Source organism: Trachurus trachurus (genome assembly GCF_905171665.1).
Source record: "Trachurus trachurus genome assembly, chromosome: 13".
In the NCBI taxonomy this organism is placed as follows: domain Eukaryota; kingdom Metazoa; phylum Chordata; class Actinopteri; order Carangiformes; family Carangidae; genus Trachurus; species Trachurus trachurus.
Window position 1 is genome coordinate 36778686 of NC_139892.1, and position 72089 is coordinate 36850774.

The 72089-nt window shown below is 43.3% G+C and overlaps 2 protein-coding genes and 1 pseudogene across 3 annotated transcripts in view; 2 read left to right on the top strand and 1 right to left on the bottom strand.

The window, feature by feature from the left end:
- Positions 1-6352, top strand: part of LOC310996388 (steroid hormone receptor ERR1-like) — a 10057-nt pseudogene extending 3705 nt beyond the window's left edge. Inside the window, exons 3-7 of the transcript in view lie at positions 56-209; positions 643-759; positions 1371-1755; positions 2379-2663; positions 6114-6352. The product of the transcript in view is annotated as a steroid hormone receptor ERR1-like (transcript). The remainder of the gene's footprint in view (positions 1-55; positions 210-642; positions 760-1370; positions 1756-2378; positions 2664-6113) is intronic.
- Positions 6353-10236: 3884 nt separating this feature from the next.
- Positions 10237-29637, bottom strand: shkbp1 (SH3KBP1 binding protein 1). The gene is made up of 18 exons (XM_083984705.1): positions 29465-29637; positions 28040-28093; positions 27771-27816; positions 27538-27670; positions 27031-27111; positions 25731-25901; positions 25538-25628; positions 24073-24263; positions 22810-22925; positions 21948-22035; positions 20672-20788; positions 19544-19714; positions 18088-18243; positions 16242-16338; positions 14061-14245; positions 13797-13899; positions 10604-11527; positions 10237-10542 (listed from the first exon to the last, which is right to left on the bottom strand). Exons 1-17 carry the CDS (start codon positions 29521-29523, stop codon positions 10699-10701), a joined length of 2688 nt encoding a protein of 895 aa, XP_083840831.1. The 5' UTR covers positions 29524-29637; the 3' UTR covers positions 10237-10542; positions 10604-10698.
- A 23295-nt stretch (positions 29638-52932) lies between these two features.
- On the top strand, positions 52933-60161 carry LOC310995921 (protein NLRC3-like; the record flags this gene model as incomplete). Its single annotated transcript, XM_083985133.1, has 6 exons — positions 52933-53141; positions 53295-55110; positions 55223-55396; positions 55486-55659; positions 59400-59446; positions 59599-60161. Exons 1-6 carry the CDS (start codon positions 52943-52945, stop codon positions 60159-60161), a joined length of 2973 nt encoding a protein of 990 aa, XP_083841259.1. The 5' UTR covers positions 52933-52942.
- Positions 60162-72089: the final 11928 nt, after the last annotated feature.

Below are 72089 nucleotides of genomic sequence, written 5' to 3' on the forward strand. Positions count from 1 at the left end.
CATACTATCATGCATCGGGTTCAGCTCTCAACAGCCTTGTGTTTTCTCTGTGTAGGTGGACTCCATCCTGAGGGGGGACTACCTGACACCCATGGGTGCTGTGGGGCCCAAAAGGCTGTGCCTGGTGTGTGGAGACTTTGCATCTGGTTTCCACTACGGCGTGGCGTCCTGCGAGGCCTGCAAGGCTTTCTTCAAGAGGACCATACAAGGTGGGGACGATCAGTCGACTGTGGCCGCGTGTTCTTTAATAAGTGGGTTAACGAGCAGAGCCGATCAACACATTGATCGGTGTGAGAAACGCTCAGCTTAATAACATCAGCTGCTAGTTTCTGACTCAGTTGGGAACCAGCTCTCCACTGCTCATCAATATCCTGTTAACAGGATGATGCAGTTTAAGCCCCAATGAACACTTGTGGGGAGGTGGAGGGGGCAGTGGAGGGGAGGGGGGGTGAGGGAAGGGGGTCAGGACTGGACTGGACAGACTATTTTATAGATTTCTGTGAGAATAGACAGGATGACAACACACAGTCAAACTGAGAAGACACAATTCAGTTTGTAATTCTCATCATACTTATTGTGCTAAAAGTGTGTGGTAAATGTTGTTCTTGATTTATCTAAATTAAATTGTTTGTGGTCACCTAGGCAACATTGAGTACAGCTGTCCGGTGATGAACGAGTGTGAGATCACCAAGCGGAGGAGGAAAGCCTGCCAGGCCTGTCGCTTCCAGAAGTGTCTCCAGGCCGGGATGATGAGAGAGGGTACGTCACACTCACATCGCTCATAGACACCAGTGGTGTCCACAAAGACACTGAGAGATAAAAAGAGACTCAAAAATCAGCAGAACGAGGCTTGACATGATTAAAAGAGACGTAAAATTCAAATCAACCAACCAAAGAAGCTAACTCTTTAAAGATCCCATATTATACTCTTTTTACTCAATTTCACTCAGCTGTCAGACGTCCAACTAAACTGTATTGTAAATGTATTGCCCCAAACTGATCCGTGGTCCTGCATGTCGGCTGTCTAAAAGTCGCTCAAATGAGCTCTGCTGAGAACAAGCTGTTTCTGTGCCTGCACCTTTAAGTAACATGGTTACGGTACACGGCAAAGATTATTACCACTTTATGACTTAAAATTGGTCGGTATTTCATCAATTTAGCTCAGGAGTTTCTTGCTGTGCACTGCAGCCATAGAAATAGACGTGGTAGGCGTTTTATCGCGCTAAGGCTGCAGAGTTGATGCAGGACCCGTTTGCTTTCCTCATTCTAGAAGTTGGTAGGGAGGATCAGTTTATGTAGCTGTATGTAGAGACCAGAAAAAAACAGTTTTTCATAATATGGGACCTTTAAACTGCCTCCCTGTGGTTCAGGTGTTCGTATGGACCGGGTCAGAGGAGGACGGCAGAAGTACAAGAGACGAGTGGAGACGGGACTGAGTTTTTACGCCAAAGGCCCGTACAGTCACCCCGTCAGCAGCCGTGAGTTCACATCACGCTTCATCAGTTGTTTTTTTTGTTTGTTTCATTCCAACCTGGTGTGAGCGGGAGTCTGGAGAGTTGGACTATAATTATGGCCTGTCTTTCTGTCTTTCAGGAAACAAGGTGATTTCCCACCTGCTGCTGACGGACCCGGCCCCCCTGGCGGCCAATCAGGACGAGTCCAGCAGCGACGGCAGCCTGCGGACCCTGCTGACCCTCTGTGACCTCCTGAACCGGGAGCTGCTGGTTCTGATCGGATGGGCCAAACTGATCCCAGGTACTGTAGCTACCCACTGTCCCCGACAGATAGTTTTAGCTGCGGAACAACCACAAAGCAACACACACATACTGCATTTAGCAGAAAGCTACATGAATGAATGAATGAATGTATTTTTATTTTCGAACATGTATAAAAAAATATATGTGACTATTTGTACATACAAAATAAAGAAAAGGAAAAAAAAAATAGAGCCATGACATAACAAAACACAGCATATTGTTCGAAAAAGGAGTAGGAAGAAGTAAACAACTTTTTAATTTCCCACCCCTTTTTAACTATTCTTCAGTTTGTAACTACATAATACATAATACCGATATAAATATATACCATATATATACACACATAATAATTATCTCAATCCTAAATAATATAATACACCTATATAAATATATACCCTAAATACACATCATAAATATCTGTATAAATATAGAATTCCAAATATAAAAATATACTACATAGATATCCTTATAAATATAAATATATATATATAAACTATCCCAAAATTAAATATATACCATATATACCCTATACTAAGTTAGTTACGATATAATGATCAACACTATTCTATGAAGCGGTTATTAGGTCGACTGTTACACCTTTCTTTGTCCCGCCCCCACCAGGATTCTCTGGGCTCTCATTGGTCGATCAGATGTCGCTGCTGCAGAGCGGCTGGATGGAGGCGCTGCTGGTCGGCGTGGCGTGGCGCTCCCAGGCCGGGGTCGGGGCCGGGGCCGGGGAGGAGCTCGTGTTTGCCGGGAACCTGCGGCTGGACGCGGGTCAGTGTCGAGCCGCGGGATTGGCCGACCTGTACGAGGCGCTGCGCCACCTGACGGCTAAATACCAGGCGATGAACCTGAGCCCCGAGGAGGTGGTGACGCTGAAGGCCATGGCGCTCGCCAACTCTGGTACATTGCACACATACACACACACACATACACATGTTATATTAGATAAACGTCTTTATGACAATACACACTAGAGCTCATGGGAAATGCAGTCTTCATTCTGGCAAAATACTACCGCTTTTGTCCACAGGGGTCGCCAAAATCAACACAAAATGAAAGTTCTTTGTAGATGCTTTAAAGGGGAACTATGCAGGTCTGGTCACTTTTCCTCTGTTTTGCTAACCCTCCTCCTGGCCATGTGCATTAATTTGTTTTCAATGAAGCCGGCGAGAAATCAATCAATCAATAGAGCGGTGGATAACGTTATCATATACGTTGTTACAACATGTATTCTCTAGTTTTATCAGCCATAAATAAGAGATTGGGACACCAGGTCGGAGGCTCTGATCTTGTAAGGTTGGTTTTCAGCCAAGAGACGCTAGTTGGAAGACAGAGAGCCTCCATTCTCAAGTCACAGGTTATTTATTTATTTAACGATCACAATTACTCCAAAGCTGCTTAATTAAGGTAAAAATCCATCATAATTCCTCTTTAATGAAAGGAGGTGAAACAATACAGCAGATACCTGACCCTGTGTGGTTCATATTGCACCAGGGCCGTTGTATAGGGGAGAAAGGTGATGATAACTCTAGGGGCCCAGCGCCCAGTGGGGCCTATAAAAAACCCCAGTAGTCTAATCTTTGTATGACTGATTTATTATTTATTTAGACCCTGACTAATACTCATAGTACACTGTAAAAACTCAACATCTTTCCAAGAATATTTGTCTTATTTCTTGTCCAAATGTCTCATTTCTAGTCAAAACTAATCTCTTTCCACTTAAAATAAGACTCATTACCTAAAAATTAATTTGTTTTTAGATAATTTTCACTTAAATTCACAATAAATAGAAAATAGAAAATAGAAAAATCTGCCAGTGAAAGTAAGTTTTTTGTGCTTGTAATAAGAAAGATAAACTTGCTCCACTATCAGATTTTTTCTACTTATTCCAAGTGAAAATCTGCTTGAAAGAAGTAAAAAGTGCCTAAAAACAAGCTACTTTTAATATGATGAGTCTTATTTTAAGTATAATGAGATTTGTTTTGACTAGAAATTAAATTTTGACTAGAAATAAGACAAATATTCTTGCTAAGATACTTGAGTTTTTGCAGTGTAATGCTGCATTAGCATCAAAACAAAGAAGGCTAAATAAAAAACGATAATACATACGTGGTCTAAGAAAAAAAAAGGAAAAGTTAGGGGGAGGGGCCCACTTTAGTATTCTTTAAGGGGGCCCAGAATTCCTAGCAACGGCCCTGTATTGCACTGAATGAACTACAACGTATCACTACAACAGCTGATGAGAGAAAAGAGTCTTTGGCCCCCTGAGGCCCCCCGTGTAGATCTGCCCCTGACAAACTGGCACTGTTAAAACAGAAACAGCAGCATGGACACTGATATTGATTTACAATTACAATGGAGGAGAAGTTGGGCTCATTTTGGGAGGGGAAGGCATGATGGGAGCGAGTCGTATTGATCCCAGAGGAGTGGTTATTGATATTGATCAGTGGCTGCATGGGGGCTGAAGGTTCACTGTATTGATTAGTTCCAGAAATGTACTTTTTGTTTTGTTTTGTTTTGTTTTTTGGGGAGAGGAGTCTTTGTGTTCTCTCTCTGGTGTTTTTCTTTTTGAGAGCAGTTGAGATGTTCACCGTGTGGCTTCAGTGGGGAACGATAAAACAGTGGCAACAATGCTAACAGCTAATCAGTAACATCTGACTGTATTAAATGTAAATACCCGTGATGAAGCAGTTCATGATGGGACACTGACGAGTACCTCCAGCTGAAGTCTGGTCAGTCTCCCACTGTCTGAGCCTCAGATCAATAAACTGTATTGATAGACGCAGTTTTGGATCTATAAACTGTTAAGTGTCAGCTAGAGGACACAGACACAGGATGTATGTGTGTGTGTGTGTGTGTGTGTGTGTGTGTGTGTGTGTGTGTGTGTGTGTTTTAATGTAATTCAGTCTGATGCGTGTCTTAGTTTCTCTGCTCGGCCCATTAAATGGCCTAAACATCAATAGTTTACACAATAGAAGATGATGCTCGTGTGAGTGTGACACAGACACCCACAGGCTGACTTTGACCTTTGTTTTTCTCTCCTACTTGACCTTCCCCTGACCTCTCTGTCTCTTCAGACCAGCAAATCTGATGTTTCTAGTTGTTGTAGAAATGATGGAGAGGTGAAAGGTGTTTATTTTAAATTAAAATGTCATCAAGCATAGCTATTTTTTATTAGAGTGTTTAAAAAACCCTGAAACCAGTGATTCTTCAACCTGTTTGTCCACTGAACTGTAACATCAAAACATTTTGTTACACTCTTTTTTCACAAACAGCTGAACTTTAATAATTTAAAGTATTTTTTTATTATGACATTAAAGGTAGCCTACAGAGATGGACAGAGTACTCGACCCCAGTACTAAACTTGAGTAAGAGTAGGACTACTGGTCAAAATTGACTCCGTTACAAGTAAAAGTAGCTCAGTCGACATGTTACTTGAGTAAGAGTAAAAAAGTACTTGCTTTTAAAGGTACTTAAGTATCCAAAAGTACATGCTTTTAAATTTACTTTAAGTAAAAGTAAGAGCAAATTTCTTATTTTTCACATCAATGAATTACTATAATTTTTCTAAATGAATGTAAGGAGCGTTTAACTCTTGTTAGTGAGAATGAACTCTTTGAAAGCAGCTGCACTGATGTGCTGCTTTAGGGGTTAGGGTTTCCTTCTCTGACAAACACAGCTCGTGTTCAATAGGATTTTAGAAAAAAAAGGGAAAAAAAGAGCAGACCTGAAAGTAACAAGTACTTTTCAGCTTTCCTAGAAATTAACTTGAGTAAAAGCAAAAATATTTGTCTTGGAAATGTATTCAAGTAAGAGTAATAAGTACCAAAGAAATCTAATACTCAAGTAAAGTCCAAATTTTACAGTACTCAAGTAAATTTACTCCGGTACTGTCCCACCACTGGTAGCCTATAATATGTAGGAATTACCGCACTGCTAGATATATATGCATATTGGAACATATTCTTGATGTTGCATTCACGTGAAATCGGGCAGACGTCAGACAGACGTCAGACAGACAACAGACGCTGCATGTAACAGGATAAACAAGCGTCTATGTAAACAAGTGGTCCGCCAGCACGAGGCAAAACAATACAGGTGTGACAATATGTTTATCTCCTCATTGGATAAAGGTTGTAGGATACAAGGAAAGTTTTCTCCTCGGCTCAGAGCAGAGCAGAGTGACTGACAGACCCGTGTTTCAGACCAAACACTCTATAGAAGTGATTGCTGTCGGAAGATAGAACTATTTAAGACTTATATTAACACAAACATTCACCTTACTTCTGCTTTAAGGACCTGAGTAGTCAGTGATTCCTAACATCCTGTGTGTGTTGTGTTGTGTGACAGATGCGGAGCCGGTGGACTGTGCGGACTCGGTGCAGAGGTTTCAGGACGGGCTCCACGAGGCGCTGCAGGAGTACGAGTCGTCCCGCCGGGAGCAGCACCGGGCGGGTCGGCTGCTCATGACCCTCCCCCTGCTGCGGCAGACGGCCAACCGAGCCGTGCAGGCCCTCCTCCGCCTGCACCGCCAGCGCCGCGTCCCGCTCCACAAACTGCTGCTGGAGATGCTGGACGCCAAAGCCTGAAGGTCTCCTCTGTCTGTCTGCCTGTCTGTCGTGTCAACCGTGAGACCAAAACCCAGGACCCAGGACCCCGGCCCGTGGACCGAGGGCCGGGCCGGGCCGGGGTCAGACTGATGCAGCCGCAGCTTAGAACCAGACCTGCAGCTCCACCTCATGTTACAGGTAGATGAAGAAGAACCATGTAGTAAGTTAGTTAGCTGGACTCGCTGACTTACATCACAACACAGTTTGTTTAGGCAAGGCAAAGGAAAAGGCAAGGTGATTTTATTTGTATAGCCCGTTTTTACCAACAGTTTGTCTCAAAGGGCTTTACATGGCATCGTAACAACATCCTCTGTCCTTAGACCCTCACATCCACTGAGGAAAAACTCCATGGAAAACCCTTTTAACAGGGAAAAATCATTGGAGAAACCTCAGGGTGAGCAACAGAGGAGGGATCCCTCACCCAGGACGGACAGACGGGACATAGATGTTGTTACAGACAAGAAAACAGTTTACAGTTTATGACACAGAATGTGCGAACTTTCAGTGAGTAGAGACTCACAGGGACCAGACCGGACTGTGTACAGCTGATCAGGGATCAGTGATGTACAGTAAATGTGACCAGGACAGACTCGCCAGCACCCGGAGATGGAAAACTCTTCACATCTGTTTACAACTGGAACCAACGCCCCACATCCTCCACCACCACCACCACCCACCACCACCATCATCATCATCATCATGGACACTCTTATTTCAAATTCACATTTGTGATCTATTTTTATAAAAGAAAAAACAGATATTTTTGTGTGGATTGTGTTGCGTTTGTCAAAGACAAAGACGTTTTCTATCAATCTGATTATCTATCAGCTGCTGATTAGTTTTTACTCAGCGAGCTGAAGATGTGAAGAAGTTTTGCTGTTGACTAGTTTTTGCAGTTTAATAAATGCTTTTGGAGTAAAAACATGGCGTCTTGTCATTTCCAAATGATTCCCAGCACATCTGAATGAGTCACTTCTTTTATTGTTTTATTACAAAGTCAGTTAGAAAAACATGTTTGGTTAGGAACATGGTTACAAACAGTCCCACGACTCTCACAGCGTTCTATGGAAACGTCTACATTTCCATCTATAGTAGTTCTTCTCTGACTTAGTAGCACGTTTGTGTCTTTGCATGTTTTCTTAAGACACAGTGTGTTGAGCTCTCAGGGCCACCGTACTTCCCTCAGTTCTACATGCCACAGGCCGCATCATTTCTTTTACATCTGCAGATAATAGTGATTCAATCAAGTCATCGACTTCAAGTGTGTTTTAATGCTTTTAAGGCTCCGTGGCTCTGAACGTTCATGTCGCAGACTGAACAACAATCCAGATGTGTAGCCACGCTGAGGGTTTCATTCATGTTCAACACGTGTGCTTAAGGTAAAACCCACAGAGACTGAGGAAACAGTCCAGCACTTGCAGGTGTAGACGGGAGATCAGCAGGACAGGAGTGAAGACCAGTGATAACACTACACAAAGCGGACGTACAGTACAGGAGGAGTGGCTGATTGGACAGGAAGTACTTCAAAATAAAACAGAAAGACGGTGGATGCTTCATTTAAGGCTCCATGTTTCCTCTCATTACATATTTGGAAGCTTCCTGGAGATAAATAAGATAATAAGAGTCTCATTATTATGAAAGTATGATGGAAAACCATTACAGACCATAGGACCTACAATTAGATGCTACTATATCATATTTCTCAGCCCTTCCCAGCTGTATCAAGCTATATTGTTATCACTGTTTAATACATAATTTACTCATTATTTATTTCAGTAATATAATCTATATCCATACTGTAGTGAAGTGAAAAATGCTAAACTACAATCAGGATGAGGAGTAAATGTATTTGGTTACTAATGCAGCACACTATCAAAGTACTATGAATTAATTAACTGCTAGCTGATCCAAGTGTAAAGGTCAACTTTAACTTAGTCATGTAAAAAATAAAGTTTAAATAATGAAGTATTGAAGATGAGGGTAAGTTACATGGTGCGGTTGTTCTTTCTGTGATGAATACATGAGTTGTTATGGAAATAGTCTACTTGCCAACAATGAGTACCCGGAAATGTTGAGTACCCCAAAGTTTTATGTTAGAAATATGTAGTATGGGTCCCCAGTATTCAGAAACTGCCGGATGCTAACTTATATATATTGGACAATTAGCATAATTGACATAATTAGCATAAATTAGCATAATTGTCTATATGGGCAATATTTCAACAAAATTGACTTGGCTGATCTGGGCAATATTAGTGTGGTTTTAGGGGTTATTGACGATGCTGAATCCATTTCTGACATTTTCAAAATTCAAAATGGCTGTCTAAACCGATGACCAGATTTTGAAATCCATCAAAATCGGCCCACTGGCGGTTAAAATCTGGTCACTTTCGGTTTAGACGGCCATTTTGAATTTTGAAAATGTCAGAAATGGATTCAGCATCATCAATTACATCTAAAACCACTCCAATATTGCCCAGATCAGCCAAGTCAATTTTGTTGAAATATTGCCCATATTATGCTGTTATGCTAATTGCCCAATATATATAAGTTAGCATCCGGCAGTTTCTGAATACTGGGGACCCACACTATCTATTTCTAACATAAAACTTTGGGGTACTCAACATTTCCGGGTTCACAATGGGGCCCTATGGGCTGGCAAGTAGACTAAAACACAGAGCTGCAGAATAAAAAAGCGTCAAACATCTGATGACCTGTTTGTTCTTCTCATCACTGCATGAAATTAATTAAATTACAATTTGCTGAACAAGTTTTTAAACATACAAATTTAAAATATAAAGCTTCTATAAAAACCTTTTTGTTTTCGTTAAAATCACAGTGAGAAGAGAAGCAGAATAGAAAAGGCTCTGGTTAGATAGAAAGAGTCTGTTTGTTGGTTTATCAAAATGCTACAGACGCAAAGTAAACACAGTTCAGTGTCAGTAGGAGAAGCCGAGGACACGGCAGCTCAGTGTGTTTGGTCTCCAGCAGCTCCTGAGAGGAAACATCTGGCTCTTTTAAAGCTGATAAATGCTCCCACAGTGTCTCGACTCCCACAGCAGCAGCACCGGCAGTCTGAGCTGGTGGTCCTTCCTCCTGATTGGACACAAATCTGCCATCATGGAAACCCAAAGTGAGTTATGAAACAGTGGATCTTCAGTTTTAGGCGGAGAGACACAGTTTCCCACCTAATACTGGTGGACAGAAACTTTTTTTTTTTTTTCCTATCCCAGCTTTTATTCTGTCTCCAAGTCTGTCAAAGCTTCCACATGTGTTTTGATGTTTCTATAAATATTTCATAATTTCCAATATTTCTTCACATAGAACTGTGTGTGATTCGACAACAACACTGATCTCTGTTGTTATGTTTCCACTTGTGTCTTTGTACCTGAAATTAATGATCCACTGTTTTATAAATGACTGTGAATGTTGATGGTGAATTAGCCACAGTTGCTTAAAAAGGGATAGTTCAACATTTTGGCAAATTGGCCCATTGCCATAATCCCTATAGTCATAGCAGTAGGTTCGTTACCTTTAATTGTTTTTGCAGCAAGCAGTCTCTGCATTTGCCTCAAAAACAACTCTGTCTCATAAAGTTCTGTTATTATCTCATAGCGTGGTGAATGTGCAGGTCACAACTTGTCCACCAGAGCGTTGTGGAGTTGTTGGATTGTGTATTTGATGAGTTTGATGAGGGAAACCAAGAAATCCCATAATGAGCCTCCGTAGCGTAGCTCTGAGCAGCTCACGGCTCTGCTCCGCCGTTCTAAAAACAGCTTGCACCGACAAATAAAGGCAACGAACCTACTGCTATGACTATAGGGATTTTGGCAATGGGCCAATTTACCAAAATGTTGAACTATCCCTTTAAACCATACAGCTCTGGAATGGGGGTTAAGCAAACGGTTACTAGGTTCAGAACTACCAATAAGCCCTTTGAGTTAATTGGTTGATTAATAATGTAAGAAGTCTTGATCAGTGCAGCTTCAATAGAACGGTTCAGACCGGTTCAGACCGGTTCAGGCCAGTTCAGACCGGTTCAGACCGGTTCAGACCGGTTCAGACCAGTCTCCGGTGGTTCTGCTCCGTTTCTGACATTGTTTCGTTAAGTCTTGATCCTGGAAACCGCCATCCCACATGTGGTAGCCATGGCAGCAGATCAGCACTCACTTGACCCGCCCCTTTATTTATCTTCAGGATGCAGCACAGAATTCTCAACCGGGTCACGACTCGACTCCGCCTCGGCTCTGACCGACTCCATCTGAGTTATTTCAGTTTCTCAGTCTCTCCTCTGATTCGCTCCCAGCTGCAGTCGTATCGGCCAATCAGAAGCTGGTCTCGTTCATGTGCGGCTTGGGGCTGGTGGGTGGGGCGGCAGCAGCAGCAGCAGCGGTGGCGGCGGCGGCAGCAGGGCTGTCTGGACTCGTGGCTCTCTCGGGCGACGCTGGGACATCGGCGGTCGCCACGGCAGCGGCGGCGGCGTGGTGGTGGTGAGGTGAAACGGGGGTCTGAGCCCGCGTCGGGCTGACGAGGGCCGAGGGGGCGGGGCTTGTCGGGGAAGAGGGCGTGGCTCTGCGTTGCGACGACGAGGACGAGGATAACGGAGATGATGAGGAGAGCGATGATGATGACGAGGGCGTCCCGGGGGGATGGCGAGCGCTGGGCGACACGGAGAAGGTGGTGGGGGTCCGGTGGCTGAACCGGGCCTCTAACTCGCTGCACACGGCCAAGCTCCGCCGCACGCCGTCCGACCCCGCCAGCACCCCGAACCCGGACCCCCCGGCCGCCTCCGAGCCCTTCGCCAGCTCCTGGCAGCGCTCCACGAAGCTGCCCCGCCGGACCGAGCCGTTCTCCCTCTCCCGGTCCCGGTCCAGGTGGCGCTGGGGGCGGGGGCTGCAGGCCGAGCCGTGGCTGTGGCCGTAGGCGGGGATGGCCAGACTCGGCGGTCCGGCCCCGAGTCCTCCGGCCGAGAAGTTGGGCTCTCGGGGGGCGGCGGCGGGCTTGGCGAGCGGGATCGGGGGCGGAGCCGGAGCGTGTCGGGGGAGGCTGCCGCACAGCGAGGCCGACGAACTGCACGCTCCGGCCAGGCCTCGTCCTCCCGCCGCCGAGTGAAGGCGCTCCGACCTGCAGCCGTCGCTGAGCTGAGAGTGAAGACTGGAGACAGGAAGTCGACAACAGCAGCATCAGCACCAAACATCAACTCATCAAAGTGTCAGAAACAAAGTGGTGTGATGATGATGAGGAGGTTAACATTAAAGGTCATAGCTACAACTTTTTCATCAAAAGGATACATTTTTCAAAAATAATGCATCCACAGAATGTCTAGAGGGGTGCAGAATAAAAGTATTAATTTTACTGAATTTCTTTTTAATAGTATATAAATAATTGTTTAATACATTTTGGCGGGTTAGCTCCAAATAAAAACTGTGTTTTTCCTGCACTTTGAAGGGCTGGAAAAAATTATATTATAGCAAACAATGGAACTGTGTATTTTTTTTTTCAGGTAAAACCTCTTTTAGGCCGTGAAAATAGGCCGTTTCTTTGGGTCTGTTCACAACACTGTATGTTGTAAATCTCTGGGCAGGGCTATTATGGGCTGGCGTTGCTAACGGGAGGAGTGCAGAGAGTCTTCTACTGCAATTAAAGTACTTAGGGGCTATTTGGAGATCATACAACCCCACTTTAAAAAAAAATGCTACTATCCCTTTAACAATATTACAAGCAACTAAGCACACATCATCACCATCATCATCATCAACAATCATTATTAATCATTTCCAGCGACTGACTCAAACTATGAGTCAGGCCAAAGGCAGAACCAACAGAATTATATGTACAGTGTAGTGCTGCACGATTAATCTAATCGCAATCGCAATCGCGATGTCACGCCGTGCGATTACGTAATCGCACGAAAGAGTGCGATTGGCGATAAATGTGCGACCGCGTGAGCCTGTAAACGGGACTTTAACTCCTGTAGTGTGCGGAGGAGCCGCTAATGTGTGCAGCATAGCAGACTCCGTCAGTAGTCATGTGACCAGCAGGTCTGATCACGTGACTACCCAGCTGGCAGACAGCGCTCCGTGTGCTGCAGGACCGTCTCCCCGTGATTACAGCAGGTGTGGAGCTTTAGCGTCACGGAGCGAACTGTGTTCTCCTCCGCAACATGTGCAGTGCGTTTAAAAAACGAGGAGGTATATGCCTGTTGGGGCGAACGCCCAGAAAGCTCCGGTGTTTGGTTTTCTTTTAACTGTCTTTTTTAAAATTTATTTTTTATTTTACTTTACGGTAACAGCCACACTCATTTGCCGTCTCCTCTCGTCTCCTCCGTTGTGTGTGTGTGTGTGTGTGTGTGTGTGTGTGTGCGCGCGCGTGCGTGTCTGTGTGTGTGTCTGTCTGTCTGTCTCTGTGTTACCTGTGTATCTGTGTGCTGTGAGAGGAGGGAGGGGGGAGAAAGGCATTGTAATAAATGATGGCATTGCAGTAGACTATGAAACTGCACAAAAAGTTACCTATTTTTATTTAATACAAAGATACTGTAAGGAAACACTTATTATTTGAGAAATACACTCCTAAAATATGGTTATTTCCTGTGCTGTGCTTGATAATCAAGCAAATAGATTCCTCACAGCATTAATTTACAATATCGTAATCGCAATCGCAAATCGCAATATTTTCCACCATAATCGCAATCGCACATTTTTATCAAATCGTGCAGCACTAGTACAGTGCCATGAAAAAGTATTTGCCCCCTTCCTGATTTCTTACTTTTTTGCATATGTGTCCGACTTAAATGTTCAAGATCGTCAAACAAATTTTAATATCATACAAAGACAACCCAAGTAAATTTATAAAATGCAGTTTTTAAATGATTTCATTTGTTTTTATTAATTAAGGGAAAAAACCTATCCAAACCTACCTGTTACTACTTGTTAAATCCTGAATTAACTGGGATTAACCATCTAAAACCATCTGGGAAAAAAAAAAAATCAAGAACAGATGAAAAAAATCTGTTCTTGAATTTTTTTTAGATCACAGCATAATGAGCTGCTGTTTGAGATCTCTCAGCCTCCTTCACTTTGTCAGACAGGTTCTACTGAAGTGGTTTCTTGATTCAACGGGGATGGCAGTGATCAGGCCTGGGTGTAGACAGTGACACTGAACTCAGCTTTCCTAAAAATGTGGTTTATCACTATGATTTAACAAGGGGGGTAATTACCTTTTTTCACATAGGACCAGGTAGGTTTGAATGTTTCCCAAAAGATGCATTTTATATTTACTTGGGTTATCTTTGTCTAATATTAACATTTGTTTTAAACGTTGAAGTGTGACAAATCTGCAAAAAAGTAAGAAATCATGAAGGGGCAAATACTTTTTCATGGCACTGTGTGTGTATGTGTGTGTGTGTGTGTGTGTGTGTGTATACCTGCAGGTAGAGGCTCTGGGTGTACTGTCAGGTGTTCTGGTCAGGGCCAGGTCACACTGGTCCAACAGCTCCAGCAGCTCCTCCTCCGTTGGTCCACCCAGCGCTGCGAGACAACCAATCAGAGGCCACGTCAAACACACACACACAACTCAACAGAGACACATACACATACAGGTGTTTGGGTAACAGTTAGACCCTGTGATCTGTGTGGTGGTGACATGGGTGAACAATAAAGTTGTGTGAGTGTGGGCGGAGCAGCCTGACCTCTGATGTCCACCTTGCCGGCGATCTCCATGGCGGTGGTCAGGTCCCACATCTGGATGCTGCCGTTGCCGTGGCCGCTGAACAGGTAGCGGCGGGGCCGGGAGCCGATGCGGCTCGAGCCCTCGCACTCGTGGACCATGAAGGAGGTGATGGAGGTGGCGTCCACCGAGCGCACCTCACACACCCTGACACACACACACACACACACACAGTTAGAGCAGAGTGTAGTGTTGTCACGATACCAACATTTTGGTACCGGCTCGAACTTGTTTTCTTTGCATTATTTGAGGTCTGAAAACACTGCATCTTTTTTGTTATTTTGACCAGTTGTAATTTTGGGGAGAAATTGTTATCAGTAGTTTATAGAATGAAACACAAACGTTCATTTTACTGAAACACACACCTATTTGTTTCCCATATGTAGACCAAATTGATCAAATTGCAGGGGTGCAAACTCATCAGGGGTAAAAAAGGTGACAAGATACCGACCCTCTAGGGGGGTCCGGGGGCATGCTCCCCGGGGAATTTTTTTTAAAAACCAACTTTAAAGGTGAATTTACAGTCAATTTTAGCATGAGACTAGGGTCCAGATTTACTCAGGTTTGCACAGCTTTTGCTCCTGTTAAACCTGCACAATCTGTCTCTCTGTGTTTGGTTTTGAAACATGTGAAGGGGGTCTTCAGCCTGTGCAGGTTTAGCATGAGCAAAAGCTGTGCAAAACTTGGAGAATCTGTCCCTTGATGTCCATCAGATGAACCTTGCAAACCTTGCCTTCAAACTAAATAAAATTTAATACAGACTGATTGGTTCATTGTGAAACATTTATTTATTGATGTAAATGTGTTTTCTGTACGTAGGCTATGCTCCGAGGCAGCGCTGCTCTTTCTGTCCAATAACATACATGAAGCTTAAAAATGCCATAGGTTACGTAAAACATATTAAGCGGCAATATGTATTTAAAAGATGTTCAAGCAAACGGTTCGGTTCACGGTTTTGTGGTCATGGTTTTCGGTTCGGTTTCGTATACTTTGATCGTTGGGAAAATCAATCATGTCTTGTATATTCAGGTTAAAACTTAAAGAATGAGGCAGTCTGACATCTGATACATCAATGTGACAGTCTGAGGTTAAAAGTAGGTGATCTGGTGGCAAGAGAGGAGACATTGATAGTTCCATCATGTTTTAATTTATTGGGCAAATAAAGTTATCTAACAAATGCTAAGAACAATTAGATATTCACTGAAATATATAACCTATATTTATTAATTGTGGTTCTTACAAAAAATATATCTTATCAAATATAAAAGCTAAAATGTAAAGCTCTGCCCCTTTAATTAGTGCATACAAAATAATTTAACTTTAGCCTACTAGCCTACTTTTACAACCACATTATTTACCAGCAACATAAAGTGAAACAGAGGCAGAGGTGTCCTGCCACAGTCAGTCAACCTCCTCCTCCTCCTGCTGCTGCTGCTGCAGCTGCACAGGTCGCACTGGAGCTAGTCTCGCTCGCCAGACCCTCCTCCAGAGAAGAGGGAGACACTGCAGCTAATAAATGCTAAACGCGCTAATCGCTAATTGGCCGCGATCGCGAGCATCACACACACGCGGTCCCATACAGCAGACCTACACAACACTGCTGGCGCATCTTCTTGCTCCGACTCGCCGTGCTCAAAAAGTCGCGTTAGTTAGTCTGTATTAAAAGTGAAGCTTCAGGTGTGTATTGCTGGACAGGACAGAAGCAGCGCTGCCACCACTCGTTGTCATCCAGATAAGGTGCATGCGCCTTAAAGAGACAGGTGCATTGGCTCGGCTTGCCTCGCCGGACCCCCCCCCCTCTCAAATTTTTTTTTATTGCGGATTTACACGAATCACACAAATGACCAATTTGGGATCCAAAACGGCGAATTTCGCCGAAAGGTGACAAGTTTGCACCCCTGAAATTGATCCCCCATCAACGCAATATCGTTCGACTTCACGTGGCGACGTCACCGCTGCCGGCGGCGCAAAATGAAAGTACCGGTCCCATCTAAGCGCAGTATGGTACCTTTTTAAATGCGTCAGCACCCCGGTACCAATCTAGTACCGGTATACCAAACAACCCTAGCAGAGTGTAATATCCACTCATTCGCAGCTCTTTCAAAAGTTCCAGCATCTTTTTCTCTCTCACGGTGCCACTCACCTCTTCCCATTGGACGACAGTCTGACGTACAACTTGTCAGTGTCCGGTACCACTCTCTGAATGAAGACCTGCTGGTCGTCTCTCTCGCCGTACGGCCCTGAAACCACACACACACACACACACACACACTGTCATCGTCTGTCCCAAACACACTCATTACAGTGGGACCTCTGCTGGACAAAAGCTGCATTACAGGGACGGTTATTTCTGAGGGAATATTTATTAAGACGGATCAGTTCTCAAGTGCTTTACTCCAGTTTGTTTTGTTTTGTTTATTTAGCACATATTAAAAAGCAGGTAATATAATTAACATTAAAGAAAAACACTGGACAAAGTAGACATGAAAAAAAAACCTCAAGGGGCTTGACAAGAGGACTTATCTGATAAGGCATAAAAAATGGACAAATGGAAAATAAATCTGGACTTCAAGTGTGGAATAAATGTCATTCACTTTTGTAATGCAACACCATGTTTCTTAACAACATTTTTATAATTTGTTACATAATTTAGAAAAAAAGCTGTGTTTTTCAGATATGTCCTGCCCAGTATTACCAAAATGCATTAAAATTTAAAGATAGAAACACAGCTAAAAAACTATTTCAATTACATTTTTTCAGAAGAAAGTATATTTTTTAGAAGTACACTTGGGATAAAATATCATTCCTTTGCGGTTACACCGTTGGACATTTTCAGGGCCAGTCAGTCTTACTTTTGTTTTTTTAAAAAAGGATCAAATGTCATTTCAAATGACATAAAACCAACATGTACATTTTAACAACTCTGATGCATGCTTTTAAAGCAATGATTAAAGATATTTCTGAATTGCTCATCTTTGTAACCGTTATTTGTCACTGACCCACACACATCAAGCTATTACAAACTAGAAAACAGATTATTAAACTATGAATAGATTAAGATATGTTTCACAGATTGTTTAAATGACACTTGAGAGAGAGTTTAATAAAGTGTTCTCATATCTTGGAACCTCTGTAGGAGATCTTGAATTGAGATGAAACAGTTTGCGATTGTGGGGGCCGGAGCTGGGATGCTGTTTTGTTAAAAGAACCATATACAAATTGAGCAGTTTGGAGGTTATTAATCTGATAGATTATGAAACAAAGCTAGTGAGTGACTTCTTGGAGGAGAAAAGGCAACGATTCTCACTGCTCATTCTTGCAACATTAGAACTGGTTGCAGTTTGGTCCAAGCAATGCTGATAAAGGTAAGACACCAGTAAGATACTTCTGGTTTTATTCAGTGACTGTGTTGCGAATAGACTAGGGCTGAAACGATTCATCAAGTTACTCGATTAACTCGATTACAAAAAATAGCTTGAGGCAAAAACTCTGCCTCGAAGCTTCGTTATATTCCTATGACGCGCAGGGATATTGTTCCACACGGACCGTTGTTAAGGAAACACACCAGTCTTGACTTATAATTGTATTATTTACATTTGTTTTTTTTATATATACATTTTATATTGTTAACCTGTTTGGCTTGATATTTTATATTCTTTGGTCTTTTCAGAAGGAGCAAATGTGCAATCCTTATTTGTAATGTTGTATGTTTAAATTTACAGTAAGTTAACTGTGTTGTTACCTACTTATTGCACTTGCAATAAATGGGCTTTTTGGAGCCAATAAAAAAAGCCAAATGCTTGATCATTCGAAGCCACATCATTTTTGTTGTTTTGGTTGTTTAAAAACGCAAAAAAAAATTATCCGATTAATCGATCGATAAAGTGCTAGATGAATCGATTACAAAAAGAATCGATAGCTGCAGCCCTAGAATAGACACAATGAAAGCATCAGCTGGGACTCTGACTCTCAGTGTGAGGGTGTGTTACCTATCTCCGTGCCGGCGCTGCAGCCCCCGTGTCCGTCCACATCGTCCAGGCTGAGGATCTTGAAGGAGGTGAGCGGCGTGGAGCCCGGCTGGGTGGAGATCATCCCTCTGAACCGCGTCACCGTCCACGTCCGCACGTGGTTGTTGTCCGCGCAGACTGAGAAGAAGAAGAGACGCAGTTGGCAGGTCAGGTGTGGAGGAGAGAAGACGGCGACAATCATGACAACAATCTCTGAACGCTGCTGTTACGCTGCATTCACATGGAATCTGGCGGACGGCAGACGGCAAACCACAGAACGGAAAGCGAAAAACATCAACGGGTCCAACAGAACGGCAAGACGGCAAAACGATACACAGGTATTGCTATGGTGATGGCGTAATTCCATCGCGTTGGACGGCAAAAGTTTAACCCTCCTGTTGTGCTCCTGGGTCAAGGAAGGAAGGCAGGAAGGCAGGAAGGATGAAGGGAAAGAAGGAAGGAAGGACAATGGGAAAGATGGGAGGAAAAAAGGAAAGGGAAAAGGAAGGAAAGACAGAAGGAGGGAGGGAACAGATTGGGTCAATTGGGTCAAAAGAGGAAGGAAGAAATAAGGATGAAGGGAAGGAAGGAAGGAAGGAAGGAAGGAAGGAAGGAAGGAAGGAAGGAAGGAAGGAAGGAAGGAAGGAAGGAAGGAAGGAAGGAAGGAAGGAAGGAAGGGGAAAAGGATTGTGGAAAGAAGGAAGGGAAAAAGGAAGAAAAGGAAGGAAAGAAAGGTGGAGGGAGGGAACAGATTCATTCAAGGAAGGAAGAAGAAGGGAAAGAAGGAAGGGAAAAAGGAAGGAAAGAAAGATGGAGGGAGGGAACAGATCAGGTCAATTGGATCAAAAGAGGAAGGAAGAAGAAGTAAGGACGACGAGAAGGAAGTAAGGAAGGAAGGAAGGAAGGAAGGAAGGAAAGATGGAGGGAGGGAACAGATCAGGTCAATTGGATCAAAAGAGGAAGGAAGGACGACGAGAAGGAAGGAAAGATTGTGGAAAGAAGGAAGGAAGGAAGGAAGGAAGGAAAGAAGGAAGGATGGAGGATGGGAACAGATTGGGTCAATTTGACCCAGAAGGACGACAGGAGGGTTTAAATATTTTAACTCTGGGCGGCATCACCGTTTGCCGTTGACATCGACGATGATTTGATGTGACTGGTAGGTAATAATTTTTATGATGTATGCTGGTATTTCTATTTCTTGTACCGTTATGTATTAATATACGATGTATTTCTATCTATTTATTTCTACTTTATGTGTTGTATCTGGTGTGTTTATTGTGCCAACTGCTGTTGTACACTGAATTGCCCCCTTGGGGATATTAAAGTTAAATCAATCAATCAATTCTTTCCTGCCCCAAGTTTTGCCGTCGTTCTCTCGTCCACTAAAAAGAGCCGTCTGCCGGACTCGGTGTGAATGCAGCGTCACTCAGACTCAGACCTGAGATGAGGTGTTTCTCCGACAGCATGATCTTGGTGACGGGGCTGCGGTGGACGGAGAAGGTCTGGAAGAGCTGCGGCCCCGAGCCCACGGTCTCTGGATGCTGGACGATGACTCGGACCGTCCCGGAGCTGGTCCCGTACGCAATCTCAATCCAGTTCCCGCTGTCGCCTGGTGGATGGAACAGACACAAGACGGTCACCACATGAATCCAATAATACCATCTCTCATTAGATTCATTGTTTCATACTATTTGATACCAGCACCAGAACAGACTGATAACTTGTTGTGACACTTTGTTTCCTTTATCCAGGGTTCCTACAGCTTAAGCCAAGTTAAATTTAAGACTTTTTAAGACATTTTTAATGCCACTTGAAATGAAATTTAAGACCGACTTCATAATAAACACAAAAAAAGAAAAAATGTCACCACATACATAGGGTTAGGGACAATTTTACCCACTTTCCTATGTGGTCCAAGGTAAAGCGACTGCTACATGAATAATTGGGGGGAGTGACATCATTTAACAGCTGTATAGTTGTGGAGAGGAGATGATGAACTAAAAAGGACACGTTTGCTCGTTCGTATGTTTCCATCCAAAGTGATTAAAATAACTGGGAATTGCGCATTAAAAGAAATTTGAGTTCTGTGTGTTTCCATTAAAAGTACGGACTTTGGTGAAAACTACAAACTCGCACGAGTTTTCCGCAGCTGTCTTTCATAATAAATGCATAAAAAGTCAGAAAAAAAAAAAAAAAAAAAACTGACTCGGGAGCTGGTGGCGGTGAGAGATTTAGCGGTGACGGCCGCCACTAACTTCTCTATGTCGGAACGTTACCAATTATTTTGAGATTTGAGACTAATTACAACCATAAAATCCCACTTATCAAGTGTTAACATTTTTAAGACCTTTGAAAAATTGATTTAAGACATTTTAATACCAATTAAGGCCTTGTTTTTAGATTAATGAATTCAATGCCTTTTAAGACTTTTTAAGGATCCGTAAGAACCCTGTTTATCAACAAACAGCAGCTCCAGTGAGTTGGGTGCTGTGGTGCTGTGGATCCAGCTGTGAACATCAGATCAGTGTGATCAGAGCGTCAGTGAAGCTGCTGAGCGGCTGCGTACTGGTTTTGGGGGTGAGGTAGACGCTGAGGGCGGTGATGGCGTCCTCGGTGGGGTCTCTGTACAGCTCCGTCACCAGCAGGTCGTTGTCCTTCATCCTCAGAGGAAACTTCTGGACGTCTGACAAACAAAGAGACAAACAGGGACGTCACAGCAGGGATTCTCACTTCAAACTAATCTTTACTCATGATTTGCAGATAACAATCGATCCTACAGGGATCCACTTGATTTTAAATCCAACTTTTTTTTTTTTAGGCTGTAGCTTAAGTTAGGGTTTTATGTAGGATAGGCAAATGTAAGTATTATGTTTCAGTCTAAACCTTTTCAGTCATTATCATCATATAAAGTAGCATTTTGTGTTATCTAGAACAGTGGTTCTCAAACTTTTTTATATCAAGGACCCCTAAATTGACACAAATTAGACCACGGACCCCCATTGGACCAGATTTTGAAGTAAACACCAGAAATACACAAATATTTGTTCTGAGACTGAAGAATGTTACTTTTTTGAACATTTAAATTAGGGCCAATGGCGTGAATTTTTGGAAATATTATAGAGACATTTCTGGAAAAAAGTGATACAATTTCTCCGAAAATGTTTTAGCATTTCTAGGAAGAACTGGTAAAAATTCAGGTAAGTAAAAAGTAAAAAGAAAATTAGAAAAAAAAAGTGGTAAAACTTCTTGTAAGAAAAGTAAAAAATAAAAAAAGTAAAAAAAATTCTAGAAAAAAGTTTTTTAAAAAATTCTCAAAAAATAAAAAGGTTTTTCAAAAAATTCTAGAAAAGGTGCTAAAAAATAAAAAATAAAAACCTTCTAGAAAAAACTGGTAAAATTTCAAGAAAAGGTTGGGGACCCCCTTCAACCCTCTCAAGGACCCCTGGGGGTCCCCGGACCCCACGTTGAGAACCACTGATCTAGAATGTATATATTTATTATCAGCTTGTGTGTCTATGTCCTGTGTGATGACAGTTACTACTACTAAACTAATCCATCCAGAGTCCAGACATTTCACATTACGCACGTTTATAATTAATAATATATATATATATAATTATATAAAAATTGATGATCTGGGCCCATGAACATCTGAACTGAATTTAGTGCCGATCCATCCAGTGAGGTCAAAGGTCAGGATTACCAAAGTCGCTGAGGTTCATCCTCTGAATACCACCAATGTCTCAGCAAAACTTCAGCTTGTTGCACCATATTGTAGTTTGGACTAAGGTGGTGAACTGACCCTCTGACAGAAGCATCTGTAGTTCCTGTAGTGTCTTTACCTATGTAGTAGATGGATCCGTTGTTGCAGCCCAGGATGAGGAAGGAGCCGGCCGTGTCGTAGCTGCTGATGGGAACCACGTCCTGGTTCTGCACAGAGACAACAGAGGACACGACACTGAGTGTTTAACAGCTCAACCCTTTAGTTTAGAAATCCTCCAGAACACATCTGCAGTGGATCGTTCAGTGTCAGTGAGAGAATCCAGACCTGAACAGATCAGATTCAACACAGGGCTGAGCCATCAATCGATTAATTATGTTTTGGTTTTTTTGACGATCTTGTACACACTGCTACAGCTGGGAGGTTAGATCTTCACATGTTGAACTGTTTTAATACAAAGTGCAGCCAAACACCAGGCTGAAGGGAGAGGAGCAGCAGAGGCTCCTTTTTTATTGTGTTTTTTTTATCTTTAGTATTTTATCTTTTTATTATGCTTTTATTGTGTTTATTTTGGAAACCTTTGTGTTTATCTTAAATTGTGCTTCATAAATACAGTGGATTGGATTGAACTCTTACAAAGTTTGCAAAGCAGCTGCGTGACGCATCGTGTCACTGTCAGTTTGAAAGCAGAAGCTCACTGAACAGTTACATACTTATTGTTTACAACAGCAGCCTGCCAGCTCTTCTTTTGGCCCTGTTGTTTCTGATCACGCCCCCAGAGGGGAAAATCTAAACAGAATAAAGTTCAAACTTGTTTGAACAATGTCTCTCTGCCATCTGCAGACTGATTTGAAGTAGGGGAGAAAAATAAATTTAAATCGTGAATCAGCTTTGTTGTGAAAAATCTTGTTTGTTTTTTTGGCCTCATCGCCCAGCCCTAATTTTAAAAAAGTCTTTTCGACACAGAGTGAGTCTCCGCCCACCTGCCAGTGTTTGGTGACAGCGTTCCACACTCCGACCTTCCCTGAGTGGCTGGTGGCGATGAGCTGGTTACCCACGAAGAAGAGAGCCTCCACCGGCACGTTGAGACTGAAGACACCTGCAGGACAGACGCACACCTTGTTGTTCACACTGCAGGTTACAACACTGAACAATAACACTGATGTCACCGTGCCAGCAACGCAATGCTCAGTACTCATCATTACTAGAGATGGGACTTTTTGTCGACAAAACCACCGACATTCAACACATGCTCCCCTCGACAAAAAAAATAGAGTGTCGACATGTCGAGGGGGCGGGGCTTGTGGGATTTCCATGTGTAAATTGCATTTTGTCTTTTAATATTTCCTATTCAAATAAACAGCAGAATGTGCCACTTTTCCCCTAATGAAATAAAATATGGCACAATTATAGATTTTCTTTGTACGATTATTGTCAGAGAAATATTACAATTATTATACATTAATTAATTTCACAGCATATGAATGTGTAAAATCAAATATAGTCAAAATACAAATTACATCACTAATTATTTACACTAAAGTATCTACTATTAAAGCAGAAGTAAGTGATATATTATAAGTCTTAAATAGTTATATCTTCCGACCGTGAAGTCGTACCAGTTCGATCTGGTACGAGTTCACCGGTCGGAAGTTACGAGTGGCCGTTATAGTGACTTTCACCGGTAAAACAGGTCGGAAAAACACGAGTGGGTTGCCTGGAACGCTACAAAGTCGTAAGTTGTGACTTGAAGCTGTAATTTACGATTTCAAAAGCCTGCCTGGAACGCAGCATTAGCGAAAACGACCGGACCACTTACTTCTGCTTTAATATATAACCAATGATTAATCCTCCAGAGGAAGTGTTTTAAATATTCAAATCATTAATTGTCATCTATACCAAATACCAAACATTTTTTATCACAAATGACACGCTTTTTAACATTTAAATTCCTACCAATTGTACGTTATGTTAAATGGACCAGTATTTCTTTCATTTATCTTTACTTTGGTGCACATCTGCCTCCGTGTTTCCAATATAATCTTTTTTGGAAAGTGACAGTATTTAATACCACGGTTAATTGTGAAAACAAGTAATCGTGACATCCCCATTCCCATCCCTACTCATTGCTATGTGAAAACAGAGCGCTCATGGGTCAGACCACACACAAAAAAAGTGTTTTGGAGAGAGAGAGAGAATATCAAGAGGTCACAGTGAAGTTGACCTTTGGAGGTTAAAGGTCATACCAATCTCATTCCCGTTGCCGTCTGGACAGATGGACCAAAGGATGATCTCCGTCACAGAGGCCACGGCCACCATCTTGTCATTGTCTCCCAGCGAGCCGCCCATCACCTTGGCGTTGAGCGCCACCCTGTCAATCACCCAGTCCAGACGAGGGGAGGTGAAGACCTGCTGCCACCCGGTGGACTCCTTCACCCTGACGGAGACACAACGCAGAGACACAGTTAAACGAAAATTAAGTTAAGTTAGACGGAGTTAAAAGGGGAAGTCAAGGTTCTACCAGGTGTGTAGCACTGCATAATGTAATAATATAATACATTTTCATGTAATAACATTGCATTTTGTAATAAAATTCTTGAACGCAATATGGAATAAACTTTGCTGCATTTTGTAATAAGTTGTTACGTAATGCACAGAATTATTACAAAATGCGGGTGTTACATTTTTCTAATGAAACAAAATGTAATAATTTGGTGCATTATGTAACAACTTATTACAAAATACGGCAAAGTTTATTACACATTGCGTTCAAGAATTTTATTACAAAATGTGGCAGATTATTACAAAATGCAGTGTTATTACATCATGAGATGAAAATGTATTACATTATTACATATTTTTGGCGTTCTCAGTCCAGACGTATCGATCCACTGAAGTCTGAATGAACGTGTTTTAATTCACAACAGCACAATGTTTCTAAACTGAACTTTTACCTAACACCATCCCATCACATCTTAAAGAGACACAGTTCAAACTCCAGATGTGTTTGGTGCCAGAAGCTCTTTGACTCTGAACAGTGAAGAGGTCATTGTGGACATGTAATGTGAAAGGAACCAGTCAGAAAAGCTCCGACCACCACGAACTAATGACAATGAGAAGAATCTGGAGATGAGGTCACAGCAGCTCTGATGCTGTCAACATGTTATTATTGTCCTCCACCTGCTGTGTGCATCTCTCTACAGTTTGCAGGAGGCATGATTTTTCTTTTTTTTTCATTATTGATTTTTCTTATCTATTTTAGACATAAGAGCAGATAAGATCATCCATTATTCATTCCACGATGGGGACATTTACAGGGTTGTATAGAGCACAGATAAGAAATATAGCAAGAAGGAAAGTAAGAAAATAAGAAAATATATATTATATTATTACTACTATTACTATAATCATTCATTAATTTCTCTGTTAGTGCTATAGCCACCATTTATATTATATATTATACCTGAATTACACACAGACCTTGTTCACAATTTGTACATACACCTATGTTATGTCCACTATGTTTTTTTTTATTTATTTATTTTTTATTGTATTTCACAATAAAAAGTAAAAAGAAATAATATGACGGACAAAACTAGGTTATGATGGGATGTGTAAGACCCTACCAGTCAAAATGACAGACAGTGAAACAGTCTGGTGCAACCTCTGCTGTACACACAGACTCACAACAGGAGCAAAGACATCATGTACCTGTAGCAGACCACAAACTGTGCATAGGCCACAGCGATCCAGTTGTGATGACCAAGGATGATCCGAACCATGCCCGAGTCTGATGACTGACCTACACACACACAAACAAAATAATTTTCAATGTGTTTATACAATCATTAGACTTCGTTTTAAATCCTAGTCCGTGTGTGTGTGTGTGTGTGTTTGTGTTTACCTGCAGACGGCCTCTCTTCCATGATGGCCCTGCCCAGTATCCCAGAGTTCCCCAGGTTGGGGGGCATGGTGTTGCTGCGTCTGACCGGCGCTCTCTCTGCAGGCATGACTCTCCCCCCCATGAGCTGCGACCCGGCCACGCTGTGACGGTTCCGCCGCTTCGCCGGGTAGACTGGGAACACACACACACGGAAACAATTCATGACTGAGAGACAGAGTGGTGTGCAGTGATGGGAATAACGACCTCTAAAATAACAGAGTTACTAACGTTGCTACTTTTTCAGTCAAAAAAGTTACTGTTTCCCCCGTTACCACGCCGTTATGACAATAAAATGTGCTGTTAAAAGGATAGTTCAACATTTTGGCAAATTGGCCCATTGCTATAATCCCTATAGTCTATTTTTAGAACGACGGAGCAGAGCCGTGAGCTGCTCAGAGCTACGCTACGGAGGCTCATGGGATTTCTTGGTTTCCCTCATCAAACTCACTCAATTTACCTCTAAAACAACGCCGTCTTGTAACATTCCGTTTTTTTCTCATAGCGTGGTGAATGTGCAGGTCACAACTTGTCCACCAGAGCGTTGTGGAGTTGTTGGATTGTGTATTTGATGAGTTTGATGAGGGAAACCAAGAAACTTTGCACTTTGCACTTTATTCCCAAACTGTCCAGGTTCCATTGCTGGCCTGATTATCTGACCTGTTTTTTACCTTGTTGTCTGCTTCGTCATGTCGTGTATATAACTGTGTTCCCCTGTTACTGTATTGTTTTTATGTTCTGGGACTCCGGATGGAAATTAGCATCGATGCTACAATCCGGCACATTTACATGTTTCTTATATGTACATTGATGTGCGCTGTCCCAGTCAAATAAACAAATAAAGTAAAAGTAAAGTAAAGTAAATCCCATGAGCCTCCGTAGTGTAGCTCTGAGCAACTCGCGGCTCTGCTCCGCCTTTCTAAAAACAGCTTGCACCAAAAAATAAAGGTAACAAACCTACTGCTATGACTATAGGGATTATGGCAATGGGCCAATTTGCCAAAATGTTGAACTATCCCTTTAAGCCATTACTTGACTCAAGAAGTCCCATCAGAAAATATACTATTATAAGTGTAGGACATTATACATTTAGAGTGAGTTGGTTAAGCTACGCAATAGTTACTTTTCTTATAATTAATTACTTTTATCATGTAGTAACTCAGTTATTAACTCAGTAACCTTTTGGGGAAAGTAACTAGTAACTATAACTAATTACTTTTTCAAAGTAACATGACCAACACTGTGTGGGGGCAGGGTGGTGTACCTGGTGGGGGCAGGTAGCCGTTGAACAGCACGTTTCCACAGGAGGAGCGGTCCAGCTCGTCACACAGCTGCAGCTTACGCACTGTTAACAGACACAGGAAAACACACTTCATGTCACATCACAACACACACACACACACACACACACACATCCTGTCCTAGAGTGATAGTGAGATAGCTACATATGTTAGTTTCTGTCCTTCACAGTCTTATATGTATTTATTACTGTTGTTCTAGCCCTGATTGCACTTTATATTTTATATTTATTTTTATATTCTATATCTATCTGTGCCTTTTTAATGTATGATGTATGAACGGTGCTGTGCTGCTTGCTGGAACCTCAATTTCCCTGAGGGTAACCTCCCATGGGATTAATAAAGTACTATCTATCTATCTATCTATCTATCTATCTATCTATCTATCTATCTATCTATCTATCTATCTATCTATCTATCTATCTATCTATCTATCCATCCATCTATCTATCTATCTATCTATGCGGTCTCACCCAGCGGCGTGATGCCGTAGAACTCGGCCTCGTGCATGAGCATGTGCACGTTGATGGAGCGAGGGTGCAGCTCTTTGGTCCGCAGGAAGTTGAGGATAGTAGCAAACAGAGAGGGGTCTCTGTCGATGAAGATCTGTGGTAGGATAGGAGGGACACACACACACACAACATCCATTACCCTCCAGCAGTGTTATCATGATGCCACTACAGGAGAACAGCACCACTGTACTCACAGCTCCAGTCTCATCCTTCAGAGTCGAGATCCGGCCGCTCAACAAACTGCAGACAAAAACAAAACGCAAACATCCAGCCGTCAGCAACACACACAGAATACATTTAAACTTTAATCATCTTACTGAATGTTACATCCATCCATCAATCCCAATCTACTGTTTATTTCAGTGATCTGCTGTAGCAGAGAACTCAGAGCCACGGTCATGTGACCCTCCTCATCCGAGCCAATCAATCAGCAGCGTTTGTTGCTGCAGAGCTGCTGACTAACCTGGAGAAAAACGAGTCAGGAACCCACGTCAGGGTCTGTCGGGAGGTGCTGAACCTGAAACACAACAACATTTACTTGTAAAAACTCTACTAATTTTCTTTCAATGGCAAAATTACAACTAAGTTAACATACAAATACGTTTTAATGTGAGTTTTAAAGAGGTCACAGATTCCCCGTTTTCCTCCTCTGAACTCAGCCCTACTTCCTGGTGGACCAAATATAAAGCATCCTCTTTTCCCCCCTTATTTGAACTGTCACTGTCATGTTTCTTCCTGAGTATGTTTGCCGGGTCCATGCCTATGTTCCCACAGCCTTATGTTCCCACAGTTGTAAGATTTTTCTCAAAATGAGGCCCTATGTTCCCACTGGACTCTCTCTACCTATCTGGACTCTCTCTATCTGGCCTGTCTAGCCTCTACCTGGTCTTTTTACTAAACTTAGCTAACCAACTCTTTTCTTCATTGCCTAAACCCAACCAATGGTGGGACCAAAGGGCTGAGGGAACATAGGGCCTAATTTTCAGTGACAACAAAGTTAGAAATGTGGGAACATATTTAAGGCTGTGGGAACATAGCAATGACCCCTTTACGGCCATGTACTTTATCATTTCAGTGAGTACTACTAGTTAATAAAACGCTGTCCCTGTCCCTGTCGATCCCTGGACCACAGCCGCTTTCCCTAAACGCAACGGAGATGCTAAATGTTGTGCTGGGATGTTATCACGAGTCGAGTGTCCATTGTCGGACACAGTCACCGACCAAACGCCTCTCTGCTTGTAGGCTAAGTTACTCTTAAAACACGGTGAATGTATTTAATTCCTGACTGTCCCTAAGTTAAATGAAAACACGACCACCTCAGCGTTAACTTACAGCACCCTAGCTGTAGTCGATTTCCCCTAGTTCCATCGTCGGACACAAGCCAGCCCGTTAGTTACCTTAAACGCAACCCTAACTTTACTTTACCGAGTTAAATAACTTGCCTATCTGCCTTGACTGAATAGAAACATACCGTAATGTCTATTTGTATGCCTGTGTTAGCCAGTTAGACAGTCTATGAAGCGTAAGTTAACGTTATGGCTGGACAACATGGTGATGAAATAACGTTACTACTAGTGACTGTAGCTACACGACCGTTGAGTTCAGTTAAAGCCGTAAAGCTACAGTTGTTGTTAGCTGTTTACTATGGAGACAACGGGATGTCCGACGCTGTAGGCTACAGTAAAGCAAAGATATTCAATAAATTGATTATTGAATTCATTAAATGGATTGTTTATAAACCGTCTTGGAGTAAAGTAAAGTCCCTTTGGAAAACACTGGTGAGCTGATGGGACCTGTCCGATAACGGACGTCGCTCCGTTAGCCGAGAGGCTAGCCGGGGTTAGCCGACACTCCCCGGGCAGACAGACACCGTCCTGCTGCTGCTCACCTCTTCCCTCCCACGTTCAGGTGGATGATGTCCCCGCTCCTCATGGCGTTAGACATCATCGGAGGAAGTCTGCAGCTTGAAAACTGTAACAATGCTTTAAATTTTTAATCCATTTTTTTTAGGATGAATTTTAGTTTCCGTCCTTGTTTTACCCACCAGCCAACTTCCTGTCGGGCAGCGAGACCGAGGGAAAACCCGCGATGGACCACGGAGAAGAAACACCCGGAAACCACGGAGCGGAGCCACAGCTGGAACTGGAACTGGACTACCCGTTCTTCAGCTCAACTTAGGCTACTAAAAAAATAAATACATAAATACACAATCTCATCTGCCTTTCTCACCAGCATGTACTTTTATGATTGATTTTGCACACACCTAAAATGTCGTGTTTAGTGTTGTGGTAGCCTACTCTGGACTTGTGGTCCAGTTAAGACCACAGCAGCAATGAAATGTCTCTCTCACACTCACTTTGCTTAGCCTATTTAATAATTCAATTTAAAGATAATTAAAATTGTAAAATGTTATCATTATGAAAAAATAACAGGGGCAATTACATGTTCATGTATTCTGACAATGTGTAGCTATTAAAGGAACTAGACCTATTTTACTAGCTTCAGAGTAGGCTAAATGATGGTTAAATAGTAAATTACTTGTGATTAGGGAGAATGGAGGCTCTCTGCCATCCACCTAGCATCTCTTGGCTAAAAAACAACCTTATAGATAATGATTAGATTATGTATTAAAATGAAGGGGGATGTCTGGTCACCCTAGCTAGCAAGAACGGTGACACTCTGCCCTCTGCTGTCCCTATACTGAAAGGCATTGAGAAAATTGTGATAAGAGCATCAACCAATGCTGATGGCAATGACTGGCCTCACCCAAATTACATACTGTAAGATTTGTGAGAAAGGTAAAAGGGTTTAAATACTGAGCTGAATGAGCAGAACCATTGTTACACATAGAGGCCTCCAGAACTGTCTTTCAATCATTTTATGCAGCATGGAAGCTGTCCAGACTAGACTGGATCAATAATTTAAACTGGATCAACCACACTTATTTCAGATTTTCCCCCCACATTCCTCACAGTTCGACTCTACCACTCCTCTGTGAATGACACCTTGTTTCCCATTTTGATTTGAGGATAGGCAAAAGCTTCATGAAACTTCTAGCATGTCAGCACTAGATGGAGCTCTTGAGGGGGGATACAAAAGTTAATATGAACAGGTCACTGCATATATATGTTTTTCTTTTTCTTTTTTTTACATATTTTGTGTTATAAACTGTTTTCTTGTCTCTATACAACATCTGTTACACGTCTACCCTCATGTTAAAAGGGTTTTATATGGAGTTTTCCTCAGTGGATGTGAGGGTCTAAGGGCAGAGGATGTTGTTATGATGCTACTGTATGTAAGCCCGTTGAGACATATAGCCTACTATTTGTGAAAATGGGCTATAGCCTACAAATAAAATTGTTAATTTATAAAATGATCTTGCCTTGCCATATTCATCCAGTCATTGTAAGTTCAAGTCCTGCCTAAGAGCCTTAAAAAATATTTGAAGGTGTTTTCCCCTCCTCTGTGTAGGACCACTGTTAAGCAATGATGCAGTTCATGGGTGGAAGGACTTCATGGGTAAAAGTGCAAAGGAAACTTTCAAGTTGGAACATGGTGGGGGAGGTGTTGACAGGGACCTACGCGCCACAAGCCTGAGAGTGAAAGCACAAAGGTAAAACAACTAGATTAGGCACCCCAAGGCCTCCCCTGTCAACTGGCTTCTGCAGGTTTCACACTTTCATTTTTGGACTCTTATTGGTCCGTACGAATTTATCACAATTTCAATCAAATGTTTTTAAATTAGCACACAGGAATTCTGACTACCAGAGCCTAGCAGGTGTTTACATTTCAAAGTGCAATTAATTTTAATAATGCGACACAGTGAAGACCAGTGCCCTACATCAGCATGTTTATTTTTAACCAAGGCCGTTGACGAGATGTGATCCTGTGATGGAGGAAAGCTGAAAACACTGAATGTAGTTTGCATACAAAATCAATTTATGAAATTTGTTGCCAATATGAATACCAGGAAAGAGAAGTTCTCTACAGATAGCCTCTCTGGTAAAGACTTTGGTAAAACAAACAAAGGGCAGCTGGGGCAGAGGGCCCCCTGCCTGGTGCCGGTTCTGAGTTCAAATGGGGGAGAGATAATACTGAGCACAGATGCTTTGGGTGAGTGTATATACACACACTGACCCACACTGCCTTTTGCTGAGAGTGAAGAACAGATTTGCCACTCATCAATAATGTCCACACATCTTCTGATATAGTCTGAAGAGGTTTAATGAAATGTTGTTGAATGAGATAAATGTAATGGAAACTAAACCCAAGTCTGGTCTCAATCACATTCTGGTAAGGGGGTTAGGGTCAAGGGGTCAAGAGCCATTCTAAAAAAAAAAAAAAAAAAAAAAAACAAACAAACAAAGAACATCACCAGAGACCCCACACACCCACACAAGGAACTGTTCTCATTGCTGAACTCTGGGAGGAGGTATTGCAGCATGAGGTGCAGAACAACCAGGTTCTGCAACAGTTTCATTCCCCAGGCCATAAGACTGCTGAACCTCCAAAACGGCTGAATTCTTAAAGCAGATATCAGCTTCACGGCCGTTTCGGCTAATGCTGCGTTCAAGGCAGGCTTTTGAAACCGTAAGTTACAGCTTCAAGTCACAACTACGACTTGGTAGCGTTCCAGGTAACCCGTAGCTCGTGTTTTTACCATCCTGTTGTCTGTGGAAGTTCCCTATAACGGCCACTCGTAACTTCCGACCCGTGAACTCGTACCAGATCGAACTGGTATGACTTCACAGGAAGGAAAAACACAAAGTACGAGTTTCTTTGAACGCACCATGAGTTAGCAGCCCCCGCCCTTGTCAGGCATCAATTGGTCCTCGTGCTACGTCACCACATTCACGCGCATCCCTTGGCTGCACACACAGCCCTTCATGCCGTTCTCTCTCCTCATTGGATAACACTTGTATCCCACAAGGAAAATTTTCTCCTCGGGTTACAGCAGAGCAGAGTGACGGAGAGACTCGTGTTTAGGCTGAAATACTTCATGTAAGTGATTGCTGACGGAAAATAGGACTATTTAGGACTTATATTAACAAAAACATTCCACTGATATCTGCTTTAACTTTTGCACATGCCACTTTTAACATTTTAACTGTGATCCTTTTAAATATAAAAATAGTTATTTTTTTGCACTTTATTGACCAATCGACCTCACTTTAATTTAATGTATTTATATTTATATATACATACATATTTTTTGTTTGTGCCAAGAGTCAGTGAAACGAAATTTCGTTCTATGCACACTGTGTATTTGAATGACAATAAAGTACCTATTAAGTGTTGTAAAAACTGTTCATTTCATCCTGAGTTACCTTGAGCAGATCAGGTCATCTCTGCCATTCTTCCACAATGAACCAGTGACTCTGTTTCACATGTGACAAGAGCCACTTATAGAGGTGACTGTAGTGAGATTTCTTTTAGACACATATCCTTTTCCCAAAATGTCCCATTAGTTAAAGCAGAAGTAAGCGATCCGGTCGTTTTGGCTAATGCTGCGTTCCAGGCAGGCTTTTGAAACCGTAAATTACAGCTTCAAGTCACAACTTACGACTTTGTAGCGTTCCAGGCAACCCACTCGTGTTTTTCCGACCTGTTTTACCTGTGAAAGTCACTATAACGGCCACTCGTAACTTCTGACCCGTGAACTCGTACCAGATCGAACTGGTACGACTTCACAGGTCGGAAAAACACGAGTTACGGGTTGCCTTGAATGCACCATAACGTCTTGTCAGCCGATGGAGTTAGCAGCCCCCGCCCTCGTCATGGATCTATTGGTCCTCGTCCCTACGTCACCACATTCAGGCGCATCCCTTGGCTGCACACACAGAGAGGACCGCCCCTTTATGCCGTTCTCTCTCCTCATTGGATAAAACTTGTAGGATACGAGAAAAGTTTTCTCCTCGGCTCAGAGCAGAGCAGAGTGACTGACAGACTCGTGTTTCGGTTGTGACGACCCCTGTATAGGTGTCTGTGTGACAGTGTCTGGTGGGTGTGTCTAAGACCTGTGTTTCTCCGAGGTTGCCATGGACTGATTGCCACCTGATGTGGAGCACCTGGGCCCGGTGTTCTGCAGCTACTTAAGCCCTGCCTCTGATGAGCTCTCTCTCTCATTCCACCCATGGCCTGGCGTCCCACAGCTTCCCCGCTGCATCTGCCCTCTTGGTTTTAATGCAAAGACAACACTTACATATCCATCCATGCACCCGCACTCACCACTGATATCTTCCATTACTGATTTCTTGTTATAAATAAATATGATTATTGTCGGCACCTTCCCCTCTCCGCGTTTGTTTTGTCAGGAAAAGGAGCCAGTCCTGACAAATGGGGGCTCATCCGAGTCTTGGTTCACCTGTGAAGGGTAGGTGATACACTGGATGCGCATTTTTTTCTGGAGGTTCCCGTTAGGCGAAGGACACGTCTCCTTTGGGATTGTGTCTGTTTGTTTTTTTTGTCAGTAGTGTTGTGGGGAGCGGTTAGCGTTGGTTGCGCGAGCAATCATCTCGGGGGCACTCCGTGGGGTCGCCGCTGGTGGTCCCCGCTGGTTTTGTGCTTAATCAGCCCGCTGCAGAACCACATGAAGACCAGGGTTGAGTTTAGTTAGATTCTGGATAGGCAGTGAGGGGAACGCTTTGGGGGGCATTGTCTGCTCAAGTGCGCATAGCGGTGTGGATCCGGCTCTACGTGAATATGGGTGATTTGTCAGCTTTCTATGATGCGCCCTCTGCGGTGTTTTTGGAATTGTGTAAGAAAGAGGAGTTGCTTGAAATTGCGGAACATTATGAGATTGAGTTGGAAGAGGGAATATTGAAAGATGAGTTGAAGGTGTTTGTGTTGTTGACATTGTTTGAAAGAGGTGTGTTTCAGAAAGGGCCAGGGGGTGAGCCAGCTCTATCAAAGAGAGAGCCGGGGGCTGCGGCGCTGGTTGAGCAGGCTGAGAGGCTCACGTTTGCGCAAGAGAGGGAAAGAGCAGGATGGCAGAAGGACCTCTTGGAGTTGCAGTTAGAGGTGGAGCGGACAAAGTTGAGGGTTTTGGACCGAAATGAGAGGGGTCCTGGCGCGTCTGGGTCTGTGGCTGAGCGTGAGGGCAGAGACTTGACGGCGAGTCTGCGCCTTGTGCCAAAATTTAATGAGCGAGATCCTGATATTTTTTTCACGTTGTTTGAGCGCGTGGCAGAGGCCAGGCGGTGGCCAGATGTTGATAGGGTTCTCCTGCTGCAGTGCGTCCTCACTGGCAAGGCGCAGGAGGCGTACTCGGCTGTGTGCGCGCAGGAGGGTTTGACTTATGGCATGGTGAAGTCAGCCGTCCTCAAGGCATATGAGCTCGTTCCAGAGGCATATCGCCAGAGGTTTAGACAGGGGGTGAAGGTTGATAAACAAACTAATGTGGAGTTTGTGCGTGATTTGACCACTCATTTTCACCGCTGGTGCTCCGCGGAAAAAGTGAATTCATTCGATGGTCTGTGTGAACTGATAATCAAGGAGCAGTTTAAAAATGTTGTTCCTCAGCGCGTAGCCACCTACCTAAATGAAAGAGGGCCAGCTACGGCGCTTAAAGCAGCTGAATTGGCTGATGATTTCTTGCTGACGCACAAGTCTGGTTTTTCTGAGGTGCGCGAGCGCGCAGCGGATGAGTTTGTTTTGCTCCATAAAGTGCATTTGAACGAGCGCTCTGGGGCGCACAGTGACTTCAGCTGGAGAGGCCGTCATTCTGATCCTGCTGCGGCTGATCAGGTGCTTTCAGGACGACCTTTGCCCAGGTTTGATTCCAGTTTGAAAGGTGATTCTGTCAAGGATAACATCTGTAATTATTGCAAGGAGATTGGTCATTGGAAGGATAGATGCCCACTGCTGCAAGCTAAACAAAATGGGGTAATGGCTAAAGTGAGACCAGTCGTTGCTTCCGCACCTGTCAGGGACTGTGTTTCTGATTTGCCTTTGTCTGGGGGTTGTGATCCTGACGTGTGGGCTACTTATCTGCCGTTTGTGAGGGAGGGGTTTGTGTCGCTGAAGGATGGTGGTAAAAGAGTTCCTGTGAAGATTCTTCGTGACACTGCAGCTTATGACTCCTACATCATTGATTCCTTGTTGCCATTTTCAGCATCCTCTGCCACTGGTGACGTTTCACTTAGCCGGGGCCTTGGGATGTCTGTTTTGCCTGTGCCGATGCACAAAGTTGTGCTGGAGTGCGAGTTGGTGCATGGTGAGGTGTCAGTTGGAGTTCGTTCAGCGTTGCCAATCGAGGGTGTTCATTTCATTCTTGGTAATGGCTTAGCTGGGAAGTGCGTGTGGGCAGATCCACCGCCGTCACTTTTGTCAAGTCCACCTCTCTCTGAGGGCAAGGACCCAGAGGGTTTGTTGGCCTGTGGGGTCACTGATTCAGTGTCAGTAGTTGGGGAGGATGAGGAGCATTCAGTGGTTCCACCTCTGTCCACATGTCCATCGTCTGTGTTGGTTGGTAAACTGTCGCAAGTGCACCAGGCTGTGTTGTTTTTCGAAGGTCTGCTTGGATGTATTGGGTTTCTTGCATTGGCTCTGTGTCTGTGTGTTCTCTGTTTTGGTTTTTTCACGCTTCAGATAGGCGCATGTCAGGTCGGCTCAGGTGCCGTCTTTGTTCAGCCGGACCATGGAGGTGTACCGAGGCCAGTTGGGATTTTTCCAGATAAGTTTGTTAGCTCCCAGCAAAATTGTGTGGGGGAGAATGATTGTGGTCCGCTGGCATTTTTGCAGTGGCTTAGGTGTCTGAGTCAGGGTTGGGCGCGCTGGTCATTGTTCTTATGGTCCCTGTTTATGATCCAGATGTGTGTTGCATCTGGGACCAGCCAATGTATTTCCTAATGCCTTGACCTGTACTGTGTGTTCATATAATGTTTGTACTCTGCTCTTGCTTCGTCTCCTCTTCAGGCTTACTCTTAAACTGCTTCTCAGGTACCGGAGTTGCCGAGGATGTTTGTGGAGGGTGACAAGCAGGTCAGGTTACATTATTAGATTGTGGGCACAGTTGGCACTTTCATATGTTATACAGTGTTAAATGATTATTGTGGTAAGACTATAGCCTATTGTAAAGTGCATTTTTATGGTGCATTTTGCATAGTGTACTTTTGTGTACATTTACTTTGTTCTCATTGTATTTTGATAATTTGAGCTGTGGTTTGGGGTGTGTGAGTGGCCAGTGTCCCATTTGGGGCACTGACTTTATGGGGGGGGGTGTGACGACCCCTGTATAGGTGTCTGTGTGACAGTGTCTGGTGGGTGTGTCTAAGACCTGTGTTTCTCCGAGGTTGCCATGGACTGATTGCCACCTGATGTGGAGCACCTGTGCCCGGTGTTCTGCAGCTACTTAAGCCCTGCCTCTGATGAGCTCTCTCTCTCATTCCACCCATGGCCTGGCGTCCCACAGCTTCCCCGCTGCATCTGCCCTCTTGGTTTTAATGCAAAGACAACACTTACATATCCATCCATGCACCCGCACTCACCACTGATATCTTCCATTACTGATTTCTTGTTATAAATAAATATGATTATTGTCGGCACCTTCCCCTCTCCGCGTTTGTTTTGTCAGGAAAAGGAGCCAGTCCTGACACGGTCCAAACACTCTATGAAGTGATTGCTGTGGGAAGATATAACTATTTAAGACTTATATTAACACAAAAATATCGCTTACTTCTGCTTTAAAGGCTGTGCCATCTGGAACAACCCCATTGCCGGTGAAATCAAACCATCAGTAACCTGTGTAAAAATGTGCAATCACCCCACTGCTGCTTCTCCCCAATACTGCACTGCCACTGTAACTGCTGAGAGTGACATTTTTGTTTATACTAGGTACACCACATTGCTCACACCTCCACATAGTTACAGCCAAACTCAGAAAGGGGAACTAGGCAGATCTGGTTCAGCTGGTTCCTTGCACAAAAAGTAATAAAATCAAACATTCAAGATGATGCCTCTAACCTGATACAGTTGGACTTCAGACAGGTATTATCATATAACTATTAAATTACATTTTCCCATACTTACACACATACCAGCTCACTGTCGGATGAGTTCTTTGTTGTCACTAGACTGTAAGTCTGCAGTATTTAATCACAGCGCAGCACCAGCAGAGGGGTCAGCTGGTCAGGGTGTGCCCTTCTGTGCCACAAACATTTCTTATGAAACAGGAAAAACACAATTTAGCATTAACTGAATAATGATGATAGCAACAAGTGATTACATTGATGGTAAAATAAGATGATTATGAAAAAGTTTAGAAGCTCAGAAGGAGAACTAAGCAGTTGAATTTCAAGCAAATCCTGCATGGTTTATTCACATTCACTTTATAAACATTAAATTGTATGGTCATAGGACAACAGCTAGACAAGTTACATAATGTTAAAAATATTCCTCCCCCAACCAGGCGATTTGCAGGAGATATAGTCAGAATGGCTTCCTTCCTGTGTTACAACACACAAGTAGACCTATTAGGCAAGGCAAGGCAAGGCAAGGCATCTTTATTTATATAGCGCATTTCATACCAAGGCAACTCAATGTGCTTTTAGCTATAAAATGTCATAAAATGACTTCATTTTTCCTTCTATTTAAATGTTGTTTCATTTTGTCTCAATCAAAAATGTGCTCTGTGAGGTCACAGTTACTGTAAGACAAAAACAGAGTAGCCTCTGTTTTTATTTAAAATCTATTATTTTATTCTAATTCTTGCTCTTCTTCATATTGTTCTATTACTATTATCATTGGTCAATATAATTTTGATGTTTTGAAACTTTTATTTTGTAACCTTGTTTCCATAACGAGTATAACAGGCAGAGGGGTAACGAATACACAGAAAGGACACTAGCTGTGTCTCAATTTAGGGGCTGGATCCTTTAGAGCCGGGGTGGCCAACCCGCGGCTCGGGGCCAATAAGAATGTGGCTCTCCAACTCACACCCATAGCGTGTATGTCATTACAATGCATTTCTCCTCTTCTCTGCGACTGGTGGCGCTCACTATGAAGGAGTATTAGGGCCAGCCCCCCCCCAAAAAAGCCAGGCCAAAAACAAAAACAAAAACAAAAAAAAACTGCAGAGGCTTGACCACGTACCACAACAAAGAAGCGACAAACGACTGACGGCTCCATGACAGCAGCGGCCGGGTCATCGTCACCCCCCCCGCGCGCCTAATTCATTGTGAGCACCCTTTCAGAAATGCCAACATGGTAGCCTATTGTTTAACATGTAAAGAGAAACCACATGTAGTGAGAAAACACATGTAGTGGTTACATACTGCACACGAGACAGGATAAGGATGAGGATCATTTAATAAAGAAAAGCGTTTTGCCTACGGCTTCATCAGGCTCATGAGCACAGGAAGGGAGTAATATAAAGAGATCATCATAACCTCTGCAATGATATAGTGTTCAAGCACATCATCTCAGAAGTAAGGTTCTCTCAGGATTACATCACAATTGGAAAAACAAAAGATAACGCACGTTTTAATAGCTTTGTCCAGTGTGGTGTTTATGAGTCTTTGTATTGTGTTTGGACAGAGTGAACAACTGCCACAGTGGTAGTTGCATTTAGATGAAGCCAGTTGGTCTTAGGGCAGGAGGACATGGACATGGAATTGGATGAGACCAGGTGATGAAGCTAAGTCCAGGGGGAGAAGAGGTAAGTGCTTTAAGATTTGGGTCACAGTTATGTATTTCCCAGTGTTTCATTATCAGTGTTGGGTTACAAAGTAATGTGTTACTGTAATCAGATTACATTTGTCTGTAACGCATTACTGCATTACAGTTACAAATCAAAAACTGATCTTGTTACTTGTGCCACTCGTGTGTGTGTTTGATTGTTTGTTTGTTTGTGCGTGTGTGTGCCCATGCGTGCGTGCCAGTTTGCATGTATTGTGTGCATATGTGCCATGTGTAAGACAAGACAGCTCCCAAAACGGCAAATATTTTCAGCCGCTTTGGCCGCTCATCACGTGACTGACGTCAAAGTTCGATTGCGCTGGTCATTGGGGAGCCGAAATACAAAAAAAAGGGGAAAAAGGCAGCCGACGGACATCTCTATTCTGACAGGTTGCCGCCGAACCGCGTCATAGCTAATTACCCTAAAGTTAAACCTGGCTCAACTTCTCATCTGGTGACGCTTTGGACGCTTTGGAAGCGCGGCGACGCCTGTTGACGCTTTGGACGCTCAGTGTCGCCGGGCTCTCATTGAAAATGAATTGACTTCCGGCGTTTTTGACGCTTTGGAAGCTTTTGGCGTGAACGCACAGTAAGGCTGTTCCACTGTGGATTAATTGTTAGGTTAGGTCCTAGTTGGCTTTGCTAGTTGAAGAGTCATTTGTTATGCTTTCTTCCATGCACATTCTTGTAAACATTGCGACTGGCCATTGCAAAATCAACATTAAAATATATTTCTACGTTTCCTATGCAAAGGTGGAGATATTACCAGTTCTGGTGCTTCAGACGTTGAGCCCAGTACTAGCACAGAGCAACTGGCAGGTAAAGAACAGACAGTCGTCTACCATTACATGTGTCAGTGGTTTAAGATTGAATAGGCTATGACTATGAAACATTTGAACAAAAAACACAAACTTGACAATATCATTCTTTTATGAAATGGTATTGATAAAATTGGTTATTGTCAATAATATAATGATTATGCTGGTTGTTCTTACCGTCCCAGCAGATGCAGAGTATACTGGCAAGACAGTTACAAGTCCAGGGAGCAGTGCTAGGGAAAGGCCAACTGAGGAAACAGACAGACACTCAGACTCAGAGAGACCGTTTGATTATTTTGCTCGCCCTCACTCTGGAGATTTTGATTTATTTTTCCGTTACCACCCACAACAAAATCCCAAGAAAGCCATTCCCAAAGTGTTTTACACTAAGGGCCGGATTTACTAAGGTCCCAGATAACGGGCGCTAAATTGTTTGCACCCGCTAAAATATTGCGTGTTTGGTTAGTGCACGCAAAACAGGTGATCTACTAAGAGTAACTCGCTAAATGAAAACACGTGCAAACCGCAGTATTCAAATGAGGGTTTTGCGTGTAGTAATCGTTTCCGCCATGGAGAGTGTGGACAGAGAGCTGGACGGACGAAGGGACAGAATGACATTTGATCCGATGCATGTTGACAGCATGTGTGTTCATCTCTCTCGCGCTCTGTTTAGATAAATAAACACAAATCGCTACAGGGCCCAACTCGTCATATAGTGACGAACAGGCAGCAGCTGCAGCAACAATCACGCACCTATAATATGTGTGTGTGTGTGTGCCGCCCATGATCCAGGATTAATAGAGAGCTCAGGTGGGACACACGGATCTAAACGCTCTGACCACTGACCAGAGGGATCAAAGACGGGTGAAGGCAGTGGTGACGTCTCTCAGTCCGGGACCGAGAGACGGAGCTGAGCTACAGAGGGGATAAACACGAAGCCGCTTACAGCCTGGAAAACATGGCCTTGGACCACAGACATTTTTTTGAGATGATATTGCCGCTGAGCAGATATGATGTTTGCCTTCAAGAGCATGTCAATAACTGCATTAAGCAGAGCAAGATGGCACATGAGACTGGAGGGAGTAAAGGAAGGGGGTCCTTTGTAACTCTACTCTCAAAGCAAACAGTTACCAAAGTCATTGTTCTGGTCAGTCATCTAATCCAGCACACTATTGCTGATGAGTTAAGGGAGGCAAAGATGTTTTCAGTCCAACTGGATACAACCCAAGACCTTACATCCAAGGACCAGTGTGCTATAGTCGTGAGATACGTCACCGATGTTATCCATGAGAGGCTCCTAGCTGTCATTGATTGTGAGGCAGCGACTGGTGCATACTTTGTGGAGCTAGTGAGAAAAACCCTCGATAAAGTAAACATTGACATCAAAAACTGTGTTGGTAACTCTACCGATGGAGCTGCTAACATGCAAGGGCAGTACAGGGGCTTTTCTGCACTGCTTACTGGAGAGTCTCCCAAACAAATCCACATATGGTGTTATGCACATGTGCTTAACCTTGTGTTGACAGACACAACAGGAGCCGTGGTAGAAAGTTCATCACTGTTCTCATATAAACGCATGCACCTGTGGGAGAAAGTCAGTGAGGACAGGAGAAAAAGGCGGCTTGCTCCAATAGGAGAAACTCGGTGGTTGGCGAAAGATCAAGCCCTGAGCAAAGTTTTTGGCTCATTTGGGAACCTGATTCTCACAATGAAAAGGATTGAGGAAGATGACACGATTAAGCCTGTTGTAAGGGTCAAAGCCAGAGGATATGTGGTGGCACTTGTGAGATATGAAACCATACTCACAGCACAAATATTCCTCAGGATATTTGAAGTGACATCCCCTGTCTCCAAATATCTTCAAACCAGTGGCATGCATAGTGCGAAATACGGGGGGGTTTGGGGGGGTCGGACCCCCCCGATTAACCCCTTGAGACCCCCTGAAAGACTCAAAAGCAAAATCTGAGGGGGGTCTCAATCTTGTCAAAAAATAAATAATATAATATAATATAATAATTTTATTGTGGTCAATTAAATGTGTTTAAGATCACCATGTCCAGTATTCATAATTCAAAACATTTATTCGTTTAACATTAAGCTGAACCGTGTCACCTGCGCATTATGCAAATTAGCCATTTGCGCCAGCCCAGCGCAAGAGTCCAGCCCACTCGCTATCAGAACAGAGGATCCTGTTCCTCTCCCACCCTCTGCCGAAGAAAGTGAAGTTGAGACCGAGTGCTCTGAAGACGTAGCCGATGCCACTTCCCCTGCTGCTAGCACTGGTGATTGGCCGCTTTTTTTTCTTTCTTTCTTTCTTTTTTTTTTTTTTTACACCTAAGCAGGTGGGGTAATGGAAATACCGCAACCCTTGGCTTGACATTAAGGCAGGAAAATAACTTGAGGTAAGAGGCTAGCCTGCTTCAGCATACTATGGCCTGAACCCCCAGTGGTGTTGTTTGGCCAGGCGCCTGTTGTGAGCTATTTGTCTGTGCTTTTTCAATTTTCATGATGGCCCGTTATACGAATGTGATTTGTGGATGTGTTCAATGCTGTGTTTAAACGTATTTGCCAGATGGATGGTTAGATAAGGTTACATGATCGGTCATAGTTGCAGGCTGAGGATCTCGTGCACATAATTGCACGCCAGTCTCTGATCTCCAGATTTATACAGTTGGTTGTTATTTGAGTGCACGAGTTTGGTGTCTTTCATTCATTTTAATTATTGTATTTTAATTATTGTCTATTCGTTTCTGCATTGCCCTGATCGCGCCAGTCTCCTATACCTGGCATTTATTCATTGTTCAAGTGCGCCAGTGTGGTGCCAATTATTGTCTTTTATTTATTGAATTATCGTCTATTTTATCAATTACTTTCTGCATTGTAATGCAGAACTTTGCCTCTCCTTTTTAGGCTATAGGCTAATTTTCTTGGCTTATTGTAATGTTATAGTCCTACTTTATAAAAAGAAAAAAAAAACGGTACTGCGCAACAATCGCGAGTTAGGGACCCCCCCGAATATTGATGGGTATTTCGCACACTGGTGGCATGGATATGCTAACTGCCCAGCGCTTAACCCTCTGGTGCATAGTGGTCACTGCAGTGGAGAGCTATTTAAAAGTCATTTTCACCATAATGTAATGGTTTTTAAGGGTCAACTGCATATCAGCATCTAGAGGGCACTCTGCTGCACCACTCCATTGAGGTTAATTCAGTGGTCAGTGGTTGTAACTGCAAGTAAATTTTCTCTTGGTCCAAGATGGCCGCCAGGCAGCCACACATGTTGGCAGCTGCTGGCATATGCTGCCAAAACTTCTATTCCAGAAGAACCCTACAGGTAAAAAAAAATATGATCATATGCTTAAGCATATAAGTAATAATAATATTATTATTTTAAAAAATTTTTTTTAAAATATATATGTAGTAAACTGTGATTAACCCTATGTCCACTGAAGTGGACATCATGCATCAAGTATATTTCCAATACACATTTTCCCTCCTTTTTTCTTGTGACTGTTTTGGTTGTATATCAGTGTATATTTGCTATATTTAAATATAATAAATAAAATAAATAAATAAATATATATATAAACTTTTGTGTTTAACTGTAGTTTGTGTGATTATCATATTTTGTTAAATTCATATTTTGTCATATTCATATATTTTTTCAACAATTAGACTGCAAACACAGCAAGAAATAGAGAAGCCTACAGAGTAGTCAAGGAACTGCCCTCCGACTCCAGTGATGAGTATAGTGACGGCCAGTAGCGCCGCCAGGATTCAATTTCAATGTACGCTCAGAAATGGCAAATAGGCTACAACAATCTCTTTTTTTTCAAATGCCTGGAAAAGGCTCAACTGTCTTTTTTGACATTTCTACACTGGACCGGGCGTAATCATCACATAGCGGTAATGTAATAGGCGCCAGAAATCAAAAAGAGACAGATGACATGACGTAAACGACAATCTTTTACGTTAGGCTTCAGTGATTGGTTTAACAATCAATGAACTCAGCATGTTTAGCCTGTTACAAACAACAAGCGTCTTTATCACACCCCCTCAAAATAAACAAAATTGCTTCTTTTTTTTCACCTATGAAAAAAATTGTACGCACAGTGCGTACAGGATTCCGGCTGGCGGCGCCACTGGTGACGGCAGTAATGAAGAGTGGCTGCCAGAGAAAATCAGAGACAGAGCTGAGGATGATGACAGTCCAGATGACGAGGGCCAGGATGACGAGGGCCAGGATGATCAGGGCCAGATAGCAGAGGGAGGTCAGCCTGATGAGGGAGTCGTGCACATGGGGCCTGGCCGCAAAAATGTCTGGAAATCCCATGACAATGACTATGACGGAGAATTACCTCCTTTTCTGGGAGAAATGAAGGTACATGTTGAAGGAAAAGATCCTATTGATTTTTTTGGACATCTATTTCCTTCATATCTGATTGATGAGATAGTGCACAACACTAACTTGTATGCCTTACAGAAAGGAAAAGAAAATCTGGCAGTGACAAGCGAAGAAATGCAGGTGTTTTTAGGGATCAACATGGTCATGGCGTACATTCGTTATCCCAAGGCACGAATGTATTGGTCTAGTGAGGATGGTCTTCGTCTTGGAATAATTGCAAACGCCATGTCTGTAAACAGGTATGACCCTGAGGAATTCCAATCAGTTGACGAGCAGATCATTCCCTTCAAGAGCCTTCTGTCCATCAAGCAATACATACCGAAACAGCCCAAACCCTGGGGAGTGAAGGTGTGGGTGAGGGCGGGAACCTCAGGCTACATGAATAGATTTGAAGTGTATCAGGGCTCTGCAAGTAGTGGTCCAATCAGTGGCTTGGGGATGGCTGGTGATGTTGTGATGCGCCTTTGTGATGACATCAAGCACAAAAACCACAAGGTTTTTTTTGATAACTTCTTCAGTAGCATTCCACTCATTGAGGCCTTGAAAGACCAAGGCATATATGGCACAGGTACATGCCGAGCAAACAGGCTGAAGGGAGCAAATCAGAAACTCAAGAGTGAAAAACAAATGAAAGAAACAGGCAGAGGGGCTTGCTCTGTTGTCACCAATTATGCAAACGTCACTGTCACACGTTGGCTCTACAGTTCAGTCATCCACATGGTCTCGTCCTGTGCTGGCCAGTCCCCTGAAGATGTCGCCAACAGATGGGTCAAGAAAGAAAAGAAGATGGTCAGCGTCCAAAAACCCTTCTCTGTGGCCCTTTACAATCAACACATGGGTGGGGTTGATCTTGTTGACCAGTGTGTGGCAATGTATCCTCACAGACGTCGGAACAAGAGGTGGTACATCCGAGTGTTTTTTCATTTTTTGGATGTGACCGTTGTAAATGCCTGATGCCTTTACCTGTTGTCTGGATTGGAAAAGATGAGGCTCCTCCACTTCAAAGCTTCTGTAGCTCGAGCACTGATAAATGCTGGATCCCTCCAGCAAAGCAGAAGAGGAAGACCCAGTGGGACCCCACCTCTGGTGAAGCGCAGGGCAGTCACCAAAGTAGCTCGTGAGGTCAGATTTGGCACAGGAAATCACTGGCCCCATCTCACCCAGGTGAAAAATGCGAACAGATGCCACGATGCAGCCTGCACACGGAAGACCAAATACATCTGCACGGAATGCACTGTGTCACTGTGCCCTGGATGCTTTGCAAACTTTCACAAAGGCTAGGTGAAAGACTGGTGATTCACCTCGGTGATGAACTAAAGATAATACTGAGATTAGATCTAAGCTTCACAGTTCTGAGTGTTGTTCGTTTTCGTTGTTCGCACTCTCCAGGAGCAGGATGACTGTGATGTTGAAGTCGAAACTGCCCTCCCAGAGAAACGCACGCGGAAAAAGAAAATCATGCCTGGTGAACTGGCACAAGATGAACCTGTTTTGGATGTTGAGAGGAACTACAACATCAAAGTGCACAATGTAATCCTCAACACCATCACAGACAGCATCCACTGTTGTTATGCAGCTAGTGCAGTGCTCTGCTCAGACTTTGCCTGCATGGACCCAAGAAACTTCCCTGAAATCAGGGATAAAGGGCTCCCAAAAACAGCTCTGGAGGAGGTCAGCAAATGCCTGGCCAAATTTGATGAGCGTGCCACAATTCCAACCTTGCAGGCAGAACTGACTAGCCTTGCTAATCAGTGGGAGACACTGAAAATGGCACCTTTATCTGGCTATGAAGTCAGGACAGTCACTGAACTGTCAGAAGAGGGTGTGCACACTGAGGATCCTGAGGAGGGTCTGGAGTTGGAGAACTGATGCTGCTCCTCTTGTAATAACCGTCCCATATGCTGCTATCACATCCTGTCTCGTTTCAACTTGCTCACGGATGCCTACCATGTCATTGGTCTAGCATACAAGTTCTTGCTGACCTTGTCTGTAACACAGGTGGCCTGTGAAAGGACCTTCTCTACACTGAAATATGTGAAGAACAGACTAAGGACCTCCATGAGCCAGGACCGCCTAGAGGCATTTCTGTTGATGTCAACAGAGAAGGAAATATTGATGGAACTGGACAATGAAGGCATAATTGACAAGGTGGCAGAATCCAGTGCTTTGATGCGCCGCATGCTGACCTTCTAAGGCAGCATTTACAAACTGTGGGGTCCAGACCTATAAGTGGGCCACAGCAGGGGGCTAGGTCATATATTTACAACACTTTATTTTGACTATTATAATTTGTATGTAGAAAGAAGTTGAAGTTGTGTGCAAATATGTTTCAGTCTCACTAGTATGTGTCATCTTCACCTATCTTGACTACAGTATTATTTCATTTGAATATCAGTAGTTTGAAGACTAAAAACAGGAATATACTGTATTGACCATTTACCATAGTGTCAATAATATACCTTTTTTTTTTTTTTAATGGTAACGAGAGTCAATTTTATATTTTGCTTCAAAACATTTGGTGGGTCAATACCTCCACAGATGGGTCATGGCCTGAAAATGTCCGTGTGACATTAGGGTGAGTGTTGTAGTGACTATATTGGAGTGCATATTTGTTTTGAATCAGCCAAAAACATACTACTCTGTGTGTGTGTGTGTGTGTTCGTGCGTGCATGTGCGTGTACATGTGTGCCAATGCATGTAGGTGTGGGCGTGAACGTGCGCGTGTGGGCAAGGCCTGGTTACATGACTGACTCCTGGCCTGAAAAAGTCTCCCAGTCCGGCCCTGCCCAAGGCAATACAATGGAGCTATCACAAGAGCACAGGAAGCAGCTGAAGAGGTGTACCATCTATTCCAGCGAATCACCGTAGATCACAAGTTGTATTTTGACAATTATTTCACAACGTACAATCTTCTGGAGCTTATGGCTGAGAAGAAAATTCATGCCGCTGGGACAGCAAGGGTCTCTCACTTTGCCAAGCCTCCTTTACAGTCTGACAAAGAGAGGGGCAAAAAGCCTCGAGGAAGCTGTGATGAAGTTGTAAGGTGGCACTGGTCAAATGGTATGACAACAGACCAGTTGTCATGGCCTCCAGCTTTGTGAGTGTTGGCAAAATGGATGAAGTGCAGCGGTGGGACAAAAAGAAGGCCCCATTTTTGATGGTGTCCCAGGCCAGAGGTGGTCAAACTATACAATGAAGCATTGGGCAGCGTTGACCTGCTTGATCAACTTGTCAGTAGTCTGTACCGTACAGAAATTTGGTCAAAAAAGTAGACCCTGAGAATGATTACACCTGCTTTCGACATGGCTGTGGTCAACAGTTGGTTGGAGTACAGGCTGGACGCCCAGAGGGCCAATATCCAGACCAAAGACATTCAGGATCTCCTCCACTCCACATTAATGTGGCCCAGTGTCTGGTGAGAGTCCATAAAACAGTGGCAGCAAAACGTGGAAGACCAGAACCACAGCAATTCCCCCGAAGACCAGTTCAGGATGTAAGGCCTCTACCTGAAGTGCAGCATGACAGGGTTGACCACCTAACGATGAAAAAAAAAGAGGCTACCAGATGCAAGTTGTCATAATGTTCAGGAAAAACACACGTCTTTTGTGACAAGCGCAACATCCACTTGTGCTTTGTGCCACACCGAAACTGCTTCAAGGCTGCTCATCGAAAATGAGGATGCACGAAAATATCCAGAAGCTGATGTCATCTCAAGTTCCAGTTCCAGTTCCAGTTCCAAGTAAACGTGTTATCAGTTCATTAGCCTTCTATAAAAAAGTAGGCTACGGTTATGTGGTAGCCTCAGGTAATCTTATCTACAGTCATGCATCTTTTGTGTTCATGTAGGCTACATATTCAGATACTATAGATTTTGACACACACACACACACACACACACACACACACACACACACACACACACACACACACACACACACACACACACACACACACACACACACACATGGACTAAAGAGCAACAGGTGAGTCAGTTTTTTCATGAATATATACTGTATATATTTTTTAAACCTTTATGGTTCAGTAGTAGAAATAAACAGCAGTATGAACACCAGTCTCTCTACTCAGATTACAGATGTCACCCCCCCCCCCTCCTCTTTCTCCACTTCCTCCACTTCCTATTTAAAGTTTTCTTCCACTTTGACCACGCGGTTATGTTGCAGTTAATTTCCTCGTGTGAAGGTAAGGTGAACAGTCTGAATGTTTTCCTCGGTAACACCCGACGTTACCTGAGTTCTCTGCCCTTCAACTTGTTGTTGTGTTGTTGTAGAGAGTAGTAGAGTAGAGTAGAGTAGAGGATCGTTGTTGTGTTATTATAATGTTACTGTAGCTGTAGTGTCCACCATGTTGTGTGGATGTTGTCGGTAGAAGCGCTGGAATAAGAGCAGAAGCTGTTACTGCCTATCACTGAATAATACTGACAGTTTTCTTTATTTATTTTTTTTAACACATATCTTTATTGATTTTTTAGTCTTTACACAATTCCCCTCCCTCCCCCCAACCCTGAACTGGAGCCAACAGTTAAACAGCAAGAAAAATGACATTTCCTTTGAAAATTGAAAAACAAAATTACAAAAATAATATACCGTACATCTGCCTGTCTTCTAGTTAAATTTTTTACATAATCAATTGAAATAAATAGGCAAAAGTGAGAGAAAAAGATGGAAAAATGAAAAAAAATAAAAAATAAAATAAAATAAAATACATAAATAAATAAAAATAGAGAGAAACATACATGCAGTATATTCAAAATATATCTATACATGTTTTTTTTTGTTTTTTTTAAAGGAAAAGGATAGTATAACATTAAAAAGACAACAAAAGCGTATAATAATACAAAACCGACATAAATAAAATAAAATAAACATTAAAAGGGTATCGTCTTATTTGAAAGGAGTACAATTTAAGGAGTTAGTAAGTCAGGTCTTGATTCCAAAAATATGATAAATGAGTTCCATATGTCATGAAAAATGTGGCTTTTTTGTTTGATTATATATGTGAGTCTTTCCATCGCTAAGCAAGAAGAAAGTTCATTAATCCACATATTCAAAGAAGGACAATTAACACTTTTCCAGTGTCTGGCTATAAGACGTTTCGCAAAGAAAATATCAAAGATTTATCAGCTTATACTCGTGTGTTTTCAGGGCCAGTGTTTTGGGTCTCAGGCCGAGGATACAGATCTCTGGGCATGCAGGGATTTTTTTATGTATTATAATGGAGATTGTGTCAGTTATTTTTTCCCAAAATTCTTGTAAGTGTTTGCACTTCCAAATACAGTGAAATAGGGTTCCCTTCTCTGTTCTGCATTTTATACAATTATCAGGGGACAGTTTTCTTTATTGATGATTGATTTTCCAGTGTTAAACAATGTTCAGCATCAGGTACTTCGCAGTAACTGAGTACATTTAAGTGCAGTACAGTTGTGAGGTACTTGTACTCTCCTTGAGTATTCCCTTGTTGTGCTACTTCCTGCTTGTACTGCAGCTCATGTACCTGACAGGTGAAGCTACTGGTCACTTTCCAGCTGCAGGTTGTAGATTAAAAACACCTGATGAGCTCATAAACACACGTGTAAGAGCCGCATTTAAGTTTCCTTAATTTATTTACATTATTTGTTTGATTATGTGTTTGTTCATTAACCTGGTTTTTTTTCTGTGAGCTCCTCCCTCCTCAGGTGGTGAGGGCAGGACCTACCAAGGTTTCAAATGGGCTGGGGGATGGCACAATCAATGGCAAAACTGTCATTGACCGCAGCCAGGCGCAGCACAGCCTTTACATTGTTGATTCATAATTAATAATTTTTTTTGTTTATAATAAAAAAGTAATCTTCTAACGCTACTCACTCTCCTGACCTTTCGTTTTTGCGTGCGCTCCTGCGCGTCAAGCACTTAAAAAATAAAGGAAGGAATAAGATTAAAGATGAAACCACAGCATGTTTGTCCTGTGACTCTGTAGGTTACATCAGCTCACTGACTCATTAGAATGAATGAGTCAGTGTCTCTGTGTCCTCACCATTCATGTCTGTGGTTACACACAGCAAACACTCTGGGTTATTGATTATTGGACACAAATCAATAAATCATCAATATTGTTGTGCAACAGCTGTTCAATCAACATTTTTCAAGCAGAAATTTTCAGTTTTCAGCCTCAAAAACCGTTTTCTGTTTTCTGTTTGATTTGACTGAAAACTGAATATGTTTGCGTCTTTGATTGTTGCTGTGACAAAACGAGACATTTGAAGATGTGGCCTCAGACTGAGAGGAACTTCAACGCATCATTTGTCTGTATGTTTGTGACATTTGATGGAGCAGACGATGAATGGATCAACAGAGACAATAAGTGTCAGTGACTCAGATCACTGCTCCATTATTTTCTCACTCAAAGCTCAGTGTGTGTTGTGTTCAAGGCCAAAGCAGCAGCACAAACCCCAGTCGGCTGGACCTGAACTTCGACCTGGATCCAGCTGTGTGTCTAACATCTCCATGGATCGTCCTATTTACTTCAGTCGATCTGTTGATGGAAGGTCAGAATTTAAAACAGTCAGAACAGTCAGTCAGTTCTTGTGTTTATTAAAAGATTGAAGATATTTTTCATCAGTTTTTCTCCAACATGCACAGTTATCAGTTGTGTTGTTGTTTCAGGATCCAGCAGCAGAGACCAGACTCTCCTGAACCCAGCTGTCTGTCTTTAAAGAGCGACGGGTCAAAGAACTTTTATATTACCTTTAAAGGGGGAAGTGGATCAGCTGATCAGACGTAAGCTGTAACCAGAGATGGGGACTCGAGTTTGCGACTCGAACTCGAGTCGCACTTAAGTCGCACCCACAGAGACTTCAGACTTGACTTGGACTCGTGTTTTGAGACTCGTGAACAATCATTATTTTTTTGGCTCGTGCCTCCCTCCTGACAGGACGACCGACAATCTTTTTTTTTTTTTTTTTGCCGTTAACACACCACTAGCGGAGCAGCGCCACATGGCCGGTAACGTTATTCAGATGGAGGTTAGATCTTCATATTGAACTCCTACAGAGTGCAGCCAAACACCAGTGTCTAAAGAGAGAGGAGCAGCAGAGCTCCTCTGACAGCGCAGTCAGCTGCTGCGGGTGAGTGACAGACGACTGTGAACCGGCTTCTTTTTTTTTTTTTTAATAGCGGCACTGTCCGTAGCCTACATGTGAGGTACAATGTCCGTTTGTTGTCAGACCTTCCTTCACGGGGACTAGCTGCTGTATAACTGGCACATATCAGACTACTGTAGGCTAAATCCTCCTGTTTATTTATGTTTTTGCTGCGAAATATGACTGAAGGCACCTATAGAAGTCTGCACGCGTCGACACGACCCCATGAGTTGACGGAGCTAATTAAAAAAATAATAACAACCAGTTCTTCTCTCAGAAACATGCGGTTCCAGAAAGGTTTTGCTGCACATAAAGATGTGAACTATAGGTACCATACAGATCTTATGACCTATAATTAACAGCCTAAATCATTTTCCATGTTGTTCATCTGGGTTTTCTGAATTCAACAAAGCAAAAAAAAAGAGAGAAAAGGCCAGTGCAGAGGGGCAGAGCAGCTTTGATTCTTTCTTGACTCAGAATACAGTTTCCTTTAAAGGAAAGCTTTCATTGTGTGTTTTCTTCATATTGCATTGCAATATCCTGTTTAAAGTGATCATATAATAAACAACTAATCAATACTGTATAGATAAAGGAGTGATAATAACCTACAGTAAATGCTTTGAATCTCTTAGATATAGCTGTGCAGTATCTTTAGTAGACCGGATAGCAGCAGATGATAGAAGGGTCATTAACCAGAAGAGACAGGAGACTTTTATTTTTTAGAGACTTGAGACTTGACTTGGACTCGTGACCAAAGACTTGAGACTTGATGAAGTCTCACCCCTCAAAGACTTGAGACTTGACTTGGACTCGTGACCAAAGACTTGAGACTTGACTTGGACTTGCAAAAAAAGACTTGTGAACATCTCTGGCTGTAACTGACAGTCAGACTCAGGTTATTGTAGAAAAGAACCAGTTTGTACGACATGTTGTAGGACCAAGTCTGAAACCAAAGTGTCTCTGTCTGTTGTGAATGGACGTTCACAACAGACAGGGGACATATAAAGTCCATCTTGTATTATCTCTCTGTCCTGATGTTGACTTGACACTGATTCCTCCACAGAGTGGACCAGGAGAGCTCAGAGGTTCCCAGTGGTCAGTCTGCCCAGCAGCATCAAACACACCTGGACTCCATATTTATGGTGAGGACATGTCCAACAGCTGCTGTTACACCTGTTGTGTTCACCATCATCTCCATGCTGCACTTTGACACCAGTGGATTGTCAGTCTGTCCAACATGGATCTGATGTTTGGCTCCATGGTTTTAGTTTGATGCTGTCACTCATGGAGTTTCTGTTCCAGCTGCTGGAGGAGAACATGGTGACCTTTGTCATGAACGAGCTGAAGAAGATCCACAAGGCTCTGAGTCCAGATTACCCAGAATGCTCAGGGAGTCAGAGGGAGGATGAGGAGGTGTTGGATGGTGAGGATGAAGAGCAGAGGAGGAGCAGCAGAGAGGCATTAGTGAAGATCACAATAAACTTCCTGAGGAGGATGAAGCAGGAGGAGCTGGCTGAGCGTCTGCAGAGCAGTAAGAGGATCTCTCTAAAGATTCAACATGATAGACAAATGAGACGTTCACGGACACCAACACATGGAGGAAACATGTTCATGTAGTCTTTATTTAGAGGAATTAAAATGTTATATTTTCTCTATGAATTTTGCTGTGTTTTTGTTTATTCAGGAACTCCTGGTCCAGTTTGTGGACGGAAACTCAAATCTGTCCTGAAGGAGAAGTTCCAGTGTGTGTTTGAGGGGATCTCTAAAGCAGGGAACCAAACCCTTCTGAACCAGATCTACACAGAGCTCTACATCACAGAGGGAGGGCCTGGAGGGGTCAATGATGAACATGAGGTCAGACAGATTGAAACAGCGTCCAGGAAACCAGACAGACCAGAAACAACCATCAGACAAGAAGACATCTTTAAAGCCCCACCTGGAAGAGACCGATCAATCAGAACAGTGATGACAAAGGGAGTGGCTGGCATTGGGAAAACAGTCTTAACACAGAAGTTCACTCTGGACTGGGCTGAAGACAGAACCAACCAGGACATACAGTTCACATTTCCCTTCACCTTCAGAGAGCTGAATGTGCTGAAAGAGAAAAAGTTCAGCTTGGTGGAACTTGTTCATCACTTCTTCTCTGAAACCAAAGAAGCAGGAATCTGCAGGTTTGATCAGTTACAGGTCGTCTTCATCTTTGACGGTCTGGACGAGTGTCGACTTCCTCTGGACTTCCACAACACTGAGATCCTGACTGATGTGACAGAGTCCACCTCAGTGGACGTGCTGCTGACCAACCTCATCAGGGGGAAACTGCTTCCCTCTGCTCGCCTCTGGATAACCACACGACCAGCAGCAGCCAATCAGATCCCTCCTGAGTGTGTTGACATGGTGACAGAGGTCAGAGGGTTCACTGACCCACAGAAGGAGGAGTACTTCAGGAAGAGGTTCAGAGATGAGCAGCAGGCCAGAAAGATCATCTCCCACATCAAGACATCACGAAGCCTCCACATCATGTGCCACATCCCGGTCTTCTGCTGGATCACTGCTACAGTTCTGGAGGAGCTGTTGAAGACCAGAGAGGGAGGAGAGCTGCCCAAGACCCTGACTGAGATGTACATCCACTTTCTGGTGGTTCATCTAAAACTGAAGAAGGTCAAGTATGATGGAGGAGCTGAGACAGATCCACACTGGAGTCCAGAGAGCAGGAAGATGATTGAGTCTCTGGGAAAACTGGCTTTTGAGCAGCTGCAGAAAGGAAACCTGATCTTCTATGAATCAGACCTGACAGAGTGTGGCATCGATATCAGAGCAGCCTCAGTGTACTCAGGAGTGTTCACACAGATCTTTAAGGAGGAGAGAGGCCTGTACCAGGACAAGGTGTTCTGCTTCGTGCATCTGAGTGTTCAGGAGTTTCTGGCTGCTCTTCATGTCCATCTGACCTTCATCAACTCTGGACTCAACCTGATGTCACAACAACAAACAACCTCCAAGAAGAAGAAGAAGAAGACTGAACCAACAGGAGTCAAATCTGCAGAGACAATCTTCTACCAGAGCGCTGTGGACGAGGCCTTACAGAGTCCAAATGGACACCTGGACTTGTTTCTCCGCTTCGTCCTGGGTCTTTCACTCAAGACCAATCAGAATCTCCTACTAGGTCTGATGACAAAGACAGGAAGTGACTCACAGTCCAATCAGGAAACAGTCCAGTACATCAAGAGGAAGATTGTAGAGATTCCCTCTGCAGAGAAAAGCATCAACCTGTTCCACTGTCTGAATGAACTGAATGATCGTTCTTTAGTGGAGGAGATTCAACACTCCCTGAGATCAGGACGTCTCTCCACAGATAAACTGTCTCCTGCTCAATGGTCGGCTCTGGTCTTCATCTTACTGTCGTCAGTAGAAGATATGGACGAGTTTGCCCTGAAGAAATACTCTGCTTCAGAGGAGGCTCTTCTGAGGCTGCTGCCAGTGGTCAAAGCCTCTAACAAAGCTCTGTAAGTGTAGAGATAGTTCGATTTATTCATCATTACATAAAAACACTTATTTGTTTTCAACAGAACATAATAAATTCCTTTCTTCTTTAATTCCTCATGATCATCTCATCAGACTGGGCGGCTGTAACCTCTCAGAGAGAAGCTGTGAAGCTCTGTCCTCAGTCCTCAGCTCCCAGTCCTCTAGTCTCAGACACCTGGACCTGAGTAACAACGACCTGCAGGACTCAGGAGTGAAGCTGCTGTCTGGTGGACTGGAGAGTCCACACTGTAGACTGGAGACTCTCAGGTGAGGATCCATCCAGCTGTTTATCTGATGACACTTGATCACAGCAGCAGGTGTTGACAGAGGGCTCCTGTGTTGTTGTGTGTGTTCAGTCTGTCAGGATGTCTGGTCACAGAGGAAGGCTGTGCTTCTCTGGCCTCAGCTCTGAGCTCCAACCCCTCCCATCTGAGAGAGCTGGACCTGAGCTACAATCATGCAGGAGCCTCAGGAGTGAAGCTGCTGTCTGCTGGACTGGAGGATCCAGACTGGAGATTGGACTTTCTCAGGTAACAACAACAACAACAACAACAACAACAATATACTTTATTTATAGAGCACCTTTCATGTCCAAATGCACCCCAAGTGCTTGAACAAAGCAATATCAGAAACAACAGTTAAACAACAGTTAAAATGAACTCTTTCGCGACCATTGACGAGTTAACTCGTCACAGCCTGCCGAACGTTCATGACCTTTTTTTTTTTTTTTTTTTTTTACAGATTATGATAATAGACACTCTGAGGTACCCTGTGTGTGAATATGGTAGTCCTCTGATATGTAAAAACTGTTTTAAACTACAATCAAAACATAATGTTTTTTATAAACTGTGTAATCTTGGTTTTGTTTGAGTAATCGTTCTCCTTGAATGCTGCTCTGGGGACAGCGTGCAGCGTGCTGTGCGGCTGTCGGCTACAGTGTTGCGACTTTCTCGCTAAATCTGGCGACTTTCCAAACCCTCTTGGCGACTTTTTTTTTGACAAAAGTGACTGGCGACAAATCTGGCGACTTTTTCCGGTGCTGTTACAAACGTTTCTGGTTTTGAGACTCGGATCTGAAAGCCCGTTATCACTGCTGTTTTCATCGTGCAGCGGAGCGGGCGCTGTGAGCCAGCCGCCCCCGCCCCGAAGCACTCAGTGGCGGCCAGTCACACAGGAGTGTCACAGAGCTGTCTCCGCTGCGGCCAGAGACCCGCACCGCTGCACTCCACGCTGCCACACCCCCCAGATTTGCCTACAAATATACTTATTTAGCCGTAGAAATGATTTGGGAGACATGCCACACTGCAGAGTACTGGTAAAATGAGCCGATGCCACTTGACACAAAAGTGAGAGACCAGTAAAAAAGGAATTGCAGTAGTCCAAATGACTAGTGATAAAAGCATGTACAAGTGTTTCAGCATCATCCTGACTTAAAAAAAATGTCTAATTTTGGCAAAATTAGAAATTTTGAAAAAATGATGTTTTTGCAACTCTGTTATATTGGCAAATAAAATTAAGATCAGTAAAATCTCTGCTTTCGGCTCGTTTAGTTTTTTTTTTTTTTTTAAAGTGTTCATCCAGATGTTAATATCTGTAAAACAGGAAAAATAGACTGTTTAACACACCAGGGTCTCCTGATGAAACAGAGATATATAACTGCATATCATCTGCAATGATAATGTAGATTATGAATACTAAGGGAGCATAAAGAAAAGAGGATCAGAGCAAGGATGAGGTACACCATACTCAATATCAAATGTCTGTGAAACAGAATCACCTAGGCTAACAAAGATGACAAGAGGACAGCAACATTATTCCAGTCAGCTGTGATTCTGAAGTCACCGAACCGAGGCTGCCATGTTACATTACATCAGTGGCAGCGTGACCATAGGTAACCACAGAAACTCAGCGGAGCTGTCGGCTCGGGGAGAAAGTTTTCCAGGTAGCGCCTGTTAAAACTGTCACCACTGTGTAGTGAGGAAGGACGGAGGCACTGATGTTGCATTCAGGTGCAGTCAGGCCGCCAATGAAGCACGGGGGGCAGGCGTCGGCCGGACCAGGGCCGGGGAGCAGGGCAGCAGGGGCTTCAGGGACAAGGCTGATGACTGCCGCACAGCAGGTACAGGAGATGGCTACCACAGAGCAGGGACAGGAGAGCGGCTAACAGGCCGGGACGAGGCCTGTGCTGCCCTGTTTTTATTCATTTAGCGAATGCAAAGTCTTTCAGCCAAGCAGTTGCCTCCTGATTTGCTGTGTGGAGGGTGACCAGTCCTCCTCTCAGTCGTTGGAGAGGGCAGGCTTCAATGATGTGTTCCATTGTCTGCTCCTCTCCACAAGCACACAGTGGGCTAGGGCTGCTGCCCCATCTGTGAAGGCTGGCCAAGCACGGGCCATATCCAGTCCTGAACCTGTTGAGGGTTGACCACTGTCTCCTTGGGAGGTCGGTGCCGGGGACCTGTTGAGTAGGGTCTGACACCAGGTGTTTATTGGGGACCTCCTTGGACGCCCACTCCTTTTTCCAGGCTGATTGGGTGGTGAACTCAGCTGGTGGAGTGTTCTTCCAGATAGGGTGTCTGGATGGGAGTTGAGCAGTGGGTGGGTTGAAGATGTCTTCATGGATTGGTAGGTGGGGGGAGTTTTCAGCCTTTTGAAGCATCTTTTGAGTGGATGCTATTCGCCGGATGTGTGGGGGTGCGATGTTAGATAGGACGGGGAGCCAGGGGAGTGGTTTTGAGCGTATTGTTCCGGTAATGATTTGCATGGTTGTGTTAAGCTGGGTGTCCATGTGGTGTGTGTGGGATGACCTGGACCATACAGGGGCACAATATTTTGCTGCTGAATATGCAAGGGCCAGTGATGAGGTTCGAAGTGTGGACGTTGAAGCGCCCCATTCTGCACCAGCAAGCTTGCTGAGCAAGTTGTTCCTGGACTTCACCTTGGCCGCCGTTCCTTTTAAGTGATCCTTGAAGGAAAGGGTCCTGTCAAGGGTCACTCCAAGGTAGGTTGGATTTGGGACATGCTTGAGTGGGAGCCCGCTCAGGTGGATGTTAAGTTCTCTGGCAGCTTTTGGGTTGAGGAGATGGAATGCACTGCAAACTGTTTTTCCTGGGCTTGGTTTTAACCTGCCAAGTTTTACAGTACTGGTCCAGTTTGGTGAGGTCTTCTGTGAGCACTTGTTCCAGTTGATCAAAGCTGGTGCTTGGAGTGCCAGACAGATGTCATCTGCGTAGATGAATTTGCGGGATTCGGTGCTGGTTAGGTCATTAGTGTAGAGGTTAAACAGTGTTGGGGCTAGAACTGAGCCTCGAGGGAGCCCGTTTTTCTGTGTTCTCCATGCGCTGGTGTTCTCTCCAAGGTGAACTCTAAAATTCTGGTTGGTCAAGAGGGTTTTGATGGTTGCTGTTGCCCAGGCAGGGAGCACCTTTGTGAGTTTCAGTAGGAGGCCTCTGTGCCAGCTGTCATGCTTTCCTGGTGATGTCTGCATTCTTTTTGGTGAGATTCTCATTAAAGGAATAGTTCACTCAAAATTGAAATTTCACCCTCATGTGGACTAAGGGCTGGGAGAAGTTTCAGAGTCCTCCGTGGCTTCTCTGAGTTACAGGGGGTCTCGGCGTAGCAGTGCATGTCAATATAACGGTTGCAAATGGATACCAACTGTCTTCGTAACAAAAAGACACACCAAAAAACATCCAAATACCTCCATAGTACTCGTCTGTAATGTCCGTCTTGTATTGAAGCCCCGAAATGCGAAATTGTTCCGAAAAAAATTAAATAAGTCTATATTTCAAGCTTGTTTGTAACTGAAGCTCCTCTTCCTGGTCCCTCCAAATCTTGCGTGATTTGCGCCGGCGTGACATGCTGTCACCACTGTCCAGAGGCCTGGAGCTGTCAATCAGAAGAAAATGAGTGTAGTGAACAGTGTAATAATCAGTGTTGTGGCTGAATGTGTGTGTGATCAAACAGCTGTTTTCAGACTGTCTTCTTCTTCTTCTTCTCCTCCTCCTCCTCCTTTCTTGGTGCATTGTGGGATATCTGGGCTTGTCAGCTCCACCTGTTGTGTCTTCATCTTATTTGCTGTGACGTGTGTTTGTGCAGTTTGAGAGTCAGAGAGTGAGAGACTCCAGCTCCTTCTTCTCTGTGCTCAGTGTTCATCCATACATACAAGCCTCCATGTGAACACAGTGATAAAACAGTGTGTGCGTGTGTGAGAGCCATGTAATGTCCATGTGTGCATGCTGACAGAGAACTCTGACTCCCCTCCTCCTTTCAGGGTGGAGCCTGCTGGAGTCCCATGGTTGACACCAGGTCTGAGGAAGTGTAAGTCTGTTTTTACTTTGATTCATGGAAACAAAGCAGCACATTCAACCATCTTCACACTGTCACATCACTGACCTCATGAGTCTTCATCAAACTGTCGATAACTGATCACATGATCAATAACTGCAGCTGTGTCTTGTTCTCTCCATCAGATTCCTGTCCACTCACAATCGACACAAACACAGTGAACACAAAGATCAAACTGTCTGACAACAACAGGAAGGCGACATGGGTGGAGGAGGATCAGTCGTATCCTGATCATCAAGACAGATTTGACTACTGGCCTCAGCTGCTGTGTTCAACTGGTCTGACTGGTCGCTGCTACTGGGAGGTCGAGTGGAGAGGATGGGTTCTTATATCAGTGAGTTACAGAGGAATCAGAAGGAAAGGAGACAGTGATGACTGTGTGTTTGGACTGAACGATCAGTCCTGGATTCTGAGATGCTCTGATGATGATCGTTACTACGTCTGGCACAATAACAGATCGATACCTATCACCTCCTCCTCCTCCTCCTCCTCCTCCTCCTCCTCCTCCTCTGCCTCGAACAGAGTAGCAGTGTATGTGGACTGTCCTGCTGGCTCTCTGTCCTTCTACAGAGTCTCCTCTGACTCACTGATCCACATCTACACCTTCAACACCACCTTCACTCAACCTCTGTATCCTGGGTTTGGATTCTTTAGGCCCAGTCCTGGTTCCTCAGTGAGTCTGTGTTGAGTGAATCAGAGTCTCCTTCTGTCACAGAAACCTTCTCATTGTTGAACAGACAGTTAGTAACTGAGTTACTTAAACCAAAAAGTAATGTGTTACTGAGAAAGTAACTTTTTCGTTAGGCTACTTTAAAACGTTTTTTTTTTTTTTCCCCAATGCTCCCACTAAATAAAGGTTGATTGAATAGGCTTTATGCACAGCTCCCCTACTTCCTGAACTTAAACCAGCTCCTTTATTTCCTGTCTTACATTATTGGACAAACTGATTAATCCAGGTGTGTCTCAGTAATGGTCAGACACCTGGAATCAGGAGCAGTGGAGCTGTGCATAAAGCCTTTTCCCCTCTAACTGTCATTTCTGTAGACGATGCTGATGAAAAAACACGTGTTTTTTTCTGTACATTTTACCATCATCATCATCATGCTGCATGATGTCAGCAACCTACAGCAGCATGACCTAACAGAACTGCAAAAAAAATCTTGAGGATACGTCTTGACCAAGTTACAATCAAGAACCTGTTTCAGTGACGGAAAGTAAATTCACTCCAGCGGTAATTTTTTTTTCGATCGATCAGCTGTGTTTACCCAGAGCGATCGCTCTGTGTTTACCGTTTCAGGCGTCATAATTGGAGTCCGTCTGTCGGACTCATACCGCTGCTGCTCGGGTGTGGATGCTTGTGCTCGCTGTGACTCTCGAGCTGTGTCCCAGGGGCTGCACTGGCACACAGCTGATCGGTCTCGGATGCTGCGTTAGCTACGTTACCTTAGCTCGCCGTCATGCCCTGTCCTGAGGCAGCTGATGTGTGGCCAGAACCACCTTGCGTTTCATTCAACCAAACTGTAGTAACGCGCCACTTCACATTCTCAGTAACGGCAACGGCGTTGTAACGATGGGAAAAGTAATTAATTAGATTACTCGTTACTGAAAAATATAACGGCTGTGACTGCAGCGACGACGACACAGCAGGATGATCCTGTCTATAGGAGCTGTCAGTTCACCAAAAGCGCCCTTACTTTGCGGCCCAGTGGGCATGCTGGGACTTACAAGCCTCAATTTCTCTAACTTGGAAAAACAAAACAACAACAAAAAAGCTTATAGTAAATCACACAAATCTTCTAGTATTATTCAAAGATTGGCACGGCGGCCTATTAATAGACAGTATGCTCAGCTCAGTTGTGCAGCCAAAACCTGAATTTTCCATAAGAAGCCAGGGGTAATAAGTCTGCTTCACCTTGAACTGAGCTGCTGTCCAAACACTTGTGCATCTCATCCCTGACCTGTCGCTGTCCGCTCACTGCGCTCTCCTCTTCTTCTGAATCTCCCTGCTGTAAGCGGGCTGATGCAGCAGGCTGATGCCAGGGTCCCCGCCTGTTGCTGCGGCCAGTGTTTCCCCTACATTCATTTATTCGTTTCAAATAAATTACATCCGCCACAAATAGATTTTCCGGCAATATCGTTCCGTTCATTCATCTCCGCATAACGCTCTTTCTCCGTTATTGGCACGCACGCACGCACGCACGCACACAAACACGCACGCACACACACACACAGAGGGAGGGAGAGAGACAGAGAGAATGGCGAGTGCAGCAGTGCGCGCGCGGTAAAAAAAAAAACTCTTTCAAATGACGTTAAATCTTAATAAACAACATGGAATTATTGGGATTTGTTCTGTAAATTAATATATGCATATTATTATTTTATTTTACGTAAACATTTTTAAAACGTTTTTTTTAATGAGAGGTACCGGATCTGCCCAAATAAGTACCGGAACACAGGGAGACTTTCATTTATCCCACTTATGGGAAATTCACTTGTTACAGCAGCAATAAACAAGTAAGAGTAAAAAATAGAATATAAAAAGAGACAGGTATAGAGGTATAGAGGAGTGTTATTATCAAGACTTATGTGTCGGTCCTAAAACGTAGTAGCTGAGTGAAGAGAAAAATAGTGACTTGTGTAAAAGAGGCAGATGAGCATAATGCAAATAGTGTATGGACAGTAATGATGATTGTTTGCTGATATTGTTATTGTTAAATATTGTTAAACTGAATTTATCTGTCCTGTGAATAATTGGATGTGAAATAAATAAAAAATGTTCATCGGAACCATGTCTGTTTATTTGTCTGCCTTATGGTGTCCGTCTGGTCTCCATCGGTGGCAGTGTAGGGTTTCTTTATAAGCAAAGATCACTCGCTCCCTCACTCTCTCCTTTTATTTTGTTTCCAGCAGCGTCACATTACAAGTCCTTTTTTTGTTGTTGCATTGATCCAGTTATGTTTTTCTTGTCAACATTTCAACTATTAAATGCTATAGGCTTAGACAGCTGGGGGACACATCTGGTTACATGGAGCCCTCTCCTCTCCTCTCCTCTCCGCTCCGCTCATTTTGAACTGTCATTATCACTATCTGTTGCACTTTGTAGTTTGACCTTTGGTTGGGTTCAGGCAATGGAGAAAGGAGTTGGTTAAAGTTGAGTAAAAACACCAGGTAGAGGCTAGACAGGCTGGAAGCATAATGAGCGTTATATGTCATTAATATGAAGTGCTTGTTTTGCAGTTAATTATTCGTTTGATCCCAGAAAGGAAAAAAGGATCAATGCGCAGCCTCCGTTTCCTTTCTGATTGCATCCGTCTGTCCGTTCGGAGTGGGAGAGATAGAGAGAGAACCCAAATCACCTGTCTGTAGACTCTGCCTGTCAATGAGACACACATGAAAGAAGATGTGCAGTTTATTGTGTTTGTAAAGTTTGATTTGATATGAGTGTCAAGGTTTAATTATGGACACTAATGAGCGCCAGTGTTGCCAACTCCTCAGTAAGCAAAGTCGCTATTGGCTGTCATAAAAGTCGCTAGAAGTCGCTAAATGACGTCATTACCTCAGCGCGCGGGGGAGGGGGGGGGGGGGGGGGGGGGGGGGGGGGGCGTGGGCCCCACGTCTATGGCGTGGAGCAGTGCGTCTCTGAATGCAGAGGAGGCAGCTCCGTGACACTACTGTGTAGGCTGACTACCGGTGAGTGCTCGCAGCAGCGCCGCTGCTCGTTGAAAACAGCTGTGATAACGTGATTTCAGGTCCAGAAACGTTTGTAATATCACTGGACAAAGTCGCTAGATTTGTCGCTAGTCGCTTTTGACAAAAAAAGTCGCCAAGAGGGTTTGGAAAGTCGCCAGATTTAGCGAGAAAGTCGCCAAGTTGGCAACACTGATGAGCGCGCAGCAGTGTGTAAAAGTCGTGCGTAATGACAGCTCCTCGTTGGTGAAACACAATAAACTGCACCTCTTCTTCCACGTGTGTCTTATTGACAGGTGGAGCCTATATGAATAATATATAAATGCATGGTGAACGGTAGGAATGGAGAGTTGGACTAATGCTAACTAGTCCAGTTCGAACTAATTAGTTCAAACTCTCATTACTCCGATTGTCGGACCAATGGGAGTTTGAACCAATGGGAAGTCGGACTAATGGGAGGTCGCATTAGTCCCCCCCCACACACACACACACGCACAGTCCAAAGAGCCAATATGCCATGGCAAATTGTGATGCATTGGGCCAAGGTGGGAGTTTTTTGTGATGGTTGCGGGTAAAAATCTTTGATTATGCGGCATGTTTTATTTAAAAAATGCACTGGAATATGCAGGATATTTATGCAATTTTATGCGATGAAATTGTGGGAATTTGCAAAAATTGTGGGAACTTCCAAGAACTGCAGTTTGATGAATGAGGGGAAAAAAAGTGATTCCCCCAGCAACACCCTGTTCTCACTAGGCTACTCCCTTAATGTAAAGAGTCATTTCTAACTTCCCATGATAAGCAAGCATACTACATCACAGAAAGTGCTGGGAATAATTAAGTTCTCATCTTGTTTTATTTCAGACCTAAATAAACACATGACTCAAACTTACAAAACGTTGATTATGAGTCAAACAAGTTCCGTAGCTTTACAAAAAGAACACGCTACAACTTATGTAAAAATGAATAAATTAAACAATAAACAACAAACAATAAAATTAAATGTGTGCTCCTGTTACAAAAAAACCCAATCTTCTGTTAAAATAAGTGCTTCTAATGCACAAAATGAAATATCTTACTGTAATGTAAATGTACATACTACTAATAACAACTGTAAGGTTTTTCAAAACTATTATGATATAATCAACTGGTAACAAAAAAGTGCAATCTTCCAACTGTAAAGTTGCATCAACTCCTGTGCAGGCGCCAGATTGGTCATTTTCTTTGTTCATGAGTGTTGTACACATTTGTGCCAGTAGGTGACAGTATCTGTTCAGGCCATTGCTTTTGAGCATATACCACAGGGAGGTGGGTTAATCAGTGCAGGTGCGCACGCTGGGGAATCCCATCCCAGACCCCATCCACTCCAGGATAACATCAGCCCAGCAACACAGATCGTTCAGATCGGGCCAGTCTTGACCACACACCGAAGCCAGGAGAGCGGCTGTCCAGCTTTCCACTGGGTTTCCTCCTAAAGCCCAGGAAGTTAGGCTCCGACCCACGTGCCAGAGGGACCTTGCGTCTTCTTCGGTCCAAGAACAGAGAAGCTCGGGCAAGCTCTCTGACATATTTATCATCATTGTTGAGCATATTCAGCAGGTGGGAAAACCTTGTAGCAGTATATGTCCATTCAAAATTGGGAACCCCCAGACCACCCTCACTCTTACTGTGAAATATGATATTGCGTGCTGTATGTGTATTTAGGCCAGTCCATTGTCTCACAAAATATACAGTTTTATCCGTCAAATCACATAATGATTTTCGTGGAACATGTACATTAGAAAGAAGATGTTGTACCTTGGCCAATGCAATTATGATGAGGTGATACATTTATAAGTAAGATGCGTTCCAATCCCCTGGCACTGTAGTTATTATGTAGGCTACAAGATGTGTTTCAGCCCTCTAGTACTGTTATTATCATCAATCAATCAATCAGACTTTATTTATATAGCACTTTTAATACAAATGAAATGTAACACAAAGTGCTTTACACCATAAAAGCAGATACAACAACCCAAAGTCACACACACACACACACACACACACACACACACACACACACACACACACACACACACACAGTTATAGAGCTTAAAAGAAGGCAATTATGTAGGTAGGCTATAAACTGTCAATCTCCTGGCAAAGGTTTCTGCCCACCCACCAGCTAATTTCTGGCTACGCTACTGGTCTTAATCATCACGTATGGGCTTCTAGTCTGTTCACACACACACACACACACACACACACACACACACACACACACACACACACACACACACACACACACACACACACACACACACACACACACACACACACACACACACACACAGAAGGAAGGGCGCATGCATGACAGCAGTGCGCGTTAAAAGTGAAACTCACACGCCTCCACACTAGCGCATAATGCAATCATGCAATCTAACAAGTTTCCGCAACAGTTTCCTTATGGGGGTACATTAAATACAACAATTGGAAAATCTATAAGGTGCACAGTATTGTTCAGAACATTGAAAAACAGTAGCTTCACATAAAGTGCGTAGGTTGTTCTATAAAGGGAAAAAAGAAAAACACCCAAGTAGGCTAGAGCTCTACTGGGATCCAGTCTCGGTGCTGCTACTGTAGATTCGGGTTGAGAGTAGCTACTCAGTAAGGATGCCCAAGGGTCCCAGACTCAGTGCTGGTGCGACTGCTGACTCAGAATCCAGTTTCTAGCCTTACGAGTAAAACAATGGTAATCATTGTTAAATGAGCCCAGCAATGGGATCAATAAAGTATCAATCAATCAACAAGGTGCCCTGGGAGCCTGTTCCTTTCACCGATGGTTTTGTAGGAGAACACTGATTTGAATTTTTGATTTGAAACGCTGCAGTCCCCTCCGAGATACTGATCTTAGGGTTCTACGAAGCACTTCGGAGCGAGGCTGCACAAAGTTCTTAAAGGGGGGAGGGTGCTGTGTTGTGAATGATTTTGTGCATTAAATTTGAAAATATAATCAGATTGTCAAAGCTCAGCATTTTTTTTATTTGGGGAGTATATCACAGTGATGATGCCGTTGAGGTTTCTTGTCAAGTATTTTCAAGGACTGATTGTATAGGGATCTTACTGGATTCACGGCTGTCATGCTGGCCTGAGACCAGGATGATGTACAGAACAGTATGTGTGACAGAATCATGGCATACAGGTAGGATTCATGTTTTTTACACGTCAGAGTGGAATCTAAAATAACACCTATTTGAACTCTTAAACGTTTTTTATCATCTGACCATTTACTAAGACATTCTGACGTTCACTGGAGTTTCGTTTGTTAGAGAAGTACAAGGTTATTGTCTTTTCCGTGTTCAGCATGAGGCATGAGTCACTGAGCCACTCTGCAATTTTTCCCATGGCTGCAGATAGTTTGGCTGCCACTGTATCAGCGTATTTTCCCATGCGTGAAAATAACCGTGTCATCAGCGTACATCAGTCTTTGGCCAGGTCCTGCTTTGGTATCAGCTGAGGCAGCTTCTTGGCCTTTACGGCCGTTTGATGGCCCAGAAATATGCCACATAGCGATTTATTTTTTTTATCACAGAACATATGATCAAAATTCAGGAGTTGCCGTGAATCCCTCTCAGCGGCTTCACTGCTCGATCTGTCTTGTCAGTTTGAACAAAGGACTCGCATGTGGAGAGGAGGAAGGCTGGCGAGACGTGAACTTCCAACCTTGTGTAATAAAAGTTCAAAAAGGTGAAATGTAGCCTACTGGTATCACACTGTTGCTACGGCAGGTTGCACACTAGCCTAATGTCTGGCAAAAAGGGTTCCAGGGTGCCATTCCGAAGGGCCGCCACTCCGAACGTTTACTTAAATTTGTCGGAATGCCGACCCTTAATTATTTATGGGAAAAGGGTGCCATTACGAACCTGAAAGAAAGGGTGCCATTCCGAACCTGAAAAAATCTTGAATGGTTTACGGCACGGAGTAACCAAGCCTAAGTGGTGGTAGCGTAGTGGTCAGAGCATCTGCTTTTGACGCGGTGGATCAGGGTTCGACTCCCGGGGGAGATACATATTAACTGCGATTTTATTGGCCTCTACCTAACCTTTTTACTAAACTTAACCAATTCCTTTCTACATTGCCTAAACCTAACCAAAGCACAGAGCAAGGACATTTATTTTCAGCAGGAGTGCCGCGGCTGCATCAGACCATGGATGTAATGCATCAGACTCGCACCTGGGTGAAACTTTGGAGGCGGAGGGGGAGGGGGAGGGGCCGGTCGGGCGCTGTCCCCGCGGCGCGTCGTGTCAAGCCGGGCAGGAAGTCAAACCACGAGAGAATCCGGTCAATTTTCAAAATAAAACACATTCGGAACGGCGACCCCTCGGGAAGTTCGAAATGACGGACCTTCGGGAATTTTCGGACTGGCAGACCGTCGGAATGGCGGTCGCCCCCCGGCAAAAAGCAGGCTGCTGTCGGGATTTTCTTTTCCTTATCCAGAGAAAAGTAACAGATTACTTAAAAAAAAAAAAACTACGTTACTGATTGCTCAACGCACGCGTTACGTTACACGAAAAAAGTAATTAAAGTACTCTAACTTGTTACTTTGTAACGCGTTACCCACAACACTGGCTATACTAGTCTGGTTTTTTGTGTAGAGCTCTAAAGGTCCACTTCTGTCTCGCTGCTTGCCTGATAGTTGGTCAGTGCATTGCCTTAAAGGATTAGGATTTGGCTTCCTTTATAAAGTCTAGGAAGAAGTTTGCTTTAGATTTTCTAAGCTGTCGAGTGACTTTGTTTCTGAGACAATTATAAATCACATTGTACTTCAAGCCTCACTAACATACACTCATCATTCATCTTTCAGATTCTGAATTTTACATTTGTAACAGTGCCACATGTCCACAAATCCCACCAGCATTGCAGCAGTGAGTGCAGCACAGCAGGGCTGCGTTAACCAGCTGTGTGTTGCTGCATCTGTGCAGATGTTCAGTGTTGTTTCAGCAGAGATGAATGGAGATGCTCCACTTCCCCCTCTCGTGTCAGATATCTTCCTCCTCCCTGCTGGATTCCTCTTCCTCCAATTCTCTTCCAGAGCAGAGCAGCGTGGGTGGACGACACACAGAGGCACGTGTGCAACAACTGTGTGCACAACATGTTCAAACTGGATTGTGTTTACAAGCAGTTAACAGATCCAAAGAAACACGCTTCATTTCAAGGCTACTTTCATTGGGGTGATTCAACTTCATTTAGGTTGATGCTTAGTTTTATCCAGATCCTGAACTAATGCATGTTGTGTTTATACTGTATATTCAAATGAAACAAGAGTCTTTGTTAATAACTTCAAACAATTCCCCGAAAAGCAGTCAGTTGTACTCTGAAGGTGATAAATCATGACAACAAATTATGCGATTTACAAAAAAAAAAGAAGCTTTTCCTGCATTTTCCATCTAACAAACACAATTTAGCAGAACATTTCTTACTTTGTGAACGAGATAATTGAACAAATATAAGAATAAGAGCATAATGTGCTGGTTTTACTGTTAAGTCTGCTCTTTACTTTTAAGACCTAACCACTAGTGAAGGAAGAAATACCTCTAATGAGAGGGAAGCATTTTTGCAAACCCTAAAAAATGTTTCACTATTTTCTTGTCATTACATCATGACATAGGTTGTCAACCTTCCAACCTTAACAATAGTGATGTATGGATCCCAAATGCTTCTGATTCAGGATTGATTCATATGTTGACGGATCAATATTCATGTGGATTAATAATCGACAGGAACAACGACAGTCACTGCACTAACACTTGGATAATCTAAACCTCATTTGTTGCTGAAGGAGCTGCAGAGGTCTTCAACAGAGAGATCGAGCTTCATCACTGTAGGTTGTTGCTACGACAAGGCTCCATTCAATCACATAACCTTCAAAATAAAACAAAAAGACGGGGCACACAGGGCCAGGAGGAGGGTGGCAGAGGGCAGCAAGTCAACATTGCACTTAGAGAGAGGAAGTGAGGAAGGGGCTTGTGAGACTAAAAGTGGAAAGTGAGAATTTCTGTCCAGAATTAGTCTGAAACACATCCTGTTATCAGCTGAAACAGACAATCAGGAGGACAGACAGAGCTGGAGTGAGACAGAGGACATTCACTGTATTGGACGGAAATAAATGTCACAGTATCTACTGAATGTGGTCATCTGCAAACACAATATTTAACTTAGCTGTACAAAATAAGTAATGTGAGTTTTGGCACTTGGAAAAACACGCAGCCTATATGATTTTTTGTGATTTTTATGTTACTTTCAATTATTTTTCATCAGAACTTCAAGCAGAAGTAAGTGATCCGGTGGTTTTGGCTAACTTCCTGTCAGCGGATGGAGTTAGCAGTCCCCGCCCTCGTCCCTACGTCACCACATTCACGCGCATCCCTTGGCTGCACACACAGAGAGGACCGCCCCTTTATGTCGTTCTCTCTCCTCATTGGATAAAGGTTGTAGGATACAAGGAACGTTTTCTCCTCGGCTTACAGCAGAGCAGAGTGACTGACAGACCAAACACTCTATATAAGTGATTGCCGTCGGAAGATACAACTATTTAAGACTTATATTAACACAAACATTCACCTTACTTCTGCTTTAATGTGTTGTTGTGCTTCGGATATTCCAGAATAATTTAACGCACCATGAGACCAAGTAGAACACCCCCTCCAGAGATTAAGTTTGTTGACTGCAAACTTCTCGAGTTGTAGCGACTTCAAAACAGATAGCCAGATAGCAAAATACTGCTGTCTTCAGAGGAAAGTGGGTGAGTTGTGTTTTCGTCTCGTTTCAATAGAAACCAGGTTTAGCTAGCAGGTGTTTAATGCCTCGTATTATGTGCTGGGACCCTATGTGTATAGTTGACAAAGCATGGTGCTGTTCTGAGCTTTATTTGTGGTTATGAGTGGCTTTTCTTTGTTATCACAGTTGGCTCTTGGCTACAAAGACAGCAGGATTTTGCAATGGTGCGGTCTGAGGAAAGACCATGAACAGTAGTGAACAGCAGTGAAAACTGTTAAGTGTTAAAAGAATGAGAATACCTATGGTTGTACATAGGTAATCTGTCATCATTTAGTCAACCTGATCTGAATCCATCCTGGCTACAAATACTTCCCACAAGTTAAGTTATTAAATATCAATCCTACTTGTCATTGTCATGGGATTCAGGGCAATATTTTCTAAAGGAAATGTGTTTCAGGTGAAAATTATCGGTCCAAGCACAGAACCTTGTGGAACTCCTTGACTAACATTTGCATACATAGAAGAGTATTTCTAAACAAACTGGAAAGATCAGTTCCTTTGAAGCCAATGACATTTTCTATTCTCTGCAATAAGCTCCTGAGGTCGATTGTATCAAATTCAGTGCTAGAGCTAGAGGGACAAGTCTTGAGACATTCATTGTCTCAAGCCATGAGGAGCTCATTAAGTAATTATTTAGTACTTTACAAGCAACTTCCAGATAAAGGGGAGGTTGGACATGTGTCTGTCGATCAAGGGTGGGCTTTTGTAAGAGAAGTTAATTCTATTTGATTTAATCTGTTCTCTATACAGCTATATATTTGTAAAGAAGCTCATAAAACTACCACTACTAAGGGTAAAAGGTAAAGACAACTCAATAAAGCTGTGGCTGTCAGTCAGCCTGACCCAAGTCCCTTTAAACACAGGAGTCACCACTGGAGTCTGTAACACACAAGAGGTAAGAAGTGCACTGGCCTTCTGAAATAATACTTTGTGTCATGTAATGTTAAAGGGACAACGAGGAGTTTATATTTGGTTATAAAAAAAAGTCTCACGTTAATGTGGATGAATCTACATTACCACTTGTTAATGGGTCCATTTTAGATAAATATATCGTTTTGTCTCTATGGTTATTTTGTTATTATTAGTGGTGGTGGAAATGCTGGGCGAGCCGACCAGCTTTTCTTTACTTTCGGTTTCGTGGTGAGTCATGAGAATAACGCCGCCGAATCTCCGTTTATGGTCGGAACTACGACGGTATGTGATCGTCTTCCAACCTCTGACTTTAATTCTTGATGAATGAAAACATGAGTCTGTCTTGCGCCGGTCAAAGAATTTCACGGTGCGGAGGCTCATAAATGTAGTGTGAAAACACTTCGCTTTTCCAAAACTCCTCGTTGTCCCTTTAAGTCGTCACCTCACTTCCCTTCACTGATCAACTATTAGGCTGAGCAGAGTCGCTGTGGCTCTACGCTGTGGTCACAGTGGGTTTCCTTCTTATCCCCTGCAAACAAGATATATTAAATAGTGAGCTCAGCTGTTGTTTTATGATTTTAAATGTAAAACACATTAAAATATAAAATATTGATTTAATATTTATTTATTTGGTAAGTGGCCATGATATAAGTGGGTTAATGCCCTTCGAGCTGTTCTATTATCAGGAATTAAATGGACTTTGCATCGGGCGGTTCGTGCCTCTGCATCGTCCATTAATTCCTGAAAATTGGACACCTCATCGAGCAGCATTCCTTACTTATGTCACAGAGACACTGGCCTTCAGTCATAATGCCTACCTAAATATTTGGATGACAACTCAAATGTGTAGCACTCTCAAGACAGGCTGTGTTTACTACTACTCTATTATTTAGGTCAGACCTTTCGGGTTTGCAAATATTTCACTATTAAATGTGAAAGACAGTACTGACTTTCATGTGTGGGTATAATGAAAGAGTTAAGAACTGTAAATGTCAGCACGGCAGCACAGAATAGAGAAGTGACGAGAAGAAGAAACATTACAGTCTGGACAGCAAGTCCAGATTCTTAACTGAAAGAGGAAGACAAAAGGCAGTGATGAGAAATAAAACAAAATAGAGTCAGCTCACCACCGTGACCTCATTTGAACTGTTATTTTTAGCCTGATTAAGTTGAATATTGAATAATTAAACAATTTAGACAT

What these genes read in the sequence shown, in the direction of transcription:
- shkbp1 (XM_083984705.1), bottom strand. Translation starts at nt 29,523, where the DNA reads ATGATGTCTAACGCCATGAGGAGCGGGGACATCATCCACCTGAACGTG. An exon ending in CCTGACTCGTTTTTCTCCAG is followed by an intron (nt 27,817 to 28,039) that starts GTTAGTCAGCAG and finishes TTTTGTCTGCAG; the next exon opens with TTTGTTGAGCGGCCGGATCT. An exon ending in TGAAGGATGAGACTGGAGCT is followed by an intron (nt 27,671 to 27,770) that starts GTGAGTACAGTG and finishes ATCCTACCACAG; the next exon opens with ATCTTCATCGACAGAGACCC.